General features: G+C 43.2%; 2 protein-coding genes across 2 annotated transcripts; both read right to left on the reverse strand.

Annotated features, from left to right (window-relative positions):
* Positions 1 to 6,804: 6,804 nt before the first annotated feature.
* On the reverse strand, positions 6,805 to 11,946 carry LOC120930738 (olfactory receptor 493-like). The gene is made up of 3 exons (XM_040341912.1): positions 11,914 to 11,946; positions 10,509 to 11,450; positions 6,805 to 7,269 (listed from the first exon to the last, which is right to left on the reverse strand). The coding sequence occupies exons 1-3, from the start codon at positions 11,944 to 11,946 to the stop codon at positions 6,805 to 6,807; spliced, it is 1,440 nt and encodes a 479-aa protein (XP_040197846.1).
* Positions 11,947 to 29,467: 17,521 nt separating this feature from the next.
* On the reverse strand, positions 29,468 to 42,912 carry LOC120930739 (olfactory receptor 493-like). The gene is made up of 3 exons (XM_040341913.1): positions 42,668 to 42,912; positions 35,379 to 35,415; positions 29,468 to 30,418 (listed from the first exon to the last, which is right to left on the reverse strand). Exons 1-3 carry the CDS (start codon positions 42,910 to 42,912, stop codon positions 29,468 to 29,470), a joined length of 1,233 nt encoding a protein of 410 aa, XP_040197847.1.
* Positions 42,913 to 72,089: the final 29,177 nt, after the last annotated feature.

The following is a 72,089-nucleotide window of genomic DNA, read 5'->3' on the forward strand; positions in this document are numbered from 1 at the left end:
CTTTCTCTCAGGAATTCTGTAATAATTTCTTCTCTGGTGGTCGTGACATTGGCAGGTTTGTGTTGTGGAGGTAGGTTGTATAGCTTTGAATAGAAGTCATGGAAGAGTGTTGCAATACGCTCTGGGTCATGTTCGAGATTGCCTTGCTTATTTCTAATGGCTTGTATGCAACTCGTAGCCGTTGCTTCTTTTAATGCTCTAGAAAGGTATTTGCCACTTTTGTCGCTGTGTTCATAAAAAATGTTTTTTCTAAAGAGGAGGGATTTTTGTGTCTGTAGATTAAGCAGTTGGGTCAGGGCTCTCCTTCTGTCAGCAAGTTCCTCTTCTACCTGGGATGATAAGTGTTTCTTATGTTGTAGTTCTAATAGTGCTATTTTGTTGGAGAGTGAAGTAATTTCTTTGTCTCTTTCTTTTTTCCGTATTGCCCCCCATTTGATAAGGTCTCCTCTGACAACTGTCTTATGTGCTTCCCAGTTGTTTAACGGGTTTGTGTCTGAGTCTCTGTTCACTTCAAAGTAAGTTCTTATGGAGGTGTGAATGTTGTCCTGTATCGTCTGGTCTGTCAACAAGGCCGCATTCAGTCTCCAATTAAAATTTTTGCTTCTGGGTGCCCCAAAGGTAACTGAGAGTGCTACTGGGGCATGATCTGAAAGGGAAATGATGCCTATCTCTGCTCTAGATAATTTGGGGAGATCCCGTTGGGTGATAAATATTAAGTCTAACCTCGAATACCTTTTGTGAGGAGCTGAGTAGTAAGAGTAGTCCCTATCGGTAGGGTGTAGTGTTCTCCAGGAGTCTACCAGGGATAGCGATTGTAATTGGGTTTTTAATTTTTTCAGAATTCTGTAGGTGACATGGGTATGGCCTGTAGAGGTGTCTCGTAAGGGGCAGAGGGGGACATTGAAGTCGCCGCCTAGGAGTATACAACCTTCAGCAAAGCTCTTCAACTGAGTGATGATCGTCCCGCAGAAGGTAGTGTGGTTTTTGTTTGGAAAGTATACATTAGCTAGTGTAACAGGTGTGCCCTCCCAAGTGCCTTTCAGGAAAAGATACTCTTCCGTCTTGGTCTATCAAAGTTTGTTTGACAACGAGAGGGGCGTTTTTATTAATCAATATTGAGACTCCTTTTGTCTTGGCATTAGGGTTGGTTGCGTGGTATGCTACTGAATAGAGATTATCTGTTATCTTGGGGATGTTTTGACCATGGGTGTAGGAACCCTTACAAATCTGGGGGGGACAGCATTTTTACTCGCCAGGTATATTCGTATCTCAAGCCAATAAATCAAACTATTAAAGCAATCCAGAGAGGGTAATGCGAAGAGTGGCTGCGTTTGATGGGCACAGTGGCTGTGTGTAATTGGCACAGTGGATGCATTTGGGCACAGTGGTGACAATTGGTGGGCACAGTGGCTGCGTTTGATGGGCACAGTGGCTGCATGTGATGGCACAGTGGCTGCATGTGATGGCACAGTGGTTGCATGTGATGGCACAGTGGCTGCGTGTGATGAGCACAGTGGCGACAATTGATGGGCACAGTGGCTACTACGTTTGATGGGCACAGTGGCTGCATGTGATGGCACAGTGGCTGCATGTGATGAGCACAGTGGCGACAATTGATGGGCACAGTGGCTGCATGTGATGGTACAGTGACTGCGTGTGATAAGCACAGTGGCGACAATTGATGGGCACAGTGGCTGCATGTGATGGCACACTGACTGAGTTTGGTGGCACAGTGAGGCTGCAATTAATGTTTTTTTTTCTTTAGTCAGAGAAGGCAAGCTCAAAATAACAAACATTTTTTTAAAGGAGTTCTCTGACCTAAAAGTTTTAACCCCCGCTGTGCCCGGGCTGTAAAAAAATAGAAAATAAACTGTCACTTACCTGCCTACGATCCCCCGTTGTTCCGATATCGCCGTCCCGTTCTCCGGTCCCGGGCCCCTTCCGCTTCCTGTGTGTCGGTGACTCATAGTGCGCTCAGCCTATCAGCGGCCGCAGCAATGTTCCGTCGCGGCCACTGATAGGCTGAGCGCACTATGAGTCACCGACACACAGGAAGCGGAAGAGACCGGGACCGGAGAACGGGACGGCGATATCGGAACAACGGGGGATCGTAGGCAGGTAAGTGACAGTTTATTTTCTATTTTTTTACAGCCTGGGCACAGCGGGGGTTAAAACATTTAGGTCAGAGAACTCCTTTAAACTGCTATTTTGTATTTAAAAAATGATGGTCACCTCAGGCTGAGGTGACCATAATTTTTTAAATAAAAAATAGCAGTTTAAAAAAATGTTTGTTATTTTGAGCTTGCCTTCTCTGACTAAAGAAAAAAAAAAACATTGAGGTCCTCAGCTCAGTCCAACACCCCCCCTCCTCCCTCCTCCCCAATACACAATACTTTCTTACTTTTTACCGGTGCTAGAGGAAGCATGCGGCTGCCGTAGAGAGCACTGATCATAGAGGTGCCTGCGCAGTTCTTACAGGAACCATATTGGCAGATCACCGGCCCTGTGTACACTCCATGCATCTACAGGAATGGAGTAGGGTGCAGACACCGGTATCCCAAGTTACATCATCGGTGGTCACAGAGAGGACAGAAGATGGCTTCAATGCTGTATGTGTGATAGTATGATGTCATAGAAAATGCACCACAGACTGACTGGATTTATTAAACTAAAATCATTTGTAACTCCTCACAGATTGTATGTTAATACTAAAAGTTTACATTGAAGTTACTACAAAAGGCAGAATTATCCTCCCAGCTTCCACATGCTGCAGGCATTACAGATAAGAGGTGTGTCATGACTAGTCATTTCTATCAGGCATGCTCTTTTCTCTGGTCACTAAATATGAATTATCTGCTTTATTATAGAGCTTATGTCATGAAATGGCCGGAGCTGATATAGTAGAGCCCTTGTACAGGTGGCTGGTGCACCAAGGCCTTCATTTACACCTGTGGGTGTTCCTGAGCGGCAGTATAGGTCGGTATGGCAGCACACTGCATAGGAGAGTACATACACACTACAGGTGGTGCTCTTACCAGTTTTTACTGTAATCAGTAAGGCAGGCCCAGGCGCAGCAGCAGGCTCCTCGTGAGTCATGACTTGTTCTCTGACGCCGACAGTCACTCTCGCTCCCTCCTCCCTCTCTCACCTCTCACCTCCGGCCGCCGGCGTGACGTCACGCGGCGCACGTCGGTGGAACTGGAATGTACCAAATCAATCCTCCATGGGGGGGGGCGAGGAGACGCACAGGAGGAAAGGGAGCCAGCCAGGAGCGCACGCGGCAGCCAGTGAGTCGGCGCCAGCGGGCACACAATTTAGTGACTGCGCTGTCACATCTGGGGGGGATTTTACCATACATGTCCCCCCTGCATTATTTCCTGGGGGGGATGCGTCCCCCCCGTCCCCCCCGGTTCCTACGCCCGTGGTTTTGACCCTTAAAGTGGGTTTCCTGAAGGTATATTAGTAAGGGTTTGGTTTTTCTGATTTCTTTTAAAAATTTAGTACGTTTTTCGGGAATGTTAAGCCTGTTGATGTTGTGTGAAATTAGAGTGGGAGATTTGCCTAGGAATGAGTAAGCCATATTTGAGGGGAGTGAGGTCTAGTAGGGGAAGGGGGAAAGGAAGAGAAAAAAAAAAAAAAAGGAGAAAGGGGGGGGTAGAAAGATAGGGGGGGAGGGTGATGTAGTTGAGATGGGGTGGGGGGAGGAGGCAGGGGGTGAATTAGAGAGGTCTGTGTGGGGTAACGACAGACGTCTCATGTGAGTCTTGGCCCTTCTGTGATCCAGAGGGATAGGGCCTGTAGACACCTTTGTTAATACAGAGAACAAGGATGTCAAGAGTTGACTCTGGTGGGTGCGTGGGAGGTTTTCTCGTGGATGGAGTAGGTTGTCGCTATTCGAGGAAGAAAAAAAAAAAAATATATATATACTATTGTGATTATAGAGTAGTATCAGTATGGTCTGGGGTCGGAACAGGGTTGTGCAGTGTAGGGGTAATAAGAAAGTTTAACATAACCGTCTTTTATGAACAAAATTTAAGTTAGGTGGCACACACTGAGCGTCGTGACAGCCGTCACACATAAGTGGCATTAAGCGGTTCTTAACTGAGTAAATTATGGTAATAGTGCTAGTAATAATAAACCAACCTGGTCTTATGACATCAATGTGAAACTTTAAGACTTTCCCTTTTTTAAAAAAAATGAAATAATAAGAGAAAAAAGGAGAAAAAAAAACATATGAGAACTTTGAGAGTTTTACAGTGAAGGTAAATCGTCTCATTAGTAACATTGGCGCATGCTCACGGTAATTCCCAACAAGTACGCGGGGGAGTAAGGGCGCATCTAACAACATGTCTAAATCTTATAAGAGCGTCCATTAGTAATTCTTTCTAACAAATATACTATCAATATCATAACAGTATCATAACATGTGCTTAATTACTACTACATGTATGTAGTCCCTGCTGAAAATTCTATGTGGTCTTCATATAACTCAATGTGTCTGTCCCGAGCGTAAGTGTGTGGGATATGTCATCCAACGAGTGTATTGACATCAACCCCTAATTTCTTCCCATTATAGAAGCTTAAGTGTATACTCACGAGCCGAGTGAGGTGATCCGTGGTCTCATATACGGTCAGCTAGTTGGTAGTGGAGGGTTTGTACGGCTCGTCATCACTTGAGGGGTACATAAGCTCGTGTTGAGCAATGTTCCCCTTGTATCCTCTTGTAGGTGGGGCAATACAGTGATGAAGGGATAAAAATTAAGCATAGATAGGGAAAAAGAAAAAACAAAGAGAACATAAATAATGGAGTAAAATAATAAAAAGGTGATGGAGAGGAAGGGGAATCAGGCAATGATTCCAGTCCATGGTCTATTGATATCCGGCGGGCAACAAGCATATTACAACCTCGATTCACACAACAGTGTTAATATCTGCGTTGTTGTAGTAATTGTCAGGGAACTGGGTTATAGAGGGTCTAATGAAGCTTGTTTTGTGTAGCTAGGTTAATTCTTGTGTTTTAGTAAAGTTATATATGGGCCAGGAAAGGTAGATGATGTTAGTACATAATGTATAGTACAGATGGGCTCTCTGATGTGGTTAGGGTTCCCTCAAGTGGTTGGAACAAGAGTTACATTTGATGTGCTTAGCTAATCACCACAGTTGTGAGGTTAACCATCTCCTCTAGAGCGAGGGTTTTGTGTTCTACATCGAGCCAGCACCCATGCAGAGACACAGGGACAGTAAAGGTGGTTGTCCCCGCGGCCCGCACGAAAGGCATCTGTCCTGTCTCGTTTCTGCCTAGGTTCAGTACGCAGGCAGACAGATCAAAAGGCCCTCGCCCAGCTCCACTCTACAACCTAAGTTCATGTAGTTAAGACCCAGATATGTCCCCCTCTCTCTTATAACCAATACATGTTAAGGCTTGTTATTTAAGCATGCATATAACAGAAACATTTAAAAAAAAAAGGGGGGGGGAGAGGGTTAGACTACCAAAAAGCAGAAAAATAAAATATGGAAGGGGTATGCGGTTGAAGTATCTGTCTCTGCAGCTGGGCCCGGGGAGGATCCGATGTATGGTACGGTCGCTGCGTGTAGATTCCAGGAGAGTAAAGCTACCGTTACAGTTCTGCAGGAATGGGGGGGACCATAAGGGACAACACAAAGAGCAGATCTAACCTGAGTCTCAATGCGGAGCAGAGTTCATCAGGTAATGTCCGAAGAGAGGACCATCAATTCCATGTGGGGAGTGCCGATGACAGACAGCTTTTGTTTTGCAGAAAAAAACAAATCTCAGTTGTGGCAATAAGACGTGGTGGGGAAATATCTTGCGTACGGACGATAATCATCATTGGTGGGGGAGGGAAGGAGAAGTCCGAGGGAGGAGAAGGAATACAAATGGAAAATGACAATGAGGAAGGAGAAAATAGAAAGGAGTTTATACCGCTTTGCAGGTGCCTTTCCAGCGTGTGCCACAACGGGGGATCAGCGTCTTATCTGTGTTCCCTGGGTTTGGGAAGCTTGGCCGCAGGTGAGGCTTGGTTTCCTCTGTAGAAGTTTTTCTTGTATTTGCCAGCATGATAGGGTGATTTGGTCGGGGATGGGTCATGCTGAAGAGGCTGGTGTATGAAAGCTGGAGGTATCAGAAATTCCGCATACCACTCCGGTAGTTCCACCGGAGCTATCTGGAGACTTTCACAGAATTGTCGCAGCTCATCCGGAATCCTGAGTAGAAATTGTTTACCATTGAATGCAGCTTGTAGGGCGAATGGAAATTTCCATCTATAGCTGATTCCTTTGGACTTCAGGACTTCTAGTAGAGGTTTTAGGGCTCTTCTGTTTTTGAGCGTGATCGGCGACAGATCCTGGAAAAGCTGTATGTCAGCTTCGTTGTATACAATCTGATCACTCACTCTGGCCTTTTGCAGGATTTCTTCCTTCAGCGGGTAGTTCGGGAGGCAACATATTATGTCCCTCGGAGGTATATTGTCCGGAGCTCTTGGTCGCAGTGCCCGATGCGCTCTGTCGAAATCGATAGGCGAGGCTTCAGGTCTGTCTAACAAGCCGTTGAAGATGGATGCGAGCGCGGGCCTGATTTGATCTGGGGTTACCGACTCGGGGATTCCTCTTACCCTAATGTTGTGTCTGCGTCCTCTATTTTCTAAATCTTCAATTTGGCGGTTGGCGTCTATCAGTTGCTGGGAATGAACCTCTGCAATGTCATCCAACCTCGTGAGAGCGCGGTCTCGTCTCTTGCCTGCTCGTTCGGTAACCGCCATTTGCTCTGATAGCCTGAGTAATTCTGTTTTAATTGTCCGTTATGGCGACGGAGAACGAATTCTTGATGTCTGCTGCAATCTCCATCATAGTGGTATAGTTTAGAGGGCAATCAGGAGGAGCATTGTCTCTGTTAGAGTCCTCGGAGGCAGGGAGAGAGACCTCATCATCCTCCATGTCTTCTCTCCTCTCCGGATCATGAGCCAGCGCCATCTTGGCTTTCAGGTGGTTGCCGTTAAAGCGGTATTTGTTCAGGCTGGCTGGGGTGGTTTTCCCTTTGGGGGTGCCCATCGACCTTAGTTGCCTGTTAGGGGTCCCCTTCTTGATGCGTGTGCTCATATTCCGCAGAAAAGACGGTATTTTCAGTGCCTGTTCCAACACTAGGACCGGAGCTCCTTCACTCAGCGTCCATCCACGCTGCTCGCCAGGCCACGCCCGACTGTATTTTACCCCATACAGATTGTCCAGGTTTGCACAGGGGCTATCCTCTGGGTGCTGGAGGGAGTGTGGGGAAACTGGTACGTTGTTTCATATTCTGTGGTCTTGTCCCGCTATAACACAATACTGGCAGTTGATCCAGGACCTCGTAGCACAGGTCCTTAAAATCATTCTGGTCCTGTCCCTGGGGATGGCGCGACTTTCCTTGGGTATAGAGCTGCTCCCTCACCAATTGAGGATACTGTTGTCCCACATCCTTTTGGCTGCTAGGCTTGCCTTGGTCAGACATTGGAAGACCACTCCACAATACTCATGGCTCGTATGAACAATTGTTTGCCTCGGGGTTGGGTAAATATACAGAGATTAATAAAATCTGGGAACCTTGGAACGAATGGTATAAAGCTAAGACCCAAACTGACCTTTCTTGAGTTAAATCCTACCTTGCGCATGGTGGATATGATGGTTTATTGTTCATTGAAAATGGTGACTAACAGCATTTATTGTTTTGTTTTGTTTTTTATTGTTTCTACTACCCTAGTTTTATTCTGTTTTTACGTTTTTTTTATTTTAGTTTATTTTAAGTCTACTAACATAATATTACCATGGTTCTACACATGAACCGGACCCTCAGGGCATGGTCGATTACAGGAAATCATTTCTACTCATTATTATGCATGATACCATCATGGTGTTTGTATGGATAAGTTACTCCTGTGACCTTTTTCACCAATATGGTGTCATGTATGTGTCATTTCTGTTTAAACTGCTAAAATCAATAAAAACTATTGAAATTAAAAAATGCTACAGGTTCCATGTTTTGAGTTACAGAGAAGGTCTAGGGCTAGAATTATTGCTCTCGCTCAAACAATCACAGCAATACCTCACATGTTTGGTTTGAACACTGTTTTCATATGCGGGTGCTACTCGTGTATGCGTTTGCTTCTGAGCGCAAGCTCTTTGGGATGGGGCGCGTTATTTATTTTTTCTTATTTATTTTAATTTATTTTATTTATTTTGACACTGTGTTTTAAAGAAATGGGTCACGTTTTTTCCTATTATAAGGAATGTAAACATCCCTTGTAATAGAAAAAAAGCATGACAGGTCCTTTTAAATATGAGATATGGGGTCAAAAAGACCTCAGATCTCATATTCACACTAAAATCCAATAAAACAAATAAAATCCATTTTTTTATCATTTGAAAAAAACTAAAAAAAAAATGGCCCTTTAAGAACTATGGGAGGAAGTGACGTTTTGATGTTGCTTCCACCCTGCTATGGTATGGAGACGGGTGAAGGCCATCTTCCCCTCACTCGTCTCCATACCCAGCCACAGAGAGGACCTGATTGCCTCTGCCTATACCGACGGCTCCGGTAAGCGGCGGAGAGTGGGAGACAACAATTGTCTCATGGAGCATAATGTATGATTTTCCGACAAAACCCTGCCATCACACAATTCCCGTAGGAAAATACGAACGTGTGTACGGCCTTTACGGTGCTCAAAATATAAACACTATGGGCTGTCTCATGTGAATCAATAGAGTGAAATATTGTGAATAAACACAAAAATTGCCACCATGTGGTTAAACAAATATAATAACATAATGTGAAACCAAATTCATGAGAAAATTATTCATCAAAAAATAAAAATAAAAATTCATCAAACTTTTTTTTATATAAGTTCATCAAAAAAAAATATATATATAAAGTGTCCTAGTCTTTCCATTTCAATTAATGTTCAAATCTTTTTATAGAATCAAGTGAACCACTAAATATATTGAAAATATATTCAATATCTTTTTAAAATATAATTAAATGTGCCGCTTACCAGATCCCAATGATCTCCAAATTATAAGAGATCATATATCGCATGAGGCAAACAGATATGTGGACTCGTCCTGTTTGTAATCCGACCTCCTCACTAGATCAATCCAGTAGCCTCCTAATCAGCTTTCCAGCCCTGCACACTCCAACCTGGACTTGCTTATTTCTCTACACTCGGTGTATGTGTGGAATTTAAACATAGGGAAGACTCATCACATAATACATTTTAAAAGGGTTTATTAAAGCTAAAATAATGCACTTACAGCAACTAGAATTAATTAAATTAGAAAGTGTAATCCAACCAAGAGATCATCAACAAGTAGTATGGATCATCACATCACGGCTCCCATCTCCTTCCAACATGTTTACCTGTAATAGGCTACATCTGGGAATGGAGCTCCATTTAACAAAAAAAAAACACAGTTTAAGGAGACTTGTAAGAGGTACCTTGGAATGAAGGTCTGAAGGGTGTTTAGGCCATTTTTAGGAACCTAATTTGGGCAATTGAGTTCTAGTACCAATTTATTATTAAGCATTGCTTCAGTACGGTAGAAGTCACATTTTTGGGGATTAGTGCACACCAAGTTCTTCTCTCTTCTTAAACAGCTATACATTATATTACCAAAAGTATTGGGACACCTTATTTTACACACACACAATCTTTAAAGGCATTCCAAGTTAGGTCGGCGTATCTACTGATACGCCGGCCTAACTCTATCTGAATCCAGCTATTAGTCCGGAATGAAGGGTTCAATATTGAGTTGGCCTACCCTTTGTGGCTATAACAGCTTTAACTCTTCTGGGAAGGCTGTCCACAAGGTTTAAGAGTGTGTCTATGGGAATGGTTTGACCTTCGTTCAAGAAGTGCATTTGTGAGGTCAGGCACTGATGTTGGAAAAGTAGGCCCAGCTTGCAGTCTCTGCTCTAATTCATCTCAGATGTGTTCTATTGTGTGAATGTCAGTCAAGTTCCTGCACCCAAAACTTGCTCATCTACAGTATGTATTTAAGGACCTTATTTGTACACTGGTGCACAGTCATGTTGGAACAGGAAAGGGCCATCCCCAAACTGTTCCCACAAAGTTGGGAGCAAGAAGTTATCCAAAATGTCTTGGTATGCTGACGCCTTAAGAGTTCCCTTCACAGAAACTAAGGGGCCAACCAAAACCCCTGAAAAACAACCCCACACCGTAATCCACCCTTCAACAAATGATTTGGACCAGTACACAAATCAAGGTCGATAAAGACATGGATGAACGAGTTTGGGGTGGAGGAACTTGACTGGCATGCCCTTAACTGAACACCTTTGGGAAGAATTAGAACAGAGACTGCGAGGCAGGCCTTCTCGCCCACATCAGTACCTGGCCTCACAAATGCACTTCTGGAAGAATGGTCAAACATTCCCATAGACACACTCCTAAACCTTGTGGAAATACTTTTGATAATATAGTGTATCCTAATAATTTAACTTTTACCAAAGGTTTTGGATAAAAACCCTTTTTTTTTTTATACAGCGTCTTTAAACTGTCCTTGATCTCTTTATTCCTCAAGCTGTATATGAAAGGGTTTACAAAGGGAGTAAACACTGTATACAACAAGGACATTATCTTACTGATCATTTGTGATTGTCCTTTCTTTGGAATCAAATATGCAGCAATTAGGGTTCCATAAAATATAAACACAACGGTGAGATGGGAGCTACAAGTGGAAAATGATTTCAGTCTTCCTGAAAAGGAGGATATCTTTAATATTGTTAAAACAATGTAAGTATAGGAAACCACTATCACTAGGAAGGGTAATATTAGCACAGGGACACACAACACGGTAACTTCCATTTGAACTCTGGATGTATCTGAGCAGGAAAGTTCCACAAGAGGATTGAAATCACAAAATATTTGGTCAATAACATTTGGTCCACAGAATTCTAGTTGACTTATGCCAAATGTTGATATTGATGTCATCGAACAGCTGACAATCCAGGACGCAAGAACTAGTTGAATGCAAAGTGTTTGTTTCATAATGGAGGTATAATGCAGAGGAGAGCAGATGGCTAGATAGCGGTCATAGGACATCACTGTCAGAAGGAAACATTCAAATGTTTCTGTTGTGCTAAAGACATAAAATTGAGTGATACAACCAGAAAAGGATAAGGAGGTCCTCTCATGTAGAACAATATGTAACACGTTAGGAGCAATATCTGTGATCAGCATGATGTCAGATACAGAGAGTTGGGAGAGGAAGAAGTACATGGGGGAATGAAGGGTCTTGCTGTAATATACCAACATGATGATCAAAAGATTTCCACATATTGTCACAATGTATATAATAAGGACCAAGGTGAAGAGCAGAAGATTATATACGGCATTGTTGTTAAATCCCAAAAATAAGAATGTGGTGACATTACCTTCTTGTGTGATCTGTGTGAAAGCAGAAAAGATTTATATAACTTTTTACACATTAAACATAGCAGAAATAATATACGTTGACTTTGCAAAATGATTGATAGCAAATAAGGTGAACCTGTGACTTTGAATACCCTTTGAATACAGCTTGGGAAATGGGAAATTAAAAAAAAACACAGTTTTTTTCTAACACAAATATTTGGTTAATTCAAATGACCTTGGCTTCATCCTATTTAATAAGCTCAGTGAATGTTTTCTTTGCTAATTGGATATATATATATATATATATACATATACATATATATAGTATTTGGCTTTAGGTATACTTTAATGCCATGACAGTAGTGGAAAACTACACAATGCAAAGAAAATGGAAGGATCAAGTTATAGAATATCTCATTTGTCTTAATGAATACTATTTCAATTAATTAAAGCATTATAACTTATTTAGTCTGAAATTTTAAAAAGATGTACTTACTTTATTTTCTAATGATCTCTGATGAAAACCCATATTTTTTTGATAATTTAACTTAATTTTAAATAAACCAACAAAAAAACAACAAACACCAATATAGATTATTTTTCTTTTTTTGATAACAGAAAATTAGAGTGTCAATATTAAAAGTGTAACAATATTACATGCATTTCTTCATGAGAGAGTTTTCTAGCAGTTTTTCTATTGAGCATGGAATAAAAGAAGAATGTCATGAATGGAAAGAATAAAAAAAATCAAAAACAAAGGGACTGAAAAATACGGTCAAATATGTCAAAATAATATAAAAAATTAAATACACAGTTTTGAAACAACGAATCTTCTGCATAGGAGTTTTTTTTTTTACCAGTGTTTCTATTTAATAGGGAAAAAATAAGACCTAGATGGCGTCATGAATGTAAAGGAAAATAGAAAGAGAGGGAGAAATCAAATAATAATAAGTATCTTATATGTAAAGCATATTATTTGTAGTGGAGGATAAGCTCAGTTGACTGAATAGGAAACCTATTCTCACACAAACATTTATATGTTTCTTTCCAGATTAACGATTCCATAGAGGGCAATCAAGATCCCTTTGGTTTGTGACTGTAATAAAAATAAATATTTTTTTTTTCAAAATACAATACTCAATACAATACTAGTAAATAATTGCTCAGAAAAAAATAATTGCTTTAAAGCCTAACTTTCATTTTACATACACTATACCTGTATTACCTAAAGTATTGTGACGACTGCCTTTACATGCACATGAAGTTTAATGGCATCCCAGTCTTAGTCCGTAGGGATCAATATTGAGTTGGCCCACCCTTTGCAGCTATAACAGCTTCAACTCTTCTGGGAAGGCTGTCCACAAGGTTTATGAGTGTGTCTATGGGAATTTTTTACCATTCTTCCAGAAGCGCATTTGTGAGGTCAGGCACTGACGTTCAACGTGAAGGCCTGGCTCGCAGTCTTCGCTCTAATTCATCCCAAAGGTGCTCTATTTTGTTGAGGTCAAGTTCCTCCATCCCAAACTCGCTCATCTATGTCTTTATGGACCTTGCTTTGTGCACTGGTCCAAATCATTTGGTGGAGGGGAGATTATGGTGTGGGGTTGTTTTTCAGGTGTTAGGCTTGGCCCCTTAGTTCCAGTGAAAGGAACTCTTAAGGCGTCAACATACCAAGACATTTTGGACAATTTCATGTTACCAACTTTGTGGGAACAGTTTGGGGAGGGCCCCTTCCTGTTCCAACATGACTGCGCACCAGAGACCTCTCCAACAGAGCATCCACTGGGTTACTGGGTCTTGAGGATGGACCACTGGCCAGAACTTGCTCAATATGCAATTGAGCTACTGGGTTGTCCTGCATCCAGTATGCTTTCTGAACACACATTCAGTGCTGCTGGAGGGTTTGTAACGGATCAAAGAGTGTGCCTGTACACAGACTCCGTTGATAGGCTCACATTCATAAAAATGAATCAGTCTTGGGTCAGCAGCTATCAAGCACCTGATGCTGATGTAATTGATTGAATTTTCTATGGATGTAGGATCTCTTGAAGACTGCCTCTGCTGACTATCCTATTCCTCCTCAATCTTGATGATGCTAGCTTCCAACATTATTTTTTAAGTTTAGGGCACCACCACCGCCCAAGCCCAATTTTCTTGCCCCTGTTTAACAGAGGCATGTAATTTTAAACTTTGGAGTGGGTATGGATTTTGGGGGGACATCTATGCTATTTTGTTTGGTACTTTTGGCACATTTTTTTTTATGATTTTTTCTATATTGCTGGGATCCGACAATACATTACATCCGCAAGCAGTTTTAAATGGCATTTTGAGAAAGAAAGATCCGCTACTTTACAGGCAGACTAAGGAGACCCCCAGACATGATATTTAAATGAATGGTTAATTTTTATTGTTTCACTTTAAGCATTATTTAAATCACTGCTCCTGAAAAAAAAAAACATTGTTACATGTACCCTGGGGCAGGACCCAGGTCCCCAAACACTTTTTATGGCAATAACTTGCATATAAGCCTTTAAAATGACACATATTTTTCAAATTTTTCAGATTTTTCCCATTTGCGTCCTATAGACTTTATCAGCCCTAGAAGGATTTACCCCCTTCCTGACCAAGCCCTTTTTTGTGATAACGCCACTGATTCGCTTTAACTGACAATTGCGCTGACATGCACTAAAAAATATAAAGTCCTTTTTTTCCCACAAATAGAGCTTTTTTTTTGGTGATATTTGATCACCTCAGCGGTCTTTATTTTTTTGCACTATAAATAAAAGCAAACATTTTGAAAAAAAAAAAAACAATATTTTTTACTTTTTGCTATAATAAATATCCCCCAAAAATCTATAAAAATATGTATTCGTCTACATATTTTTGGTAAAAAATTGCAATAAGCATATATTGATTGTTTTGCGCAAACGTTATTGCGTCTACAAAATAGGGGATTGATTTATGGCATGTTTATTATTGAATAAATAGTGATCTCTGCGCTGTGTGACTCAAAAAACAAGGGGACAGTGTGGCTGACAAGCACACTGAGAGGCTGATCCACAGAGAGAGTACGCCGGCGTATCTACTGATACTCCGGCGTACTTTCAAATTACCTGCGTCGTATCATTGTTTTGAATCCTCAAAACAAGATACGACGGCATCTGGGTTAGATCCGACAGGCGTACGTCTTCGTACGCCTTCGGATCTAAGATGCAATTCTTCAGCGTCTGCTGGGTGGCGTTCCCTTAGTTTTCCGCCTCGAGTATGCAAATTATCTATTTCCGACGATCCACGAACGTACGAGCGGCCGGCGCATTCCTTTACGTCGTCTCTAGTCGGCTTTTTTCGGCGTATAGTTAAAGCTGCTATTTCGTGGCGTACTCAATGTTAAGTATGGCCGTCGTTCCCGCGTATAATTTCAATTTTTTTTTTTTGCGCAAGTCGTTCGTGAATCGGGATGGACGTAATTTACGTCCAGGTCAAAACCAATGATGTTCTTGCGATGTCATTTTGCGCAATGCACGGCGGTAAATTTAGGGACGGCGCATGCGCAGTTCGTTTGGTGCGGGGACGCACTTCATTTAAATGAAACATGCCCCCTACCCGCCCAATTTGAATTCTGCGCCATTACGCCGCTTGAGATACACTACGCCGCCGTAACTTATGACGCAAAATCTGTATGGATTTGAACCAAAGCCAGGTAAGGTACGGCGGCGTAGCGTATCTCAGATACGATGCGCCGGGGCAGATCTTTTATTGTGTAAACACAATAAAAATGTGAACAATAAAGCAATAAGTGATACAAGAACATCAATAATCTTCAACAAACATGAAATGTGAATGAGAACAGCATTCAAAAAACAGGTGAAATAAATCAGACGTGACTCATATATATAAATAAAATGTGACAAAATATAAATGAAGAGGGCTGAAATTTGGCAAAAAGAACACACTGAATAGTATGTAATAAACAAAGAGGGCCAGATTCAGAAAGATCAGCGGATCTTTCTGCTGGCGTAACGTATGTCATTTACGTTACGCCACCGCACGTTTTTCAGGCAAGTGCTTTATTCACAAAGCAGTTGCCTGTAAAGTTGCGGCAGTGTATCGTAAATCACGCGGCGGAATTCAAATTCGGCAGGTAGGGGGCGTGTATCATTTAAATGAAGCGCGTCCCCGCGACGAACGAACTGCGCATGCGCCGTCCGTAAAATATACCAGTGTGAATTGCTCAAAATGACGTCATAAGGACGTCATTGGTTTCGACGTGAACGTAATTGACGTCCAGCCCCATTCACGGACGAGTTACGCAAACAAAGTAAAATGTTCAAATTGCGACGCGGGAACGACGGCCATACTTAACAGGGGATACGCCACCTAGGGGGCATGTTTATCTTTACGAGACGTATCTCTTACGGAAACGGCGTATCTTTACTGCGACAGGCAAGCGTACGTTTGTGAATCGGCGCATCTACTAATTTGCATATTCTACGCCAAACTCAATGGAAGCGCCACCTAGCGGCCAGCGTAAATATTGCACCCTAAGATACGACGGCGCAGGCCATCGTATCTTAGGCAGGTTTACACTTAAACATACGATGGGCTTAGATTCAGAGTTACGTCGGCGTATCTACTGATACGCCGGCGTAACTCTTTGTGAATCCGGCCCAGAGTCTCTATATGGTGATCCCAAAACCAGGCACACGTGTTGAGAGGAGGAATAACTTCAGTGCAAAAACCTCTTGTGTCTCTTAGCAGCTCACCTCACAGCTGTTACACGGACAGCCCAAAAATCCTCAAAAGTACACTCAGTGAATGGTGCAATGGTGATCCACATCCTGTCAGGGAGAGAAGACGGATGGTGTGTCCCTTGTACATAGGGATACCGATCGGTCACCTCCCCCAGTCAGTCCCCTCCCCCTACAGTTGGAATCACTCCCTAGGGGAGACATTTAACCTCTCGATTGCCCCCTAGTGTTAACCCCTTCCCTGCCAGTCACATTTATACAGTAATTAGTGCATATTTATAACACTGTTCACTGTATAAATGTGAATGGTCCCAAAATAGTGTCAAAAGTGTCCAATCTGTCCGCCGCAATATCGCAGTCTTGACAAAAATTGCAGATAACCGCCATTACTAGTAAAAAAGAATATAAAAAATGCCATAAATCTATCCCCTATTTTGTAGGCGCTATAACTTTTGTACAAACCAATCATTATACGCTTATTGCATTTTTTTTTTACCAAAAATATGTAGAAGAATACCAATCGACCTAAACTGAGAAAAAAAATTGGGATATTTATTATAGCAAAAAATAAAAAATATTGGGCTAGATTCAGGTAGGGGGACGTAAGTTTGTGCGGGCGTAGCGTATGTTATTTACGCTATGCCGCCGCAATTTAGAGAGGCAAGTGCTGTATTCACAAAGCACGTGCCTCCTAAGTTACGGCGGCGTAGCGTAAATGGGCCGGCCTAAGCATGCCTAATTCAAATGTGGAACAGGGGGCGTGTTTTATGTTAAAGACTGGTCACCCGACGTGATTGACGTTTTTAACGAACGGCGCATGCGCCGTCCGTGGACATATTCCAGTGTGCATTGCTCCAAAGTACGCCGCAGGGACGTATTGGTTTTGACGTGAACGTAAATTACGTCCAGCCCAATTCACAGACGACTTACGCAAACGATGTAAAAATTTCAAATTTTGACGTGGGAACGACGGCCATACTTAACATTGGCTAGGCCAGCTATTTGTTCGACTAACTTTACGTCGTAAAAAGCCTTACGTAAACAACGCAAAAAAATGCGTCGGCCGCACGTACGTTTCTGAATCGGCGTATCTAGTCATTTGCATATTCTACGCCAAACTCAACGGAAGCGCCACCTAGCGGCCAGCATAAATATGCACCCGAAGATACGACGGCGTAGGAGACTTACGCCGCTCATATCTTAGCCTAATTTAAGCATATCTGGTTTCCAGAATACACTTAAATTTACGATGGCGTAGATTCAGAGTTACGACGGCGTATCTACTGATACGCCGGCGTAACTGTCTCTGAATCTAGCCCGTTGTGTTTTTTTCAAACTGGTCAGTCTTTTTTTGTTTATAGAGCAAAAAATAAAAACACAAAGATGATCAAATACCACCAAAAGAAAGCTCTATTTGTGGGGAAAAAGGGACGTCCATTTTGTTTGTTTGAGCCATGTCGCATGACCACGCAATTGTCATTCAAAGCGTGACAGTGCTGAAAGCTGAAAATTGGCCTGGGCAGGAAGGGTTGAAAATGCCCGGTATTGAAGTAGTTAAACATACTGGGGCAGATCCACAAAGATATTACGCCGGCATATCTCTTGATACGCCACGTAATTTCAAATTTTGCGCGTCGTATCTTTGTTTTGTATCCTCAAAACAAGATACGACGGCATCTCGGCTAGATCCGACAGGCGTACGCCTTAGTACGCCGTCGGATCTAAGCTGCAATTTTTCGGCGGCCGCTAGGTGGCGTTTCCGTCGAATTCCGTGTCAAGTATGCAAATTAGCTAGTTACGGCGATCCACAAACGTACGTCCGGCCGGTGCATTTTTTTACGTCGTTTGCGTTCGGCTTTTTCCGGCATATAGTTAAAGCTGCTGTTATGAGGCGTACTCAAAGTTAAGTATGGCCTGCGTTCCCGCGTACAATTTTGAATTTTTTTACGTTGTTTGCGAAAGTCGTTCGCGAATAGGGATTTACGTAGAATGACGTCACCGTCGTGAGCATTGGCTTGTTCCGGGTTAATTTTGAGCATGCGCACTGGGATACCCCCACGGACGGCGCATGTGCAGTTAAAAAAAACGTTGTTTACGTCGGGTCACGACGTATTAACATAAAACACGCCCCCATTACATCCATTTGAATTCCGCGCCATTACGCCGCCAAAGATACACTACGCCGCCGTAACTTACGGCACAAATTCTTTGAGGATTTGAAAAAAAATAATAAAGTTACGGCGGCGTAGTGTATCTAAGAAAAAGTGTGTAGCGCCAGAAGTAAATGAACAGCAATATGAAATGAAATATGAATACTGTGTTATCCACTTCCGGACCGCTGCATGACTATATACGTTGGCACTTTGAAGCGGGATATCTCTATTATGCCAGCAGCTAGCTGCCATAAACTATAAACCAGATATCCTCGTTTTCAGGCGGTGGTCCGGTTTACGTTAATGGTGGTCTATGCGGCGGATTTGCCGCAAGATCACCATTATCAGAGGTGGGAGAGAAAAAATATATACTGTATATACTCAAGTAAAAGCCGAGGCACCTAATTGTACCACCAAAAAACTGGGAAAATTTATTGACTCAAGCATAAGCCTAGGGTGTCCATCTGCATGCCTCACTGTGCCTCACTGTGTCCATGTGCATGCCTCACTGTGTCCATGCTTCACTGTGCCCATGTCTTACTGTGTCCATGCCTCACTGTGTCCATGTCTCACTGTGCCCATGCCTTACTGTGTCCATGCCTCACTGTGCCAATGCCTCACTATGCCCATGCCTCACTGTGTCCATGACTAGACTGACATTTAACATGGAAGTCTATGGAAGGGGTGCCCGGGTTTGAAAAATCGGTGCTTCCCAGCCGTAGGTCCCCCAGACAACAAACTTTGCACACTCGTAGAGGAAGAGTGGGGCTACATGTGTGCCAAGCTTGGGATCCAGGGAACCTATGGCCTAGTGACTCGAGTATAAGCCGAAGGGGGCATTTTCAGCATACTCAGCTTATACTCGAGTATATACGGTAAGTATAATGTGCACAAAAAAGTTGATGGTGACTTGAAAAGTAAATAGGTGATCCATTACAGTGCAGTGCTCCAGAATCACCCACGGCACCCCTGCAGCAGCAAATACGCACTCAGTGTAGATCTACCATCTGTTGTGGGGAAGGCTGTTTAGCAACTTGCACCATCCAGAGTAAATAAAGCTCACCGGGAGCCAGATGTGCAGTATTTATTGGATTTATATGTTAAAAGCCAAAATAAAATAAATAATAAAAACATATGACAATGGGTGCCACTACCGACCTGGTATCGGACAATGGCCTGACGTCAGCACTAGTGTCTACACTGAGTGCGTGTTTGCTGCTGTGTTGACAGACAGCTTTTCCGGTGAGTGTCAATTTCACAGGAGTGGATGACTTTGGAGCACTGTAATGGATCACCTCTTCACTTTTCAAGTCACGACCAATTTTTTGTTCACATCTTTGCACTGAACTATTGTGTTTATATAAGTTTATATTGCTGATCCTATCATGGGACTGTGGATTTAAATCTTTATTTTCTATTATATTGGTTTTAGTGTTGATTTTCATTCAAGATAGAACTTATATACTGTATATATTTTTTCACTTTAGCACTATTTTGGACTTTATTTTAACCACTTAAGACCCGGACCAAAATGCAGGTAAAGGACCAGGCCCCTTTTTGCGATTCAACACTGCGTCGCTTTAACTGCCAATTGCGCGGTCGTGCGACGTGGCTCCCAAACAAAATTGGCGTCCTTTTTTTCCCACAAATAGAGCTTTCTTTTGGTTGTATTTAATCACCTCTGCAGTTTTTATTTTTTGCGCTATAAACAAAAATAGAGCGAAAATTTTGAAAAAAAAATGCAATAATTTTTACTTTTTGCTATAATAAATATCCCTCAAAAATATATAAAAAACTTTTTTTTCCTCAGTTTAGGCCGATACGTATTCTTCTACCTATTTTTGGTAAAAAAATCGCAATAAGCGTTTATCGATTGGTTTGCGCAAAATTTGTAGCGTTTACAAAATAGGGGATAGTTTTATTGAATTTTTATTAATATTTTTTTTCATGACTGCGACATTATGACGGACACATCGGACAATGTTGACACATTTTTGGGACCATTGTCATTTTCACAGCAAAAAATGCTATAAAAATGCATTGTTTACTGTGAAAATTACAATTGCAGTTTGGGAGTTAACCACTAGGGGGCGCTGAATGGGTTAAGTGTGGAGTTAACCACTAGGGGGGCGGGGCTGGACGTGTGACGTCATTGATCGCCTTTCCCTATATCAGGGAACAGACGATCAATGACAGCGCCACAACGAAGAACAGGGAAGGTGTGTTTACACACACCTCTCCCCGTTCTTCAGCTCCGGAGACCGATCGCGGGACTCCGGCGGCGATCGGGTCCGCGGTCACGGAGCTTCGGGTACGTGATTGTGCCCAGCCGTGCCATTCTGCCGACGTATATCGGCGTTAGGCTGTCCTCAAGTGGTTAATGTGCTGTTCATTTTTTTTTTAACATTCCAAGTTTATTAAAGTCAAACTTGAGGCATACAAGAAATACAGTTTGTGCAGATGCAACTGCTCACAACTTTTAAGTAAAGGCAAACAATGTGAATGACAACATAAGAACACAGGATACTGATCAAAAAGCAATTCAGAATAGAAGGCTAATTATCTGAAGCTTACATAACGCTCTTATATCAAAAGAAAGTAATATATGCATATATAGTTCCCCTTGGAGCTTATGTCAATTCTAGGTGGTCCCAACCACCTACATCTAGCGGAGCCAATGGGGATGTAGTTGAAGTGTGATAAACAAGCTTTACACCTAGCGCTCAGTTACAAACGTGGCTGATTTCTGAGGTTTAGTAAGAAAAGCACAGAGTAAGCACAAAGGTATGAAGGGTCAAGGCCCAAGGTAAAGAAATGTGCTGTTCATTTTTAACCACTTAAGGACCGAGCCTCTTTTTCAAATATGTTGTTTACAAGTTAAAAACAAGTTTTTGTTGCTAGAAAATTAATTAGAACCCCCAAACATTATACATTTTGTTTTCTAACACCCTAAATGGCGGTCATTGCAATACTTTACGTCACACCGTATTTGCGCAGCGGTCTTACAAGCGCACTTTTTTTGGAAAAGATTACAATTTTAAATTAAAAAATAAGACACTAACAGTAAAGTTAGCCCATTTTTTTTTTTTTATTGTGAAAGATAATGTTATGACGAGTAAATTGATACCCAACAAGTCACATTTCAAAATTGCGCCCGCTCGTGGAATGGTGACAAACTTTTACCCTTAAAAATCTCCATGGGCGAAGTTTAAAAAATGCTACAGGGGGGTGGAGCTTGCCTTGGACCAAGATAGCCGCATGAGAACGGTGCTCCGGGCTCCACAGGGACAAACCGGCACATAGCAGCCCACACATCTGCGATTGAAACACCCTGCCTTTGTGACCACCTAACGCTGACTCCCGCCAGCATGACGAAGAAGCAGAAGGGGCCCCAGAAGCCGCAGAAATTAACGGCATACTTCACCCTGGAGCAGAGGCAAGATGGCGCAGGCGCGCCTGTGTCTTCCGCAGCCAGCACTCCTCATCTCCCACAGAGGAAGGATATACCTTCTAAAAGATCATCTCCTGCTGGACACTCTCCTGTGCCCTCCTCTGTATCTGGGAGCACTGAAAAAGCGAGATTTAAGCTGGATGGAAGAGATTCTTCTCAAGGGGTGAGTGTGGACCTAGACTCTGGGGATGACACCAGGGAGCTCCCGGACTCTATTGACCGCTTCCCCACTAGCAACCAACCAGTACTAGATACCACACATAAAGACGTGCTGGTCTCTCTGAGGAGTTCCCTTCACAGTGAAATGATGGCATGTGTAAATAAGTTTGGGAGTGAGTTGCAGGCTGCTGGGTGGACCATGTTGAGAATAGGATGGGAGAATTTGCCACCACAATCAACAGTCTTGTGGATGCACATGATGCCAGAGATGAGGAAATGGAGTTCCAGGAGGAACAACCTCAAAATACACGGGGTCCCCGAATCTGTCCAGCAATCAGATCTGCGCGATTATGTCGCTAAGATATTCACCTCAATCCTGCCTGATCTCACTGACATGGATATAACAATAGACAGGATCCATAGGCTGCCTAAACCATCCTACCTCCCAGACAAAATACCAAGAGACATTATCCTACATTCCATGTAAAAGAACGCCTGATGTCCGCGGTGTGTAACAGGGATCTCCTTCCCTCGCAATACAAAGACCTCCAGTTCTTCTCCGATCTGTCTCAATTCACGCTGCAGAAACAACAAAGTCTCAACACCATTTCCAAGGCACTGCGCAACCATAAGATAAGTCTTCAAATGGGGGTTTCCAACCAAGCTCATTATCACCAATGATGGAAAAGAGCACACAGTGGACTCCCTAGCCAAGGGCTTAGAGTTGCTCAAAACACGGCACATCATTCCAGAAGATCCTCCTCATGAACCCAACAACCGCAGCCCTGATTGCATTGGGAACGACTCAAATGTGGTCAATTCCAAGAACGCCCGCTTGCACCGCTGACGAGGTTATGGGCTGCTAGTATCATACTGTTTATTCTTGTTTGCCCCTGTTCTGGAGGCACCTTGTTGAGCTTGACTTTTTACCCCTCTGGTTAATTGAAGCCATGAGCTGTACTCAGGTCACCAAGACCTATGTCTACTTTCTATCGACCCTTTTTTTCTGTTCATGTGTTTTTTCTTTTCTTTTTTCATTGTCTACGTTACAGTCTACCATCCCGTTTTGCAGTTGGTCTCGCAGCTACTTTCCTATCCACTGAAGGAAAACTGAATGGATGCACACCTGATCGTCTGATCGTGGAGGCGATTCTCCCTAAACTCACTAGTATGGTCTATTAAGCCATCTGATGTAAGTGTTACCTACATGTTTTTTTGCTCATTGACACAGATCCTTGATCCAGGATGATCATCACCTTCTTGACTATTAACGCTAAAGGCCTCAATCATCCAGTAAAGAGGAAGTCATTATGGAACAAAGCGACTCGATTTAATTGTGATGTCTTGTGCACCCAGGAGACTAATTTCAATAGTCATAAAACGCCTAATTGTACTCACCCTTTCTTTTCGACGAGTCATGGTGTTTATACAAGATTAGATCTTTTTCTTACGGATAAATGGTTGTTGCCTAAAATTAATGATTCTAAAATCAATGTTATCACATGGTCGGATCACGGCTCTGTGACGCTCTCAGTTGCTGATTCGCCAGGTGTGAATACTACATTCGTCTGGCGTTCCAACCCGAGGTTGTTCCAGGCTGATCACTTAAAAAGTTCTTTGCAGAAAGAACTAACTGATTTTTTTTCTTGTAATGTCGGTTCTGTATCTGACCCCATGGTTTTGTGGAATGCCCATAAAGCATTTATAAGAGGGGTTTTAATTAAAATGGGTGTGAGGGCCAAAAGGAAGAGGGGGCAGCAGATACAAGATCTCATTTCTAACATACATACTCTAGAAGCCCAAAACAAGCAAAATGCATCCCCACTGGTCTCCGCCCAATTAACACATCTTAGGTGTGAGCTCCGCTTGGTCTTACTTGACAACTTTGGAAAATCCACCAAACTCCTTAAAATTACGTACTATGTGAGTGGCAACAAGGCCGGGAAGCTCTTAGCCAACCGCCTTAAGGGATTGAGACATAAAACAAAACTCCCCTATGTCCTTCACCCCTTCACCCAAGATAAATTATTCCACCCACAAGCAATAGCTGATGCTTTCAGCTGCTACTATAGTATAGCTCACTCTACAATTTAAAAGATGACCCCTCCACGATTCAGCCTACAGGACCCATAATCTCAGACTTTCTTGATAAAATTGAACTCCCCCGAGTGTTGTCTGCTTAATTGGAGGACTTAAATTCTCCCTTTTCAGAAGCTGAAATTGCTAAAGCCATAGACTCCCTTTCTAATAACAAAGCTCCTGGGCCAGATGGCTTCACCGGAGAATATTATAAGACGTTCAAATTAGAACTAGTCCCCTATTTAGCAAATATTTTTAATCAAGCTGCCTCTTCGTCCTTTTTTCCATCAGAAATGCTCAGGTCTATTATTGTGGCATTGCCGAAGCCTGAGAAGGATCCTGACATGCCACAAAGCTTCAGGCCCATTTCATTGCTTAACAATGATTTGAAGCTCTATGCCAGGCTCCTTGCCAATAGATTGGTGGACCTTTTGCCATCATTGATACACCTGGACCAGTCCGGGTTCACAAAGGGCCGACAGACAGCCGATGCAACTAGGCGCCTAATCAACATTGTGCACTTGGCCAATAAAACAAAAACGCCTTCTCTGCTCCTTGCTTTGGATGCAGAGAAGGTGTTTAACAGAATCCACTGGGAGCACTTGGCCAGAGTGCTCTCCAAATTTGGGTTTGAGGGCAGAATATACTCAGCTATTATGGCACTTTACACAACCACCTTGGCCCAGGTGTATATATTGAGGATGCTTTCCAAGTCATCCAATACATCCAATGGAACCCGTCAGGGTTGCCCATTGTCCCCTCTTATATTTAATCTCCTTATGGAGCCCTTGGCAACTTATATATGATCTCACCCCCAGATAAGCAGTTTTATGGTCGGAGGCTCACAACATACCATAAGCCTTTGGTACACCAAGTGTTGCAATTATTTACGACAGTGTCATACTACAAGGTCAATGAAACCAAATCGCATATTCTAGGATTGGAAAATCCTGCCTAAACTAAACATACCCTCAGTACAAGGTTTCCCTTTAAATGGAAAGAAAAAGGTATCTCTTACTTAGGTATCACTCTCACCTCCACAACCTCTGAGTTGGTGAGAGAGAACTACACCCCGTTTTTGCAATTGCTCCATATCAGGTTGGAAGCTCTGGCAAAATTTGAACTTTCCTGGTCAGGACGTTTGGCCGCTTTCAAGATGCAGATCTTTCTGCAACTATTATATATCTTTAGAACTCTGCCCATTCCAGTCCCAGCCTCCTTCTTCTTTTCAGCACAATCTACTCTCAAATTTCTCTGGGGGGCTAAACAGGCACGTTGTGCATTCAGCAAAATTATAAAGCATATGAGGGCGGGGGGTATAGGCCACACTCATATTAAGGACTACTATACAGCCTCAATTCTGGCCCAGTTGAAAGGCTGGTTCCCTCACTCTACACCACCCCTGTGGGCTACTCTTGAACAACATCAGATCCCAGGCACCCTCCTTCCACGCCCTTCCCTGGATGTTGGACCGACCATAAGAGCATCTACTGATGCATGGCGAATACTAACATTGCAGGTTTCTCCACAGTACAAACTTACCCCACTGAAATTCCCGCTGACAGCTCTATCTCTTCTTATACCTGACATCTCTATGACGGGCTGGGGTTCTGGTGGGGAGCTAGACTTGAAGGACGTATATGTGGGACCCGCGCTCAAGACATTCAGGGCTCTTGAGCTGGAATACTCTATATCCCCGACTGAATACTATAGATATGGGCAAATATTGCATCTATTGAAACAACGAGCCAACCTATATACTTCCCTTCCATGGCATATAGTCCAATATTACTTAGCGAAACACACAAATATTAAAGGCATATCATTGTTTTATTCTTACATTCAGGATAAATTAGCATTCACCAAATCTCTCAATATGTAAGCCTGGGAGAGGGACTTTTATAAGGTATATTCAGTAGACCAGTGGCAGACGGCCTTGAGGGTAACATACTCCTCCACCAAATGTGTTAATCTTTGGGAATTATTTCAAAAGATCTCATTGAGATGGTACTGTATCTTACCCCATACAGATTGTCCAGGTTTGCACAGGGGCTATCCTCTGGGTGCTGGAGGGAGTGTAGGGAAACTGGTACGTTGTTTCATATTCTGTGGTCTTGTCCCGCTATAACACAATACTGGCAGTTGATCCAGGACCTCGTAGCACATGTCCATTCTGGTCCTGTCCCTGGGGATGGCACGACTTTCCTTGGGTATAGAGCTGGTCCCTCACCAATTGAGGATACTGTTGTCCCACATCCTTTTGGCTGTTAGGCTTGCCTTGGTCAGACATTGGAAGACCACTCCACAATACTCATGGCTCGTATGAACAATTGTTTGCCTCGGGGTTGGGTAAATATACAGAGATTAATAAAATCTGGGAACCTTGGAACGAATGGTATAAAGCTAAGACCCAAACTGACCTTTCTTGAGTTAAATCCTACCTTGCGCATGATGGATATGATGGTTTATTGTTCATTGAAAATGGTGACTAACAGCATTTATTGTTTTGTTTTGTTTTTTATTGTTTCTACTACCCTAGTTTTATTCAGTTTTTACGTTTTTTTTATTTTAGTTTATTTTAAGTCTACTAACATAATATTACCACGGTTCTACACATGAACCGGACCCTCAGGGCATGGTCGATTACAGGAAATCATTTCTACTCATTATTATGCATGATACCATCATGGTGTTTGTATGGATAAGTTACTCCTGTGACCTTTTTCACCAATATGGTGTCATGTATGTTCTTGTATGTGTCATTTCTGTTTAAACTGCTAAAATCAATAAAAACCATTGAAATTAAAAAATGCTGCAGGTTCCATGTTTTGAGTTACAGAGAAGGTCTAGGGATAGAATTATTGCTCTCGCTCAAACAATCACGGCAATACCTCACATGTTTGGTTTGAACACTGTTTTCATATGCGGGCGCTACTCGTGTATGCGTTTGCTTCTGAGCGCAAGCTCATTGGGACGGGGTGCGTTATTTATTTTTTCTTATTTATTTTAATTTATTTTATTTATTTTGACACTGTGTTTTAAAGAAATGGGTCAAGTTTTTTCCTATTATAAGGAATGTAAACATCCCTTGTAATAGAAAAAAGCATGACAGGTCCTTTTAAATATCAGATCTGGGGTCAAAAAGACCTCAGATCTCATATTCACACTAAAATCCAATAAAACAAATAAAATACATTTTTTTATCATTTGAAAAAAACTACAAAAAAAATGGCCCTTTACGAGCTATGGGAGGAAGTGACGTTTTGATGTTGCTTCCACCCTGCTATGGTATGGAGACGGGTGGAGGCCATCTTCCCCTCACTCGTCTCCATACCCAGCCACAGAGAGGACCTGATTGCCTCTGCCTATACCGACGGCTCTGGTAAGCGGCGGAGAGTGGGAGACAACAATTGTCTCATGGAGCATAATGTATGATTTTCCGACAAAACCCTGCCATCACACAATTCCCGTAGGAAAATACGATCGTGTGTACGGCCTTTACGGTGCTCAAAATATAAACACTATGGGCTGTCTCATGTGAATCAATAGAGTGAAATATTGTGAATAAACACAAAAATTGCCACCATGTGGTTAAACAAATATAATAACATAATGTGAAACCAAATTCATGAGAAATTATTCATCAAAAAATAAAAATAACAATTCATCAAACTTTTGTTTTATATAAGTTCATCAAAAATATATATAAAGTGTCCTGGTCTTTCCATTTCAATCAATGTTCAAATCTTTCTATAGAATCAAGTGAACCACTTCCAGTGAAAAAAAAATATATTCAATATGTTTTCTAAATACAATTAAATGTGGCGCTTACCAGATCCCAATGATCTCCCAATTATAAGAGATCATATATTGCATGAGGCAAACAGATATGTGGACTCCTCCTGTATGTAATCTGACCTCCTCAATAGATCAATCCAGCAGCCTCCTAATCAGCTTTCCAGCCCTGCACACTCCAACCTGGACTTGCTTAATGCTCTCCACTCGGTGTATGTGTGGAATTTAAACATAGGGAAGACTCATCACATAATACATTTTAAAAGGGTTTATTAAAGCTAAAATAATGCACTTACAGCAACTAGAATGAATTAAATTAGAGAGTGTAATCCAACCAAGAGATCATCAACAAGTAGTATGGATCATCACATCACGGCTTTCATCTCATTCCAACATGTTTCCATGTAAAAGGCTACATCTGGGAACGGAGCTCCATTTAACAAAAACAAAACACAGTTTAAGGAGACTTGTAAGAGGTACCTTGGAATGAAGATCTGAAGGGTGTTTAGGCCTTTTTTAGGAACCTAATTTGGGCAATTGAATTCTAGTACCAATTTATTATTAAGCATTGCTTAAGTACGGTAGAAGTCAAAGTTTTGTGGATTAGTGCACACCAAGTTCTTCTCTCTTCTTAAACAGATATACACTATATTACACACCATCGGTTAAATAACCAACCGTGTCAGAACGTGGTGACGTAAAATACAACGACGTGCTGAAAAAAACAAAGTTCAATGCTTCCAAGCATGCGTCGTCTGGATTCTGAGCATGCGCAGGTTTTTAACCAATGGTTTTGCATACTAACGATCGGTTTAGACCCATCGGTTACCATCCATAGGTTAAATTTTAAAGCAAGTTGTCATTTTTTTAACCTAAGGTTAAATAACCTATGGGGCCTACACACGATCGGTTTGGTCTGATGGTCCTTCAGACCGTTTTCATCGGTTTAACCTATCGTTGTGTACGAGGCTGTATTCCGTAGGGTTCAATATAGAGTAGGCCTACCCTTTGTGGTTATAACAGCTTTAACTCTTCTGGGAAGGCTGTCCACAAGGTTTAAGAGTGTGTCTATGGGAATGGTTTGACCTTTGTTCAATAAGTGCATTTGTGAGGTCAGGCACTGATGTTGGAAAAGTAGGCCCATCTCGCAGCCTTTGCTCTAGTTCATCCCAGATGTGTTCTATTGGGTGAATGTCAAGTCCCTCCACTCTACAGTATGTCTTTATGGACCTTATTTGTACACTGGTGCGCAGTCATGTTGGAACAGGAAGGGGCCATTCCCAAACTGTTCCCACAAAGTTGGGAGCAAGAAGTTATCCAAAATGTCTTGGTATGCTGACGCCTTAAGAGTTCCCTTCAGTGAAACTAAGAGGCCAATCCCAACCCCTGAAAAACAACCCCACACCATAATCCACCCTCCAACAAATGATTTGGACCAGTAAACAAATCAAGGTCCATAAAAACATGGATGAACGAGTTTGGGATGGAGGAACTTGACTGGCCTGCCCTTAAAAGAATTAGAACGGAGACTGCGAGGCAGGCCTTCTCAACCACATCAGTGCCTGGCCTCACAAATGTACTTCTGGAAGAATGGTCAAACATTCCTATAGACACACTCCTAAACCTTGTGGAAATACTTTTGGCAATATAGTTTATCCTAATAATTTAACTTTTACCAAAGGTTTTGAATACAAAGCTTGTGTTTATATACAACATCTTTAAACTGTCCTTGATCTCTTTATTCCTCAAGCTGTATATGAAAGGGTTTACAAAGGGAGTAAACACTGTATACAACAAGGACATTATCTTATTGATCATTTGTGATTGTCCTTTCTTTGGAATCAGATATGCAGCAGCTAGGGTTCCATAAAATATAAACACAACGGTGAGATGGGAGCTACAAGTGGAAAAGGATTTCAGTCTTCCTGAAAAAGAGGATATCTTTAATATTGTTAAAACAATGCAAGTATATGAAACCACTATCACTAGGAAGGGAAATATTAGCACAGGGACACACAGCAAGGTAACTTCCATTTGAACTCTGGATGTATCTGAGCAGGAAAGTTCCACAAGAGGATTGAAATCACAAAATATGTGGTCAATAACATTTGGTCCACAGAATTCTAGTTGACTTAAGTCAAATGTTAATATTGATGTCATCGAACAGCTGACAATCCAGGACGCAAGAACTAGTTGAATGCAAAGTGTTTGTTTCATAATGGAGGTATAATGCAGAGGAGAGCAGATGGCTAGATAGCGGTCATAGGACATCACTGTCAGAAGGAAACATTCAAATACTTCTGTTGTGCTAACGACATAATATTGAGTGATACAACCGGAAAAGGATATGGAGGTCCTCTCATATAGAACAATATGTAACATGTTAGGAGCAATATCTGTGGTCAGCATGATGTCAGATATAGAGAGTTGGGAGAGGAAGAAGTACATGGGAGAATGAAGGGTCTTGCTGTAATATACCAACATGATGATCAAAAAGTTTCCACATATTGTCACAATGTATATAATAAGGACCAAGGTGAAGAGCAGAAGATTATATACAGCATTGCTGTTAAATCCCAAAAATAAGAATGTGGTGACATTACCTTTATGTGTGGTCTGTGTGAAAGCAGAAAAGGTTTAAATAACTTTTTATGTATTAAACATAGCAGAAATAATATACGTTGACTTTGCAAAATGATCGATAGCAAATAAGGTGAACCTGTGACTTTGAATACCCTTTGAATACAGCTTGGGAAATGGGAAATAAAAAACTGTGGCCCGGATTCAGATACAAGATACGACAGCGTATCTCCTGATGTGCCTTCGTATCTCTGAGTGCGGGCCGTCGTATCTATGCGCCTGATTCAGAGAATCAGTTACGCATAGATTTTCCTAAGATCTGACTGGTGTAAGTGTCGTATCTTAGGCTGCATATTCACGCTGGCCGCTAGGTGGCGCTTCCGTATAGTTACGCAAGGAATATGCTAATTAGGTATTTACTCCGATTCAGAAACGTACGTCCCGCCGGCGCATTTTTTTACGTAGTTTACGTTAGGCTTTTTTCGGCATCTTTGGCCAGATTTACAAAGCACTTGCGCCGACTTAACTCGAGATGCGCGGCGTAATTGAAAGATGCGCCGCGCGTATTTATGCGCCTGATCCTCAAAACGAGGTACGCCTGAAATCCAGTTTTTTTCCGTCCTACCTAAAAAAATTACACCGGCGCTTCTTCGAGCGCAAAATACGCTAGACACACCGCTGTTTTGATAGGCAAAGATGCAAATGAGGGAGATAAGGCGATCCACAAAATTAAGTGTGTGCGGCATAGATTACGCCCTGTGCGCTTCTGTTAGTTTCATGGTGTAAAACTACACTTTATAAAAGCAGCCCTAACTTTACACCAGCCGTGTAAATGTCAGCTAAAGCAACGCCATTAAGGAAGAGCTGAGCACACACACTTGCAGGACAACAATCTGTATGCCAACATGCCAGGGGCATCCATGCGCATAGCTAGACTAGTGACTTTAGTAACCGAGGGTACCCCCTCTTCTGAGGGAACAGCAGCCATGAGACACCTCGCAGAATGCATCTTTGCACAGTAAACACACACATTAAACATGGCACAATGAGAATGCATGAATGCACACCCACTGTGGTCCCTAGCACAGACACATCACATGCACATCTAATTGGATTAGATCCAAGTACCCCCCAATGGTACTTGGGAGCAGTAACGCCACACCACGGCTCCAATTATGTCACTGTGCATTCATACACCTTTCACACGGACCTGGGATCACTTCTCCCTGGTCCTGGGGATCCCTACTCCACCAAAACTGAGGGTGACACCCTTATTTAATCAGGAATGCCACCCCCACATTCATACATCATTCACACACATAAAACAAATCATAAGTACAGTATAATAAAAAAAATAATAAAAATAAAAAAACTACCCCAAAAGTTAACGGCGGCGGCGGGAGCTACGCCTGGTCCAGCCACGGGCATGGCCACGGCCAACCAGAGGAGCCTCCTGGGGGGGTGAGCAGGGGAAGGAGGATCCTCCTCTGGTGACTGTCCTCCTGCTGGCCTGCCCTCCAAGGCCACTGCTATCCTGGTCAGACAGATTGTGAGGGCAGCCGTATTGGCCTGGACAGCTGGGTATTGTCCTGGACAGCCTGGGTCACTCACCTCCTGGCTCACGCCTGTTGTGGCGGTCTGCAGCTCACAAATGCATGTTACAACCGCCTTGGAGTTTGTGGCCACATCAGTGAGTGACTCCTTAATTGAACCCAGGCTGTCCTGCATCTGGGTCAGAGTCTGCTTGATCTGACCCAGATTGCGGGTCTGCCGGGCATTGTCCCTCTGCAGACTGGCCGGCAGACGCTCGGCCACCCCCTGGTCTCATGGGTCGCCATCCTGCCTGCAGCCGAGTCTTGTGGCCTGGGAGGAGGGGAGAGAGAGACCCTTGTGGGTTGAGGCCTGTTGGGGGAGGAGTGGGAGGGGCTACCCCTGATGGTGGCCTGACTGCTGCCAGCCACAGGGGTAGCCTCAGGGGTCAACAAATCCGAGGCCAAAAGGACTTCTCTGGCAATGTCCATATCTTCATCCTCAGCCTCCCCCCTCATCCTCCTCCCCCTCAACCCCCCCATGAGGAGAGGTGTGGCCACTCCCCTCCCCTGGGGACTCCTGCCCTTCTTGGGGCTCTTCTGCAGCCTGTTTTCCTGGGGGTGGTGCAGCCTGGCCTGATGGCCCAGCAACCTCCTGGCCTGATGGCCCAGCAACCTCCTGGCCAACTGTGGAGGACACAAAACAATCACAGGTTGGAGGATCCACACACTTGGCACATCTTCCCTTCCCCCACCCACACATGCTAATCACCAGATAGAAAATCCCCAAACTTACCTGTCCTAACAGGAGAACCAGATTGAAAGCCAGGCAGGCCTACAACCTGCTGCGGGTGGAACCACCGGGCCACTGCCCATTTCTCCTCACTCAGCCTGATGGGGCAGGCTGGGCCTCCTCCAGTGCCCGTGGTATGGGCACTTATCCTGGCCATCTTCTCATGGACCAGGCTCTTAAGATCGTTGATCTTCTTTTGTATCCCACCGGGGGTCCTCGTCTCCCCCCCCCCCACCGCATTGATCTGATCCGTAATTTTCTGGATGATCGCCTTCCTCCTGGCTGGGGGGGTGTTCCGGCTCTCAGGGCCATGCAAATAACGCCCATAATGGGCGATGCCCCTAGCAAGAATCTGCTTCTCTATGCTGGAAAAATTCAGCTTCCTGCGCTCCGGTGCCATAACACCCACCACTCAGCACCAACAAAAAACAAACACAACAAACAAACACAAATACTCACACAACAAACAAACAAAAATACTCACACAACAAACAAACACAAAAATCAAACCACACAAGCAGACAGCTACTTCAAATTCAAAAACAAACTCCGAAAAAACAAACAGAAAAAAAACTCAGAAAAAAAACAATCAGCAAAAAACAAACACGGAAAAAACAAACAGAAAATACACTCAGAAAAAAAACACAACTACTACACTCTACTACTCCTCCAAAACTTTTATCTAACACTCAACTCACCAACACACACCAACAGACGACAGAGCAGAAGCAACTTGCTCTAGGAAAGGGGAACACAGGGATGTACTTTTGCAAGGGAAGTGTGTTTGTCTGGGGCTATTTATACACAGGGCGATTCTCAAACTAAGTACGCTTGGCCTTTTACCTATCTCACTGATTGCGCCGAGCCAAGTTCTGAGCATGTCCAGTGAGGTGCAGATTCGTGCGTGCATGCGCAGTACGGCCGGACCTTCATTTGCATGGGGTCACGGCTCATTACAATGGAGCACGCCCACTTCCTTCCCACTTGCAATAACCCCGCCTTACACCTCGGGATTTAAGTTAAAAAAACGCGGGGTCATCCTAAATTTAAATAATACACGCCTACAACATCCCCATTTGAATTAGGCGGGCTTACGCCGCCACACATACGTTACGCTGCCGTAACTAAGGGCGCAAGTTCTTTCTGCATACGGAACTTGCGCCCAAAGTTACAGCGGCGTAATGTATCTAAGATACGTTACGCCCGCAGATAGATAGAGCATTCTATCTGAATTCGGGCCACAGTTTTTTTCTAACACAAATATTTGGTTGATTCAAATGACCTTGGCTTCATCCTAATTAATAAGCAGTGAATGTTTTCTTTGCTAATTGGACATATCGTATATATATATATATATATATATATATATATATATATATATATATATATATATATATATATATACACAGTATTTGGCTTTAGGTATACTTTAATGCCATGACAGTAGTGGAAAACTACACAATGTAAAGAAAATTGATGTATCAAGTTATAGAATATCTCATTTGGTTTAATGAATACTCTTTCAATTAATTAAAGCATTATAACTTAATTTAGTCAGAAATTTTAAAAAGATGTACTTACTTTGGGCCAGATTCACAGAAAACTCCGGCGGCGTAACGTATAGTCTTTACGTTACACCGCCGCAAGTTTTCAGCGTAAGTGCCTGATTCACAATGCACTTACCTGTAAACTTGCGGCAGTGTATCGTAAAGACGTCCGGCGCAAGCCCGCCTAATTCAAATGGGGCGTGTACCATTTAAATTAGGCACACTCCCATGCCTGACGTACTGCGCATGCTCCGTTTTGAAATTACCGCCGTGCTTTGCGCAAAGTGACGTGTGCGTAACGTACTTTCGTATTCCCGGACGTCTTACGCCAAAAAAAATTTAAATTCGACGCGGGAACGACGGCCATACTTTAACATGGCTCGTCTAAAGTTAAGCCATGTAAAAGCATGCTTAACTTTGCGACGGGAAAAAATTACTAGCGACTACACGAACGCGAAAACCTTCATGGATCGCCGTAAAAGCTCATTTGCATACCCGACGCTGGATAACGACGCAAACTCCACCCAGCGGCGGCCAAAGTATTGCAGCCTAAGATCCGATGGTGTAAGTCAATTACACCTGTCGGATCTAAGGGCTATCTATGCGTAACTGATTCTATGAATCAGCCGCATAGATACTCTCAGGCCTCGTACACACGACAGAGTTTCTCGGCAGAATTCACCGAGAAACTCGGTCAAAACCCGAGAAACTCTGTCGTCTGTACAGTTTTGGCTCGATGGAGCCGCCGAGGAACTCGACGAGAAAATAGAGAACATGTTCTCTATTTTCTCGTTGTTCTATGGGAGAAGGCGGCCCGCCGAGCTCCTCGGCGGCTTCATCCCAAAACTCGACGAGGAACTCGACGTGCCAAGCACGTCGAGTTTCTCTGTCGTGTGTACGAGGCCTCAGAGATACGACGGTAAATCAGGAGATACACCGTCGTATCTCTTCTGTGAATCTGGCCCAGTATTTTCTAATGATCTCTGATGAAAACCCATATTTTTTTGATAATTTAACTTAATTTTAAATAAACCAACAAAAAAACAACAAAAAAACAATATAGATTATTTTTCTTTTTTTGATAACAGAAAATTAAAGTGTCAATATTAAAAGTGTAACAATATTACATGCATTTCTTCATGAGAGAGTTTTCTAGCAGTTTTTCTATTGAGCATGGAATAAATGCAGAATGTCATGAATGGAAAGAATAAAAAACAAAAAAAACAAAGGGGCTGAAAATACAGTCAAATATGTCAAAATAATATAAAAAATTAAATACATAGTTTTGGTTCAACGAATCTTCTGCATCGAAGTTTTTTTTTTTTACCAGTGTTTCTATTTAATAGGGAAAAAATAAGACCTAGATGGTGTCATGAATGTAAAGGAAAATAGAAAGAGAAGGAGAAATAAAATAATAATAAGTATCTTATATATAAGTATAAAGCATATGATGTGTATCGGTGGATAAGCTCAGTTGACTGAATAGGAAACCTATTTTCACAAACATTTATATGTTTCTTTCCAGATTAACAATTCCATAGAGAGCAATCAAGATCCCTTTGGGTTGTAACTGTAATAAAAATATTTTTTTTTTTCAAAATACAATACTCAATACAATACAATACTAGTAAATAAGTGCTCAGAAAAATAATTGCTTTAAAGCCTAACTTTCATTTTACATACACCATATTACCAAAAGTGTTGTGACGCCTGCCTTTACACACACATTAATTTTTTTTTTTTTTTTCAAAATATGTTTATTGAGTTTTACAAAATAGTTACATACAGTAAAATCAATGCGAAGGGCAGATGATGTAAGTGTACAAGGCATCAAAGCCGCATACATACAGAACAAACAACGCCATATAGGCCTACCCTGCGGGTAGCTAGGCAGATACAGAGAACAAACAGCAATGAGGATTATGCAGTGGTTCAAGTCCCTAACGGCTTGTGAACAGGTTGGATCCTAACAAAGCTACGTGGGGGGGGGGGGCTATGTTTACCGTGGGGAGTCGGTCAGGTACGGCATATGGGTACCGGTTATTTCTAAAACTATAGGTAGAGAAAAAGAGGGGGGGAGGGGGGGGTGAAGGAGGAAAGGGAGGAGGGGGAGCACACCTTGACACAAGATAATGACAATAGTAGAGGTTTTGCATATATAGAAGGGGAGGGAGAGGGGAGGCGACACATGGGTGATTGCAGAGATAGTCAATCTGTTGCGGTGGAAGAGGAATCTGAAGGGGGGTCTCCTCCTAGGAGTGAAGTAGGCCTGGCTACACATGAATTTTAATGGCATCCCAGCTTTAGTCCGTATGGTGGTTGGTCCACCCTTTGCAGCTATAACAGCTTCAACTCTTCTGGGAAGGCTGTCCACAAGGTTTATGAGTGTGTCTATGGGAATTGTTTACCATTCTTCTAGAAGCGCATTTGTGAGGTCAGTCACTGATGTTCAACGTGAAGGCCTGGCTCACAATCTTTGCTCTAATTCATCCTAAAGGTGCTCTATTTTGTTGAGGTCAGGACTCAGTCAAGTTCCTCCACCCCAAACTCGCTCATCCATGTCTTTATGGACATTGCTTTGTGCACTGGTCCAAATTATTTGATGGAGGGGAGATTATGGTGTGGGGTTGTTTTTCAGGTGTTGGGCATGGCCCCTTAGTTCCAGTGAAAGGAACTCTTAAGGCGTCAGCATACCGAGACATTTTGGACAATTTCATGTTACCAACTTTGTGGGAACAGTTTGGGGAGGGCCCCTTCCTGTTCCAACATGACTGCGCACCAGAGACCTTTCCAACAGAGCATCCACTGGGTTACTGGGTCTTGAGGATGGACCACTGGCCAGAACTTGCTCAATATGCAATTGAGCTACTGGGCTGTCCGGCATCCAGTATGCTTTCTGAACGCACATTCAGGGTTTGCTGCTGGAGGGTTTATAACGGATCAAAGAGTGTGCCTGTACACATACTCTGTTGATAGGCTCACATTCATAAAAATAAAACAGTCTTGGATCAGCAGCTATCAAGCACCTGATGCTGATGTAATTGATTGCATTTGCTATGGATGTAGGATCCCTTGAAGACTGCCTATGCTGACTATCATATTCCTCCTCAATCTTGATGATGCTAGCTTCCAACATTTTTTTTTTAGTTTAGGGCACCACCACCACCCAAGGCCTAATCTTTTACCCCTGTTTAACAGAGGCATGTAATTACAATTTTTGATCTAATACTTCACAGCAGGGCCTGTTCCTGCACCCAACTAGAGTATCTGTGAGGGGTTACAGTGTTGTGGCACCACCACCATCCCCCAAGGCCCAATTTGTATAACCCTTTTCACCAGGGGCATGTAATTACATTTGTTTATATAATACTTCAATGCAGGGCCCGTTTTTGTGCTCAACAAGGCTAACTGTAAGGGCTTAGGCCTTGTACACATGGTCGGACCAAACCGATGTGACTGGTCCGTCGGACCGTTTTCATCTGTTCACCTCTGAAGTGGCCGTACGGCCTGATATGCGTACACACCGTCAATCCAAAATCCGATCGGGTCAGACCGCGGACACGTGACCCACGTCCGACGTCACTATAAAGGGGTAGGCCAAAGCCTTCGTTACCGCCCTTGAGTCCGCTTTTGCTAATTCTGTGTAACCGCGTATTAGTGAAAGGTTGGTGAGAGCCGATTCGTGCTTTTCAGTCTCCGTGCTTTGTCAGATCGTATTCTCGGGTTCAGTCTGTGCTTGTGGGATCGTATTTGTCATTCAGTGCTGGTTTTTGGGTCGTTTCTGCTTTGCAGTGCCGTCCTGTCCGCTCGTATCTGGGTGTAGTGTGATCTTTACAGGTATTGCTGGATTTGGGTGCTATCTGTTTGAAGTGCGTTCTGACTAGCCAGCCGGTTTGAAGCCATGATGGTGCAGCGTGATTTTGCAAGAATTTGTGCTGCGTATTGGCCAGGACCAGAGGGAGGAGGAGGTCCTGGGCCAAGAATTGGTTGCGCCAGTGTGACCAATTTTCTCATATGCCTCTGCTTAGGGAAATCCAGGAGAATAATCCTGATGACTTCAGGAACTTTCTCCGTATGACGGACCCCGTTTTCCACCGTCTATTGGATCTTCTGTTCCCCTATATCACGTGGCAGGACACTGTGATGCGCTAAGCCATCACGGCCGAGCAGAGGCTTATTGCCACGTTGCAGTACCTGGCGACTGGGAGGAGCCTGCAGGACTTCAAGTTCTTGACAGGCATCTCTCCCCAGGCGCTTGGGATCATCATACCGGAGACGTGTTCTGCCATCATACAAGTCATGCAGGAGGAGTATATTAAAGTAAGCTTCCTCCTTTAAACTTCACAATCTAGGTATTTTTCATGTATGCTAATATCGTTTTTTTTTTTGGCAGATTTACCAACTTCCCATGATTGTATTATGCTGTGAATATTCCCTTTTGTCCCCATGCCTGTTTGAAGCTGCACATGCTATTTTATTGTCCTACATGCATCTTTCCCTTCACTAAACCTATCCAGCATGCTATCCTAGGGCCAAACACACCTAGCCTAGTCTTTTTTCAATCTTATTTTTGTCTGCTCCATTGTAGTTAACCCCCCCCCCTCTTATATTATTTTCTTGGTTTTTGTGATTTAGTATTTTTTTTTAGGCATAGTGCTACCCCCCCTAAAATTGTTTAATGCCCCATCAGAGGGGTGAGGAGTCTGATTGAAGTGGGCCTATATTTTTGGCCATGTAATACTCACTCCAATGCTACTAATAAATGTTATAATAATGATGTGGCACAAGGATGTTTTTGGAATTGTGATTGCAATGTTTGTTTTTGAAATTTCTAATTGTAATTTTTTGTTTGTCCCCACAGTTTCCCTCCACGCCACAGGAATGGCAGACTGTGGCTTCACAATTTGCCCTGCGGTGTGATTTTCTGAACTGCGGAGGGGCAATCGATGGGAAACACGTCCGCATAGTGCCGCCACCCCGTTCGGGGTCGTACTATTTTAACTACAAAGGTTTTCATAGTATCGTGTTGATGGCGGTGGTGTCAGCACATTACGAGTTTCTGTATGTGGACGTGGGGAAGAACGGCCGGCTGTCAGATGGGGGAGTGTTCGTGCAGACGGAGTTTTCCAAGCGTCTACAATCTTGTGGTCTGGAACTGCCACAGGATGAAGACAATTTGGAGGGACTTTCGTTTGTTTTTAACGCGGATGAAGCTTTCGGGCTTGGACCTCACCTCATGTGGCCTTTTCCCCAGAGGACCCTCACCCCAGAGAGGAGGGTTTTCAATTTTCGGCTGGCCAGAGCTCGGAGGGTAGTCGAGAATGCCTTTGGGATACTCGCCAGCCGGTTCCGCCTGTTCCTGACAGCGCTACATCTGGCGGAATATAAATTGAACACTGTTGTTTATGCCTGTTGCATTTTGCACAATTTTTTACGCAGGCACTCCCAGTCGTACCTAGCTAACATTGGTGCTGAGGCAGGACTACCCTCAGATACCTTTCCTGGCATGGACACTGGTCGCGCTGGCTTGGCCCCCCAATCTGCTCGTGAGGCACGCGACAAATATGTTGAGTACTTCATGGGTCGGGGGGCCATTGCTTTGCCTGAAAATATTTCTTTCTAATTCGGCCCCCAAAAGAAAGAAATATTAATTACCTAATAAATGATTTTACCATTGGAATTTATACAGTTGTTTGTCATTATTGCTTTGGTTTCATTTTCTCTGTCTCCCTGGTTCTCCTTCTAGTGCACTTCTAGTGCCAAATGTAGTTCTCAGTTATCTTAAATTAACACAATTGCACAGTAGTCACACATGTACATACTGGTATAAGCATAGAAACAAGAAGCCACTCCATTTTTAGCTTTATCGGGGGTTTTTATTCTTTGTTCAACCTCCCTAATTTTTTAAAGTTTTGGTAACAAAATAGAAAAGTCTTTGTTTCTGCACAAGGTTTTTTTTAAAACATTTTCTATTTTTTTTACATTTTTTTTGTTGTTTTTTATCCTGTTTTTTTTTTTTTTTTGTTCTTGGTAAAATATATGTTTACATGTTGTACAAAACCCATGCGTTTTTAGAATAAAACAAGATCTACAAACAATGGAACTTACAAAGTTCAACCTTATTCCAAACACATGTGATGGGGTGATGTCACCCCAGAAGAAGCCAACATTTTTAGATGCACACATTAGGACTGGCCAAATGGGGGATTCTCTCCTGATACCATGCCATCTGTCAACATGTGCTATCTGCCATCATGGGTGATCAATGGATGTGTTTTGGGGGGCAAACCCTTCCTCTCACCTACTTGAGTAGCGAGGAAGGGCTTGAACCCCCAAAGCAAAGCCAATCGATATCCTGTGATGGCAGATAGCACATGTTGACACACTGGGGTAGATTCAGAGAGCAATTACGCCGGCGTATCCATAAATACGCCGCGTAATTGCTAAGTTGCGCCGGCGTATCTACTTTCTGTATTCAGAAAGCTAGATACGCCGACTTTAGCCTAAGATACGACTGGCATAAGTCTCTTACGCCGTTGTATCTTAGGGTGCATTCTGACGCTGGCCGCTAGGGGCGCTTCCGTTGTTGTCGGCGTAGAATATGCTAATTTCCTAGATACGCCGATTCACAAACGTACCTGCGCCCGGCGTTCGTTTTTTACGTCATTTGCGTTAAGGCTTTTTCGGCGTAACGTTGTTCCTGCTATTAGGAGGCGCAGCCAATGTTACGTATGGACGTCGTTCCTGCTTCGAAATTTGATTTTTTTACGCCGTTTGCGTAAGTCGTTCGCGAATAGGGCTGGACGTAATTTACGTTCACGTCGAAACCAATACGTCGTTACGCCGTACTTGGAAGCAATGCACACTGGGATATGTACACGGACGGCGCATGCGCCGTTCGTAAATCATGCCAATCACGTCAGGTCATCACATATTAACATAAAACACGCCCCCTTCCCCATTTGAATTACGCGCGCTTACACCAGCCCCATTTACGATACGCCGCCGCGACTTACGGAGCAAGTGTTTTGTGAATACTGCACTTGCTCCTGTAAGTTGCGGAGGCGTATCGTAAATACACTACGCTGCGCCGTCGTAACTTTAGGCGGAGATACCTGAATCTACCCCACTGTGTGCATCTAAAAATGTTGGCGTGGAATCTTCAAACAAAATTGTTGTGCAAAACATCACATTTAAACAGGTTTTTGGGGGTGGGGGGGGTTAATCTTGGATACGGCCCATCATGTCAATGATGTTTTTGAAGTTTTGCTCCATCACAATCATTCTATTTCCCATAATGTCCATTTCCGTACTGCATTCCATAATCTGTTGTATGACAATTTGGGCACTAGCCCTGGAAAAAGTTGAACTACCACTTGCAGGGATACCACCATCTTCATCCCCTAAAAAAAAAATATATATTCTCAGTAATATGCAGGCCTACCTACATCACTTTTTCCCTTGAAGGCTGGGGGGATACTGACCTGTTGTGCTGATAATCTCCACCTCTCCATCTTCAACAACTCCTTCTTCCACCTATCCTTCCTCTTCGATTTCTTCCAGCACTCCTTCTTTCACCTCTACATCTACCATCACTCCTTCTTCCACCACTCCTTCTTCCATCACTCCTTCTTCCACCACTCCTTCTTCCATCACTCCTTCTTCCACCACTCCATCTTCCATCACTCCTTCTTCCACCACTCCATCTTCCATCACTCCTTCTTCCACCACTCCATCTTTAACATCCTCCTCCTCCACATGCTGTGGTTGGTGGGGTTTATTGAGTTTGGCCCTCCTTGCCTCCTCCAAAGCATGTCCTCTTCTTTCCCCTAATAACAAGAAAAAAAAGGTAGACTCAGCGCACTGAGTTTTGAGGGCAGAAAGAGCAAACAATTTTGTGTTTCGGAGAATTCCTACAAACATAAACTTTGTTTGTCTGACTTCTCCCAATCTGGGATCCTGCTCCTTTTTGGCAAAGTGACACACATGGATGCACCCCAAATATAATATTTGTGGGTGACCCTATTAAAAAAGTTAGTTAGGGGGGGCACACAGGTGCTCTTGAGTACAGATCCGAAAACAGCTGTTTAGTATCACTGTATGAATGAATGGTTCACGTTTGCCCTTCACATTCTAGTAAAGTTGAACAAACACATCATCTTGTCAACATTGTTTATAAACGATGTTTTACACAAAATAGTCATGTCCACAGGTGTGCTTTTCCTGGAATAATGGAAAAGATCTGATTTGTGAAGAACGATGTGGAGGAACGATGTTTACTACGAAGGCTAAAATAATACACTTCGGAAAAAAATAACTTTGCCATGTTCAAAAGTACTACCAGGCCAAAGAAGCACATGGAGAAAAACATGTTCACAAATTAGAAAGTCAATTGCAAAATAAGCATTACAATTACCTGCTTTTATCTAGAATTCGCTTGATCCCCCTAAACTGCTCTGGCTCACGCAGTTTCAAGTCGGACCATCTCTTTCTCAGCTGCTCCTTGGACCTTGTGACCCCAAATCTGGCATACAGTCTCCTTGCCACTTTATCCATAATTTTGGCCTTCCTCCGATTAGGGGTGTTGTATGGGCCATAATCCCCATCATAGTCTTTCCTCAAGAGAACCTCCACCAGCTCCACCATTTCGTCTCGTGACATATTTGTCGATTTGTATCGCCTGGGCCGGGATCATGACGTTCCCGCCTCCTGCCTTTCCTCGCCAGCAAAGGGTAACCCACGCTCCTGTGACCCCGCCATATTAACATTTTTTAATGTGTAAAAGGGCGTGGAAAAGAGGGAAGGGTCCGTCATGGGTGGGCAAAGAGGGCGGCGCTTCACGCATGCGCGGGGATATAACAAGAACGACGTGATTACGTGAGTTAACGCAGAGTCTGCTCGAGCGGAAGTTTGTCACGGGAGAAACAAAGGTACTTTATAAACTAGAACCAGCAGAGGCCTAGAGACTTGTGAGTAGAATAGGATGTGGGGTTTATATGTTGATTGCACCCTTGCACGATTATGTAGCTTGGGGGGCTCACCATGCTTTTTTGCCCTCCTTTTGCTTGGAGACTTCAAATATATATGTGAGATTTCCAAAAATTCTAATTTTAGTGTGTATCACATCAGGCAACGTTTGTGATGTTGGACAGAGGTAATTAGCCACTGTATCATCTCATCAATGCTGAGAGGGGCATGATATCTACACTGAATACTGCTTTGATGAATGCTATCAATACTTTATAATGTGATTATGCCACTTATTTAGTGAAATGAAAACACAGGGATTGCAGGTAAAGTCAGCATTTTCACCAACAATGGGGCAGAGCTGGGCATCATTTTAGCAGCAGGAGACAGTGTGTTTGAGGCTCAAAAGAGTGGGTGCAGAATATGACAATGTCAAAGCTCCGCCAAGTGGTTCTAATTTTTGTTTTTTGGTAATCTAATTTCAGATGGAGCAACTGAATCTACGAGAGAATCTGGAAAAACTGATTCAAAAATACAGGGAAATGCCATGCCTATGGGATGCGAGGCTCCCATCCTATCACAAGACTGATGTCAGAACGAAAGCACTCAACCGAGTTGCAACATACATGCAGACTTGGATACCAGAGTGCACAGGCATCATGATACGGGACAAAATAAACAACATCAGGGGCACATACATAAAGGCCTATCGCAAGCAACACATACCACAGAGGTCAGGAGCAGCAGCATGTGCTGCAAAGGAACCCAAGCTGTGGTACTACACGGAGCTCAGTTTTTTGGAGGATCAAATGGATGGCCGGGATTCACTTTCCAGTCTTCCTTCCACCCTTCCTTCCAGGCGTCGTTCCACCAGAACTTCCACGGTTCCCCCCACCCCTGCAGAGTGTGATCAGGAGCTGGCTGACATTGAGGACGCAGATCTGCCGGGCTTCAGTGAGGTATAGTAGTTTACAACATATTTCTTGGCTGCAAAATCTTGTGGGTTTATTGAGATGAATTTGTTAGCAACAAGGAAAGCTTTTAAACGCAACCAAAAGTTGGGGGCACAAACAATTGTGTCAGGGATGCCAACTGCAGGGTTCCAGAATGAGAGTCTGGTCAATTTCTATTCGTACAAAAAAAATGTCAAGAGCATTAAAATTTGTGTGATTGATTGTGCAAAATATTAAAACATGTCCCTTTTTACTACACAGGAGGAGACCAGCCAGGAGGCGGCAGATACCCAAGATGTCAGCCAGGCGGAAGGGCTGAGTGGCAGCCAGGAGGAGGCCTGGCCCAGTGGATCTCATCCAGTCCCCAGGCTCAGCAACATCTCCCAAGTGCCTCCCCTCCAGATGCGCCGACCAGGCCAAAGGAGGCGCTTGATGCAGATGGAGGAGGATAGCCTGCATGTCATGAGGGAGGCTTCTGAGATAATGAGGGCCCCCCTGAACCCCGTGGAGAGCTACAGCACTTCCATGTCCCATGACCTGCATGAATTGGGAGAGGAGCAACGAAGCCTGGCTAAAGACATGATGAACCAGGTCTTGTGGTGGGCCAGAAGGGACTGGCTGACCAGGGACACTGAACTGAGTGACCCAGCCCGGCCTGCTAGTCATCTTTTGACTCCTGCTGCCCACCTTCACCACCTGAAAGGGGCCGTGGATGGGGCCGTGGAAGTTCTTCTGCAAGGCAGCCTGGAGGGAAGGCTGTAAAGAAGACCAGAAAGTGAATCCCTGCCTTCCTGCTGATTTTTCAAAAAACTGAGCTTAGTGTAGTACCACAGCTTGGGGTCAGTTATGGCATTTGCTGGTGCTTTTGACTTCTGTGATTTGGGTTGCACATTGTGACCCCTGATGTTGTTTATTCTGTCCTTGATCATGGTGGACTGTGCCTTTGGTATCCATAAAGTCTGCATGTATGTTGTAAATTGGTTGAGTGTTTCCATTATTTTTATTCTTTGCTTTTTGCAAAATAAATGGAAATTTATTTTACGTTACAACCTTGTCTATTGTGTTTTTCTGGTGAATAGCCATCAAACATTTCCAAAATACAATGTCTAATTAACAAAGGACACAACCTCCTTGAGGGGGGGGGGGCATTGGTGTGATAACTTGGCTTAAAAAAAGAAAAACCAGGCTAAACTAAAAAAAAAAAAAAAAAAATTAAATAAAGTATGTAAAACATTAGGGTGATAACTTGGCACAAAACAGCAAAAAAAATTGGGTAGTACAAATAAATTTTTTTGAGATCTGGCTAGGGATAAATGATTCCAAAAAAGGAGATCAGAAGCAAAAAATAAACAAATTCTGTATAGGAGAACGCTGGCTAAATAGCATCAGCTAAACAACGTGTTCATTCTAGCAATAGAGCGAAGAAACAAATGCTCAGCAAGAAACGGAACACTACTTTGAAAAATGTAGAATGTGCCATCTCAAAAACGAATGTGAGGTTTACAAGATCGAGCGCTCCTGTCCCCTCATTTAGTCTGAGCATGCGCGGGTTTTGAACCGACGCGCCGGCTTTTGAACCGATGCTTTTCTGTACTAACCATCGGTTTGGTCCGATCGGGCAGCGGTCCATCTGTTCGGTTTTGAAGCATGTTTTAAAATTTTGGACCGAAGGAAAACAGACCGATGGCCTATACACACGGTCGGTTTGGTCCGATGAAAATGAACTTCGGTTCATTCTCATCGGTTTGGTCCGACCGTGTGTACGGGGCCTCATAGTGTTCTGGCACCACCAAAACCAAAGGCCCAATTTTTCTAACCCTATTTAACAGGGGCATGTAATTACAATTTTTGATATAATATTTCACAGCAAGGTCCGTTCCTGCCCCCAACAAAAGTATCTGTGAGGGGTTACAGTGTTCTGGCACCACCAAAACCAAAAGCCCAATTTTTCTAACCCTGTTTATGAGGGGAATGTAATTAAAATTGTGGATATAAATTTCCATAGCAGGGCCCGTTCCTGCACCCAACAAGAGTAACTGTGAGGGGTTACAGTGTTCTGGCACCACCAACACCTAAAGCCCAATTTTTATGCAGAGTATATACAATACCTGTTGCCGATAATGTGTTTCCAGCGCGACAATGGAATAGATAAAGCACATTCCAGCGAGAGCGTCATAGAAGCGACGGGGATCTGACTTGGATTCCCGCCGATTCTAGCCAATGTCTATGACTAAGCACTCATGTTAGTGCGAAACGCTTCAGCAGTTGGGTTTTATTTTATTTTACTTCACTTTGCTGTGACTTGTAGTGCTGTCCTTTTTTCAGTGGGGGCTGCAGTTTGTTCGGTGTGCGGTTGTCCAGAGACAATCTTTGTTCCTGCTTTGCTAAGTGCATTGCCTGCACCTGAGTTGTCTGCAACGGTGGATATTCATTTGGGTTCCCACCTGGAGCGGCTATTCCCCTTTCCCATTCTAGCCACGGCGTTTGGTATGAATCATGAGGGGAAACTCCACGCCAAATTTTAAATAAAAAAACATCATGGGTTCCCCCCAGGGGCATACCAGGCCCTTAGGTCTGGTATGGATTGTAAGGAGAACCCCCTACGCTGAAAAAATGATGTGGGGGTCCCCGCACAATCCATACCAGACCCGTATCCAAGCACGCTGCCCAGCCGGTCAGAAAGGAGGGGGGACGAGCGAGCGCCCCCCCTCTTGAGCCGTACCAGGCCGCATGCCCTCAACATGGGGGGGTCGGGTTCTCTGGGGCAGGGGGGCGCCCTTCGGCCCCCCCACCCCAAAGTACCCTGTCCCCATGTTGATAAGGACAGGGCCTCTTCCCGACAACCATGGCCGTTGGTTGTCGGGGTCTGCGGGTGGGGGGCTTATCGGAATCTGGGAGCCCCCTTTAATAAGGGGTCCCCCAGATACCGGCCCCCCACCCTAGGTGAATGAATATGGGGTACATTGTACCCCTACCCATTCACTTGGAGGAAAAGTGTAAAAGAAAATAAACACACAACACAGGGTTTTAAAATTATTTATTAGTCAGCTCCGAGGGGTCTTCTCCGCTCTCCGGGGGGTCTTCTCCACTCTCCGGGGGGTCTTCTCCACTCTCCGGGGGGTCTTCTTCCATCTTCTCCGCTGTCATCTCGGTGCTCCCCAGTTCTTCTACCGCTGGCTCTCCGGTGCCTTCTTCGTGGCTGGCCGCCGCTATCTTCTTTTTAGCTCTATTACTAGAGGTGGCACAGCCCGCTCTTCTTTGCCGTCTTATGCCTTCTTCTTTTCTTCCGATGTTGACGCAACGCTTCTTCCCGCTGTAATGCCGGGTGCATGGCTCGCACCGATTTATATAGGCCTCTTATGGCGTCACAGTCTCATCATGCTCCGGGACCCACGTGGGATACGACAATACATTACATCCGCAAGCAGTTTTAAATGACATTTTGAGAAAGAAAGATACGCTACTTTACAGGCAGACTAAGGAGACCCCCAGGCATGATAATTAAATGAAAAAAATATAAATAATAGTGCGCTATGTTACAATGTGTTAGTGAAAAAATATGAATCAAGAAATGTGTAAGGCTGCCAGCACAACATGGAAAAACTGTGAAACAAAATATAAAGAAAAAGATGCGGCGCCAATAAAAACACAAATGCCCTGTAAGGCAATAGTAAATGTAGACTCAACAAGATCAATAAGATTTGAACAGTGAGTACATAAGAAGCGGTCAAGGGAGCTCCACCACATTAAGGTGAGTCCCTGGATCACTAAATCGTGAATAATGAGTGTGTCAACTCAAACAACATTCCCGATCAACAGGAAAAGTGAAATCCACAATGCAAAAAACTGTGCACATGAATAAAAACAAATAACTGTGATATTCATAAAGTGTCAATAATAAAAAGAACAATGGTTGTCATGAACCATGGAGTCCCATTTACTGCATATAAATGATTTGTATGCATGAAGTTTATACAGTCCCAAGGAACATCAATCTTTATGGTAAGCGGTGTCTAATCTCCAGAAAAAATCAGCAGTAGAAATAAATAAGTTGTGCCCTTACCGGATGGAGTAGACCCACATCTCACCATACGGTGGGGGGTCTTCAAGGCTTGCGTAGGCCGATTGCCTTACAGGGGTAACTCTCCAGACACTCCTAAAGCTCTTTTCCGGTAGGACCTTTCCGCTCTGATTGGACCAGGAATCTGGAACTGGTGACAGTGATGATGATGTTCCTGGAGGTGGTTGGAGTTCTCAGGGGATCCAGTGTACCAGTATAAAATTAAAAAGAAAAGAGAAAACACCTCCTCATCACATAAAAAATTTATTAAAAATTTCAAAAATAAGGACAAGCTCCCAAAAGTCTCAAGTAAGGGAATCTCAGTAAACCATTATCACACCAAAAAAACACTGCAAAAGCAATCTCAGCATCAGGGCACACACACTTCAGAGAAGGATAAAGTAACTGTGCACAGTTTGGGATGGATATGATCAGATGCCCGACCGGTTTCGTATCAAAATACTTCTACTGGGGTGCATATCTGAATCATCTCACCCCCCTGCGCTTTAAATACCATCTCTACTTACCCCCATAGGACCAGCACTCACCGTTAATGGCGTGCGTTCCAATTGCAGACATTTCCGGTTGGCGTGCGCTCCAGGCGCCCGGAAATGACATCTATTAAATCCAATGGTTAAAACCCCTGTATTCCCTGTGATTCTCTCAAGCGCTCCAGGCGCCCGGAAGTGACATCTCCTGTATGTCCGCCCATCATCATGATCTCCCCTCAACTCACCTCCCTTCCAGGAGGATGAGCCAATCAGCACCGCTCCCTGCGTGTGTGGGTCTAGTGAGGCGGAGCGCATCATCGACCGACGCTAGCCCCGCCCCCTCATGACGCGACCCCACAGCAAGGAGATATGCAGACGTTGCGCCCGTGTGTAAACACAACCGCACCTGCACATTAGTGCGCCGAGGAGGTTCATTGATCTATGATAGATCACAGGGCGGTCAATAGGAGTGTATCAGGGAATGTATCAGAGGAAAAGGGAACATGAAAGATGGCTAAAACATAGAGACATGCATGGAGGGCCTCCTGGTGGTGGGAAATGGCAACTTGAAGTCACCATATCACCTATATTCATGGGCTGCTACATGACACAACTCTCATGTGTAGGCGCCATCTAGTGGTCAAAAATGGAAAAAATGACCATCCAATTCGTCCCATATTATTAAACTGTTAAAAATCTATAAAAATTAATTTTTGGATTATAGATGGTGTCCTGGGAGTAAGTAAAAAATGGAAAAATTCTTCAAAAAACAGAAAAAATATAATAACTTATAAACTTCCAATATATTACTACTGGTCATATAAATCAGGACTGGTTGATGAAGGAGTTGACGTCCCACTCCACATTGAGGCCGTGGGGGACGTAACTCTTCAATTGGTAGATCCAGAAGACTTCAAGCTTTGATACACCCCGAACACTGGGCTCACCTCTCCAGTGAGGAACGAAGTGATCAATAACCTGAAAGGTCGTCCCCTCGATTCTTTTATTATGTTGTTCAAGAAAGTGCCTGGGTACAGTATGTTTTGTGCACCTCTTCTTGATTTTGTTCTTTATGTTTCCCTACCCTTATGGTGAAACTTCTAATAGTGCGGCCCACATATTGTTTCCCACAATGACAGGTAATAAGATAAACCACGTGTTTAGTGGCACACGTGGAAAATATTTTCATGGGGAATACAAGACCGGTTACTGATGATGTAAAGCTAACTGTTTTTCTCTTATTAGAATTATGTAGGCATACCTTACATTTTCTACAAGGGTGATAGCCTTTAGACAAAGGGAAAAAGGAAATTTTTGCTGGAGGGTCTGGTATATTTGGTGCAAGTTGATTTCTTAGAGGGACAGCCCCTCTATAAATCACACCTGCTTGTACAGGAAGAACTGGTCCCAACAAGGGATCATTTTTCAAAACTGCCCAGTGTTTTTGAATGATACTTTTAATTTGTCTATGTTGGGTGGAGAAAGTGGTGAAGAACGAGTGTTTAAATTTGTTATCTTGTGCTATTTTGACCTTTTCCACAGTTAATGTGGACCTATCTACTGTAGAGATTTTCTTAATTTCTTCTTCTATGGCCAAATTGCAGTATCCCTTTTCCACAAACCTTTTTTTCAAAGTTTGTGCCTGGACCTTGAAATCATTTAAGTTAGAGCAGTTCCGTCTTAATCTAAGCATCTGGCTACGAGGCACCGAGCCTAGCCAGGACGGGTGATGGCAACTGTCCTGTGGGATGAACCCGTTGCGGTCCGTGCTTTTGAAGTATGTTCTAGTTTTAAGTTGATGGTTTTCAACAAAGATTTCAAGGTCGAGGAAGTGTATACTTAAGGGACTCGCCTCATAGGAGAGACCAATCCCAACTTGATTATCATTCAAGATAGTCATGAAGGTATCAAGGGAGGTACGATCCCCTTTCCATAGGAGGAGGATGTCGTCTATATATATCGAGCCCACAGAACGATCTCAGGTCGCTCTAGAGCATAGACGACATCCTCCTCCCATTTGGCCATAAAAATATTAGCCAGACTGGGGGCAAACTTGGCCCCCATGGCTACACCTTTCTCTTGTAAATAAAAGTCGCCTCCGTACCAGAAATAGTTGTGAGAAGTTGCGAACCTCAACAGGTCCATGATGAATAACTTCTGTATCAAAGGAATGGTTTCCACTCTATCCAAAAAGCAGTCAACAGCTTGAAAACCTAAATGATGGGCAATACTGGTGTATAAAGAAGCCACATCAGCTGTGACTAATACAAGGTCCTCCGTATAGGGTACCTCTTGTAGTTTGGCAATAGTGTGTCTGGTATCCTTCAAGTAGGAGGGGATGCTTTTCACAATAGGTTGGAGATGGTAGTCTATGTATTTCCCTACTCTGGATGTTATTGAATTAATACCGCTTACAATAGGCCGCCCTGGTGGACGGGTACTATTTTTGTGTACTTTGGGCAAGTAGTACATGACTGGTATACGCGGAACTTTAGGCACAAGGTAACTCTTCTCTTTATTGTCCAATATTCCCTTTCTAGCCCCAATATCAATAAGTTTTTTCAAAGAAACCTTAAATTTAGAGGTGGGGTTCGAGGGTAATTTAATATATGTGGAACTGTCCCCCAGAATATTATACATCTCTTCATTGTATGCAGTTTTGTCAAGAACCACTATCCCTCCCCCTTTGTCCGCAGGGCGGATCACCAGATCCCTCCTTTCACATAATGTCTTTAAACCAAGTTTAATATTAGGGTCAGAGTAATTCCTTTTGACAGGAAGTTCTTCCAAGTCTTTGATGACCAAATCCCTGAACACTTTGACACTAGGTGCTATTGGACATGAAGGGTTAAAGAGGGAAGGGTTAGAAAGCCCCGTATGTATAATCTCTGTAGTAACCTCTGGGAGACTCGGTCTACAGGGATTGGAAATAAAATACCTTTGAATGTTCATTTTTCTCACGAACTTCTGTACATCAATAAAGGTATTGAATTTATTGAGAGTTCTGGACGGGACAAATTTTAGGCCCTTGTCTAAAACCACTTTCTCTGCATTGGTAAATTCAGCTGAACTTAAGTTAAAAATTCCCGCCAATGTTACACTCTTCTCCTTTTTCTTCCTGGCCCTCCTCCCCCCTCTCGTCCCCCGTTTCGTTCGTCCCCCCTGGGGAAGTTCTCTGGTCCCCTGTGAAAATCCCCCGGGTGGGTGGACTTGGGCAGATTTTGATTATAATTATAGGGCGGTCGATCAAAATGGTCGTCATCCTTTCCCATATAACCATAATGGGACTCGTGGGTCCTAGATGGGTAGTCATATCGAGGTGTACGTGGTCCACCAGGTGTACCGTATGATCTAGGGGGGTAAGCAAAATAATCCTCTCTCCTGTAAGGTGATCGATCATGGTAGGATCTATCTCTTGATCTTTCTTTATGCCCCTGTGATTTCCCTTTCGTACCTTTACCCCTCCCCCTAATTGGGGGTGGGGGACCACCGTTGGAATAGTTGGGAGTTCTAGGCCCTGTTCAAGTGGTGTTTTGTCTTATGTCTTTAGGCATAGAGACCTGAGTCATAGTTGGTTGTGAAAAGGAAAGGACTTTGGCCTCACTGGTGGAGGGCTGGGATACCTCCATTTCCAAATTAGAAGCATTGACATTAGAATCAGCGCTTATTTTAGCCTGCCAGCTGAATACTGACCCGGCCTTGTAATCAGCAAAATCCCTTGTATACTTCTTCTGTTTTTTGTTCTTTTGATCTTTTTCTTCCTTCTCTAAGTGGTTCCTCAAATTGGTGGATAAAGTAATATATTCTGTAGTAGATTTGGAAGATAGGAGTTTCTCCTTAATTTCCTTTATTTCTCTATCTAGAGCGGTCATCCTAGTTTTCTTCTTTTCTATTAAAAAATTCAAAAGGGAAATACCCTTTAAATTAAAAAATTGGAACCAGGATTCAAAGTCTGGGTCCCCCTGTTGGGGGTGTACATCCCACCTTAGTCCCCTGGGAACCATGTCTTCTTTGACATAGTGCTCCAGGAATGCCACATCCCACTGGAGGTGCAATTCCGAGGTCATCACATTCCTGAGTCTGAGGAAGAGACCACCAACCTCAGAGTCGGTATTAAGAATAGTGAATACCCCCTCTGTGCTAAACGGTCGACTACTGCGGTAATCAAAAACATCCATTGTAAATTGCAGCAATATAAACAAATCCTAAGGTACAGTGAAAAAAATATAAATAATTAACCTTCATGACTATCTTGAATGATAATCAAGTTGGGATTGGTCTCTCCTATGAGGCGAGTCCCTTAAGTATACACTTCCTCGACCTTGAAATCTTTGTTGAAAACCATCAACTTAAAACTAGAACATACTTCAAAAGCACGGACCGCAACGGGTTCATCCCACAGGACAGTTGCCATCACCCGTCCTGGCTAGGCTTGGTGCCTCGTAGCCAGATGCTTAGATTAAGACGGAACTGCTCTAACTTAAATGATTTCAAGGTCCAGGCACAAACTTTGAAAAAAAGGTTTGTGGAAAAGGGATACTGCAATTTGGCCATAGAAGAAGAAATTAAGAAAATCTCTACAGTAGATAGGTCCACATTAACTGTGGAAAAGGTCAAAATAGCACAAGATAACAAATTTAAACACTCGTTCTTCACCACTTTCTCCACCCAACATAGACAAATTAAAAGTATCATTCAAAAACACTGGGCAGTTTTGAAAAATGATCCCTTGTTGGGACCAGTTCTTCCTGTACAAGCAGGTGTGATTTATAGAGGGGCTGTCCCTCTAAGAAATCAACTTGCACCAAATATACCAGACCCTCCAGCAAAAATTTCCTTTTTCCCTTTGTCTAAAGGCTATCACCCTTGTAGAAAATGTAAGGTATGCCTACATAATTCTAATAAGAGAAAAACAGTTAGCTTTACATCATCAGTAACCGGTCTTGTATTCCCCATGAAAATATTTTCCACGTGTGCCACTAAACACGTGGTTTATCTTATTACCTGTCATTGTGGGAAACAATATGTGGGCCGCACTATTAGAAGTTTCACCATAAGGGTAGGGAAACATAAAGAACAAAATCAAGAAGGGGTGCACAAAACATACTGTACCCAGGCACTTTCTTGAACAACATAATAAAAGAATCGAGGGGACGACCTTTCAGGTTATTGATCACTTCGTTCCTCACTGGAGAGGTGAGCCCAGTGTTCGGGGTGTATCAAAGCTTGAAGTCTTCTGGATCTACCAATTGAAGAGTTACGTCCCCCACGGCCTCAATGTGGAGTGGGACGTCAACTCCTTCATCAACCAGTCCTGATTTATATGACCAGTAGTAATATATTGGAAGTTTATAAGTTATTATATTTTTTCTGTTTTTTGAAGAATTTTTCCATTTTTTACTTACTCCCAGGACACCATCTATAATCCAAAAATTAATTTTTATAGATTTTTAACAGTTTAATAATATGGGACGAATTGGATGGTCATTTTTTCCATTTTTGACCACTAGATGGCGCCTACACATGAGAGTTGTGTCATGTAGCAGCCCATGAATATAGGTGATATGGTGACTTCAAGTTGCCATTTCCCACCACCAGGAGGCCCTCCATGCATGTCTCTATGTTTTAGCCATCTTTCATGTTCCCTTTTCCTCTGATACATTCCCTGATACACTCCTATTGACCGCCCTGTGATCTATCATAGATCAATGAACCTCCTCGGCGCACTAATGTGCAGGTGCGGTTGTGTTTACACACGGGCGCAACGTCTGCATATCTCCTTGCTGTGGGGTCGCGTCATGAGGGGGCGGGGCTAGCGTCGGTCGATGATGCGCTCCGCCTCACTAGACCCACACACGCAGGGAGCGGTGCTGATTGGCTCATCCTCCTGGAAGGGAGGTGAGTTGAGGGGAGATCATGATGATGGGCGGACATACAGGAGATGTCACTTCCGGGCGCCTGGAGCGCTTGAGAGAATCACAGGGAATACAGGGGTTTTAACCATTGGATTTAATAGATGTCATTTCCGGGCGCCTGGAGCGCACGCCAACCGGAAATGTCTGCAATTGGAACGCACGCCATTAACGGTGAGTGCTGGTCCTATGGGGGTAAGTAGAGATGGTATTTAAAGCGCAGGGGGGTGAGATGATTCAGATATGCACCCCAGTAGAAGTATTTTGATACGAAACCGGTCGGGCATCTGATCATATCCATCCCAAACTGCGCACAGTTACTTTATCTTTCTCTGAAGTGTGTGTGCCCTGATGCTGAGATTGCTTTTGCAGTGTTTTTTTGGTGTGATAATGGTTTACTGAGATTCCCTTACTTGAGACTTTTGGGAGCTTGTCCTTATTTTTGAAATTTTTAATAAATTTTTTATGTGATGAGGAGGTGTTTTCTCTTTTCTTTTTAATTTTATACTGGTACACTGGATCCCCTGAGAACTCCAACCACCTCCAGGAACATCATCATCACTGTCACCAGTTCCAGATTCCTGGTCCAATCAGAGCGGAAAGGTCCTACCGGAAAAGAGCTTTAGGAGTGTCTGGAGAGTTACCCCTGTAAGGCAATCGGCCTACTCAAGCCTTGAAGACCCCCCACCGTATGGTGAGATGTGGGTCTACTCCATCCGGTAAGGGCACAACTTATTTATTTCTACTGCTGATTTTTTCTGGAGATTAGACACCGCTTACCATAAAGATTGATGTTCCTTGGGACTGTATAAACTTCATGCATACAAATCATTTATATGCAGTAAATGGGACTCCATGATAATTAAATGAATATTTAATTTTTATTGTTTCACTTTAAGCATTATTTAAATCACTGCTCCTGAAAAAAATAACTATTTTTAAAACTTCAGTTTACATTGATAGATGTACCCTGGGGCAGGACCCGGGTCCCCAAATACTTTTTATGGCAATAACTTGCATATAAGCCTTTAAAATGACACACATTTTTCATATTTTTCACATTTGCATCCTATAGACTTTAACAACTTCAGCCCCCGAAGGATTTACCCCCTTCCTGACCAAGCCCTTTTTTGTGATAACACCACTGATTCGCTTTAACTGACAAATGCGCTAACATGCGTCATTGTACCCTAAAAAAATGTAAGTCCTTTTTTCCCCACAAATAGAGCTTTTTTTTTGGTGATATTTGATCACCTCTGCGGTCTTTGAAAAAAAAGCCATATTTCTAACTTTTTGCTATAATAACTATCCCCCCCCCCCCCAAAAAAAATATATATATATATATATATATATATATATATATATATATATATATATATATATATAAAAAATCTTCTTCAGTTAAGGCTGATATGTATTCTTCTACATATTTTTGGTAAAAAATTGCAATAAGCATATATTGATTGTTTTGCCCAAACGAGGGGATAGATTTATGGCATTTTTTTTATTATTTTTTTATTAGTAATGGCGGTGATCTGTGATTTTTATCATGACTGTAACATTGTGGCGGACAGATCAGACACTTTTGACACTATTTTTGGACCATTGGTATTTATACAGCGAAGGGAAATGCCTTGTTTAGATAGGCATCTTCCTGTTATGCCTCACCGTATCACAATGCAAGGATAGTACAATCAGTAAAGACCTATATGAATTTATTAAGACCAAGCACCCCCTAGGTCCCTACATTTTACAGTTTACCTAAAATTCCAATAAATCCGACTGGGCATTTCTGGTAATGGGAGCATTTCTGAAAATGAAAGCATTGTTGATTTATATTTATAACCTTATGTTGTCGCCCTGCCTTCATTTTTAAAATATACCATACATTTTTGCAGACAATTGACCAATTAACTATCTCTGAAGACTCCATTATTGTCACCATTGACTTTGTAGCTCTGTAAAGCTCAATTCCACATGCCAGGGGTTTTGCAGCTGTGCAAAGGTTCTTACAACAAGGCTCAAAACATGATAGGGCATTAAATGAATTAATCTTAAATGGATTAGAATACATCCTCAATCACAATTACCTTTCCTTTGATTGTTCCCACTACCGCTAGGTGCGGGGTGTAGCGATGGGGACATATTGTGCCCCATCCTATGCAAACCTGTAGCTGGGGGAGTGGGAACAATCACTTCTCAGTGATGAGGGCCTTGTAGAGTACCTGAGCCATGTTTCCACATGGCTCAGGTACATTGATGATGTCTTTGTCATATGGTAAAGACCTGAGGATACTCTTTTGGAATTTTTTCACAAATTCAATATCAATGATTACAATTTAAAATGTACTATGAATTGTGATACTAAAACTTTTACATTTTTGGATGTTCGGGTAGATTGCAATTGGGAGGTTGAACTGTGCAGCACTTGGTATCGGAAAAACACAGCACACCAAGAGCTTCCATTCAACCACCCTAAAAATCTCCATTCCCTATGGACAATATCTTTTGTTACGAAGAAATTGCTCCAACAAAACTTTGTTTAAAGACAAAGCTGGCAAGCTCCTGTTTGCGCAAAGCGTATGACAGGATGACCCATCAATCTAGCCAAGAACTTCTGTTCAAACACAGTCAAGTCGAAAAATACGATTACTTTTTATTCAGCGAGAATAATTATGCGCTTTTCAAAACAGCATACACAAATCAGAGAAATTATTCAAAAACATTGGTCTACTGTAACAATTCATATCAGCAATTCTATTAATCACTTACAAACGAGCCCCTTCAATCAAAAGATAAACTGTCCCAAAGCGAGTACACAAGAAAGTCAAAGAAAAAACTATTTCCTTTCTACATCTCCTTTCCTTGTGGACACTGTTCGTAGTGCCCCCTTATTAGAAGGGATACATCTTTTCCTCTTCCTAATGGTCAAACTTTTAGCCCTAAACATTTTGCCAACTGTCAAACACATGGAATTGTCTATATGATGGCATGCAAGTGTGGTGCCTTCTATATAGGCAAAACAAAACAAGAATTTTGGTGCAGGATTTCCAAGCATGTATATAGCATGCAGATTGGGAATAGATAACGCCCCATAGATAGGCATGTAGGGCCAGATTCAGGTACATTTATGTTGCGCAGCGGCGGCATAACGTATCCCATTTACGTTACACCGCCGCAAGTTTACAGCGTAAGTGCCTGATTCACAAAGCACTTACCAGTAAACTTGTGGTGGTGTAACGTAAATCCGCTCGGCGCAAGCCCGCCTAATTTAAATGGGGCGGGCGCCATTTAAATTAGGCGCGTTCCCACGCCGAACGTACTGCGCATGCTCCGTCCGTCAAATTACCCGACGTGCATTGCGCTAAATGACGTCGCAAGGACGTCATTGGTTTCGACGTTAACGTAAATGGCATCCAGCGCCATTCACGGACGACTTACGCAAACAACGTGATTTTTCAAATTTCGATGCGGGAAGGACGACCATACTTAACATTGGCTAGTCCACCTAGAGGGCAGCCTTAGTTTAACGCGGCATATCTCGACGGAAACAACGTAAAGTTAGAGCGACAGGTAAAGTGTACGTTCGTGAATCGCCGTAACTAGTCATTTGCATATTCTACGCCGACCGCAATGGAATCGCCACCTAGCGGCTGGTCTAGAATTGCATCCTAAGATCCGACGGTGTAAGTCAATTACACCTGTCGGATCTTAGGGCTATCTATGCGGAACTGATTCTATGAATCAGCCGCATAGATACGACAAGCGTATCTCAGGGATACGACGGCGTATCAAGAGATACGCCGTCGTATCTCTTCTGTGAATCTGGCCCGTAGTGTTGAAACATGACTATAAAATGTCCAAAGTAACTTTACTGCTCTCGATCAAATACACATCCCAGATCGAGGCGGCGATTGGAACAAAATATTACTAAATATTCAAATTACAGGCCACTACCTTTCCAGGTCTGAATGAGTCCATCTCTTATGTCCCTTTTTTAAAGGGATTTGCATCAGGAAAACAAGCTAATTCCAAAATGGATGCTGTTTTGGAATAGTTAGATACAACAAATATGTTAAAGCGGTGGTTCCCCCTAAAACTAATTTCTAACAATAGATTCGTAAGACCCGTTACACTGCGAGTAGGCTGGCTTTTTTTTTTTTTTTCGTACATACCGAGATCTCCCCGTCTCGTCCCTTGGCGGTGGGCGTTCCTAGTTGATTGACGTTCCTCGGACGGGCGCGTACGTGACATCACGACTTTCCGAAAGAAGCCGAACGTCGCTGCGCATGCGCCGTATAGAGTAGGCTCTATACGGCGCATGCGCAGCGACGTTCGGCTTCTTTCGGAAAGTCGTGACGTCACGTACGCGCCCGTCCGAGGAACGTCAATCAACTAGGAACGCCCACCGACAAGGGACGAGAACGGGGAGATCTCGGTATGTACTAAAAAAAAAAAAAAAAAAAAGCCAGCCTACCCGCAGTGTAACGGGTCTTACGAATCTATTGTTAGCAATGTGTTTTAGGGGGAACCACCCCTTTAATGTTCAGGAGAGACAATCCCTGGGCCAAATAAATAAAATCTTTCCCCTTTTTGGAGAAACGAAGGATCACTATAAAATGTAATACACCTATAGCTCTTTAAAGTATAGAAAATTGCAATAAATTCATATAAGATTCATGTAAAATAAGATACAGTATATGTTTTTTTTTCAGTTATGTGTTTTGTGTAATGTATTATAGATCATTTATTCTGTTTTTCGGTGAGCATTCCTGGAATTGTTTCCATACCACTTTCGATGTGTGTGCTGCCTTCTATTCGGCTTCCCGGTACAATAGGGAGACATTGACCAGTTCTCGATTCCCCCCTTGTGTGTTCCCACAATTGTGTCAATATCCCTTTTTGACAACTGTAGGGAGTAAACACTGTGGTGACGGCATCCCTTAATCACCAGCTGGATGGTCAGGGACGTTGCGCACACAGTGTTGATTGATTGTCGTGGAGGTGACTGCAGATGCCAGGGCCTAGGCCTTTGGGAACGCCGAGGGGCCCACGTGATGGCCACAATCACACAATGGCGGCAGGGATGGAGAGGGGAGGAGACTGGACACCTGCCATTAATAGGTACAGTTCTGGACACTATTTAAATGTGGAGCCTCCCGTGGATCTTGAGGTGATCCCAGGAGAGCTGCTGACATATACAAGACGTTTTTGGAATACAAAGTAAGTGCTGTGATTGGAAACACCAGAATGGCTGATACTTATACCACACTAGATGTCTTTATTTATTCATAGCCTTCATTAGCAAAGGTAAACTGTGTTTTTTGTTGCCTTTTTTGCTAGTTTTGTTCTTGCCTCATTTTTAAAATAACGAATTTGAAGCCCATCCTTTAAATCATTCCATGTCCCATGCGAGGGGGCAAGACTCTTTCGGTCACTTTGCTTTCTCTTCTGCTCTCTTCTTCCTACTTTTCTCTCTCCTCCTGCTCTTCCACTTTGCTCTTGAATCTCTAGGCTCTCTATTCTAACCTAGGGATTCCCATATAAGGACACAATGGTTTATTTTTCAGTAAAACTGAATTTTAAAGGACGCTTATATGCTCTGGTCAGACTGGAACCATGCATACCTCATATCTCTGAGGTAGATTTTGCCAGTTACGGAAATATACAGACTCTTAAATGATGTGGCTCTTGTTGTGGACCCTTTTTCTTTCCTACCAACTTTAAAGTGGTTGTAAACCCCTTACAACCACTTTTTACTACAGGTAAACCTAAAGCTACCTGTAGCTACCCCAGATATCTCCTAAAGCTGCACGGCTTAGGAGATATCTCCTGTATCTGCATGTGCCGACGTCATCGACCCATGGGCACTGAAGCAATGGCACATACATGCCATTGCTTCAGATAGTGTGCCGTTACCAGAGGCTTGCTTCCCCCGGCCAATCACAGCAACATAGCAGTACCTCCGGGAATGATGTTGCCGGCCGAAGCAGTGTATCTATTGTAAGATTATATGCACCAATGTTTTTCTCTTCTTCATGAATAATCCAATAAAAATCTATTGAAAACAAAAACCCTTTGGGGGAATTGCTCCATTTTTATTAGTGAATAGAGTAAGTATTTTTTTTTTTTATTTCAGACTAAATTCACTAAGCTTTAATACTTTAATTGATGGAAATAGTAATGATTCAATTTTGTTGGGAAGGCTGTCCACAAGGTTTAGGTGTGTGTCTATGGGAATGTTTGACCATTCTTCCAAAAGCACATTTTCATTTGTGAAGTCAAGCACTGATGTTGTACGAGAAGGCCTGGCTTGCAGTCTCCACTCTAATTCATTCCAAAGGTGTTCTGTCGGGTTGAGGTCAGTACTCTGTGCAGGCCAATCAAGTTCCCCCACCCCAAACTCCCTCATCCATGTCTTTATGGACCATGTTTGTGCACTGGTGAGGAGTTATATTGGAACAGGAAGGGTTAATCACCAAAATGTTTCCACACGGTTGGGAATATGAAATTGTCCAAAATATATTGGTATGCTGACACCTTAAGAGTTCCCTTCACTGGACCTAAGGGGCCAAGCCTAACCCCTGAAAAACAACCCCACATCATAATCCCCCTCCAAATGATTTGGACCAGAGCACAAAGTAAGGTCCATAAAGTTTGAGGTGGAGGAAGTTGACTGGTTGGCACAGTCCTGACCTCAACCCAATAGACCACTTTTGGGATGAATTAGAGTAGAGAATTCTATCCAGGCCTTCTCGTCCACATAAGTGCCTGACCTCACAAATGTGCTTCTGGAAGAATGGTCAAACAATCCCATAGACAGACTCCTAAACCTTGTGGATAGCCTTGCCAGAAGAGTTGAAGCTGTTAGGGCCCTTTTACATGGGGCAGATCAGTAATGATGCTCAGCGGGGATCGCTCTTTTGATCCCCGCTGAGCAGCCGGATGACAGGGCGGTCCCCACACACTGTGCAGGGACCGCCCTGTCTTTTCTCTGCTCTCCTTTATGGGGGATCGGATGAACATGGACCGTCTGTCCATGTTCACTGGATCCGATTCGCAGACGGATGGAAAAATAGGGTTTTCCTCCGTCTGCAGAATCAGAGGATTGCGGACCCGGATGAGATTGAGTGTCAGCGGATGTTAGGAACCCCCAGGCCGCCAATGTTCTTGACTCTAAACATAATTGTTTTAGAGAGCCTGTGGCCTTTTGGACCCCAGATGAATTTTATAATTTTTGATTGTAATTGTTTTATTATAGGGATGGGTAAGGCTCTAAAAAATATAGAATTTGTTGAAGTAGTGTCATCTTTATTGAAATGATTCTTCCAAGCCAGGACAGTTCCAAATGGGCCCATTTATTTAGGTCTTCAGTTAATTTTTTAAAGAGAAGAGGGTAAGGTAATTGTCGATATAGATTCTGTATTTTGGCAGTAAGTGTAATTCCTCCATTTAAATGGGAAATTTTCTTTGAGTTGTGTCACTATGGAGTTATGGGAAAGTGACAAATAAAAGTATGTAATCCGCATGCAGTGCGCATTTGTGTTGTTTTTGTGGTCCACAGTTTACCCCTTGGATATCGGGGTGTTCCCTTATTGCTATAGCTAAAGTCTCTATCACAATAGCGAATATTAGTGGGGAAAGTGGGCAGCCTTGCCTGGTTCCTCTTAAAATGGGAATGGATTGAGAGTAAAATCCTTGCAATCAAATTTGGGCTACAGGAGAAGAGTAAAGTACTTCTATAATGTTGAGGAAGGATTGGTCAAAGTCCCATCGTTTCAGAATGGCAAACATGTAAGGCTAAGATAAAGAATCAAACGCCTTCTGAAGATCGAGTGATAATACAAAACCTTCCTGACATGTATCTCCATCCCATCTAGATCTGAGAAGGGAGATAACATCCAAAGCCCTTCTGATCTGGTCGGGGGCCCTGCCTGCCCGGTATAAAGCCTACTTGATCTTTATTAATATAAAGGCTAATGAATGAGGATATACGATCTGCAAGGATTTTAGTTAAAATCTTAAGATCATTATTGATCAGGTATATAAGGCGATAATTACCTACCAAGCTGGGATCCTTGTCAGGTTTGGGTATGACTGATATGTATGCAGCGTTTAAAGATTTTTCAAGTGGGGAACCTAGTCTGAGGTTATTAAAGAATCGGGCCAAATATGGGGATAGAATTGTGGAGAAATTATTTTAATATGGGACTGAGAAGCCGTCTGGTCCCGGAGTGGAGTGTTTTTTAAGTTTCTGTATGACTTGAAAATTTCTTCTGTTGTTATCTCATCTTCTAGTAGAAGTTTTGTGGTGTGTTTTTAATTTAGGGATGTTAATTGCATCCAAAAACTGGTTAAAGTCAGGGGGTTTGTTTATCTCGGGTGTGTTATATAGTTTTTGGAAGATTTCCTGGAACGCTGACAGAATTTGTTGCGCCCCCTGCTATTTTTATTTTAGGAAGATGGTGTGAGCGGGTTATGGGAGATAAATTTGTTGCTAACATTGAGTTTGGTTTGTCTTTTTGGAAGTAAAATCTGGCACCGGTCCAACAGAGATGTTTTTCTGCATTGGAGGTGAGAGCCATATTAAGTGCTGTACGAGCTGAATCAATTTTTGAGATAGGAAATATTACAGGATTCTGTTTGTGTTTTTTACACAGAGAGAGAAATTCCTTTTCCAATTTATCTATCTCCAGGCATCTGGCACGGTTAATTTGGACGGACATTTGAATTATTTTGCCTCTAATTGTGGCTTTATTTGCTGTCCATAGGTTTGTTGGAGAAACATCTCCTGTGTCATTAAGGGTGAAATATTCTTTAATGGCCTTTTCTATTTCTTCTTTTTTAATAGGGTCACATAAAATAGCTTTGTTGAGTCTCCAGTGTCCATGGATATTCGAGCTCAACGGACGTTTGAAGACTGCAAAAACCTCTAAATGATCAGAGACCACAGAGTCTTTAATGTAGGATTTAGTGACCAAAGCAGAATGCTTTGCTAGGATGAATATGTAATTGATTTGTGCAAATGAATTACGTGGGGCAGAATAGTGGGTATAGTCACGTATTGTAGGGTTGATTTCCCTCCAAATATCAATTAGACCTTAAGAATAGATCATTTTAGCAATCTTCAAGCTCTTTTTCGATGGTCGTATAAGATGATCGCCTCTAAATTTATTTTTATCTAGACCTTCGTCAAAAGCCACGTTGGAGTCTCCCCTGTAGATCACTATGCCTTCTACCAGGGGACCTAGTATTTTGAACATACTTTGAAAGCATTTGTCCTGACCAGTGTTTGGAGAGTAATATGAAATGACTGTATAGATTTGCTCATCAATAAGTCCCTTGACCAATATGAATCTCCCTTCTGGGTCCTTAAGTTCTGAGATCAGAGTAAATTTGCATTTATGTGAGAATATTATAGCAACACCTTTTGTTTTGTCTTCGGCATTTGCTACTTAGAAGGTTGTGAACTTGGCATGGAGGAAGGAAGGTTTATAGTGTGTGGGGAAATGAGTTTCTTGTAATAGGATGATGTCAGTTTTCTGACTATAGTAATGTTGTAAGGTCTTACGTCTTTTGATAGGTGAGTTTAGACCCTGTACATTATGAGAGACTACCTTCATAGTAGGACGGTGTGCATCAGGTTTAGCCATTGAACAAGAAAGGGGGGTTATCTCGGTTCACAAGATCACTTAGCTCAGATGTAAATATCTCCTGCGTCCTGCGTTTGACGGGCAGAATGATGCATCTCAAGAACCATGAGGAAAGAAATGGGATCTCTGAGAACGGTCACTAGAAGAGAAAGGGGTTTATTTTCACAGGTAGGGCCAGATAACAAACATATACAGACAGTAGGAGAAAGGGGGGTCCAAAACATGCCCTCTAGGCTGGGGGGACGGTTTTCCTCCAGATCTAAAGGGGGAGAAGTTAGAAGAATTTGTGACACCTCTTCTAGAGAGGAGACTAACCTGTCTCAGAGTAAGTCAAAGCTCAAAGCTGACAAACAGGTGGAGTTACATGACTTCCACTCCGGCCTTTAGCTGCTCCTAGGTTAGTGTTAAGATAAAGGGGATTAGAAATCCCCTCAGGAAAATGGATACACCTTGTAGTGAACAATTGGGTGTAGGGCCTAATCAAAGCCATCAAACCATAAATAAACCCTAGCGGGTCTACATAAGAACAGAATATAGTTTAGAATAACAAGGATCAACCTATTTAAACAGAAGTATAATGTAAACTCAATGAGACCCTCAGGTCCCAAGATAGTTTATTATTAAAACAAGTATTTCACAATTTTTTAGAGAGCAGCAAACAGTCCAGTTTGAACTGAGTTATCAGAACAAAATATTTTGTGCCGTGTTAATCAGGGGGGTCGGCCCTCTTTTGATTTTTTAGATTTGACTGTGTTCCAAAGTGGGGACAGAGGGCTATTGGGAAGTTGGCGTTTGGTAGCATTAGTAGTGGAGCCTGAAGGAGACAGAGGAGGATCTTGGGAGATGAGACCGATTTGCAAGAAGAGTCGCTCTCCTTCCTGTATTGTCGCAAAGGTGAGCGGCTTGTTCTTGTAGAGGAATTTCAAACCAAATGGAAAAAGCCACCAATATTTAATATTCCATTGAGTTAGGATTGTCAGTAGTGGTTTGTAGGTTCTTGTTTTCTTAATTGTTGTCGGTGAAAGGTCTGCAAAGCTTTGAATAGCATGTCCTTGGAATTGTAATTGCTTCATGGAACGTGCCTTCTGCATAATTTCTTCCTTAACTGCAAAGTAGTGTGGTTTAACGACTATGTCCTTTGGTAGACCATCTTTTCTTGGTGGACCAAGGGTTCTATGGGCTCTGTCAAGTTCCAATCTATTTTGAAGAATTTCCGGGATAAGGTCTTTGATAAAGGATCTAACCACTTCTGGGGCGGAGTCCAGTTGGGATTGGAGGTCCAGTATACGGTCCGTATTCTGGTTGGTTTTGGAAATAGTGGAGTCCAGTTTATTCTAAGTTGCTTCCATGCGCACACCTAGGTTCTGAAAGTCACCTTTGATGTCAGTAGTAATCATGTTTTCTATGTTATTGAGGCCTTGGTCTAATAGAAGCGCAAGTTTACTGAACATCTCAGCAAAACCCGCTTGTTGTTTGGGGATTATGTTAGTTGTTGGCTGCATCTGAGGAAGATCCGCATTGCCTGGGCTCAGGGATGAGAGCAGCGTCTTATCCATGGTGTGCCCAATAGGGATGAGCTTTGTATTCGAGTCAAGCTCATGTTCGACTCAAACATTGTATGTTCGATCGTTCGTCGAATAACAAACGTTTTGGGCCGTTCGCGTCAAATTCGAGTTACGTTTCACAGCCCATAATTCACTGCGGCATAGAAGTGCATTGCTGGCTGATGATTGGCCAAGCATGCACTATGACCCGCATGCTTGGCCAATCACAGCTTGCAAAAAACGGAGAGCCATATTTGGCCAAAACCAGGGTGGCTTTGGCCAATTATGGCTCAGGGGGTTTAGTACACGCCCCATACTATAAAAGGCCGCCTGCAGGTCGGCCTTGTGCAGTGTGTTGTGGTGGTTAAGAGAGAACAAAGAGAGACAGAGAGAGTTTCATGTTTTGAAGGTAGATAGAGCAGGCAGGCAGGCTAGTCAGTTAAAGTTACAGTGTGTAGAGGATATATATGCATCCCAGGTGTTGTATATATATTTATACACTTTATAGTTTAGCTAGATCAGCTCTTCCTAATTTACTGGCAGGCAGGTGATTGTGCTAGCTGCATTATTCTTACGTGATGTATTGCCTGTGTCCTCTGCAGTGTGCACCATAAAGCTACGTATGTGTATACTGCCTTTGTCCTCTGTAGTTTGCACCTAAAGCTACTTGGTGTGTACTGCCCATGTCCTCTGCAGTTTGCACCTAAAGCTACGTAGTGTGTGTACTGCCTTTGTCCTCTGCAGTTTGCACCTAAAGCTACTTGGTGTGTACTGCCCGTGTCCTCTGCAGATTGCACCTAAAGCTACGTAGTGTGTACTGCCTTTTTCCTCTGTAGTTTGCACCTAAAGCTACGTGGTGTGTGTACTGTCTGTGTCTGTGCTATTTTTCTCAATGATTTTCATCCATATTGCAGGGACCAGACATTACATTAAAGCCGCAAGCAGTTTTAAATTACTTTTTTCTTGTAGTAATCTCATTTTGTGCAGGGACAGTTTTAAACACGTGCCACTTCACAGGCATACTATAGACACCCAGCAGGTATAATATTTAAAGGAATTTTTCATTTTTTTTTCTATTTAAGCATCATTAAAATCACTTCTCCAGAAAAAACGACCGTTTTTAAAACTTTTTTCTATTGATACATGTTCCCTGGGGCAAGACCCGGGTTCTCAAAGACGTTTCACAGGCATACTATAGACACCCAGCAGGTACAATATTTAAAGGAATTTTTCATATATTTTTTTTTTATTTAAGCATCATTAAAATCACTGCTCCTGAAAAAACGACAGTTTTTAAAACTTTTTTTCCATTGATACATATTCCCTGGGGCAAGACCCGGGTTCTCAAAGACATTTTCACAGGCATACTATAGACACCCAGCAGGTACAATATTTAAAGGAATTTTTCATTTTTTTTATTTTTTATTTAAGCATCATTAAAATCACTGCTCCTGAAAAAACAACCGTTTTTAAAACTTTTTTTCCATTGATACATGTTCCCTGGGGCAAGACTCGGGTTCTCAAAGACGTTTTATGACAATAACTTGCATATTAGGCTTTAAAATTAGCACTTTTGAATTTGAACGTTCGAGTCCCATAGACGTCAATGGGATTCTAAATGTTCGTGCGAACGGTCGGTCCGTTCGAAGGTTCTGGTGCGAACCGAACAGGGGGGGTGTTCGGCTCATCCCTAGTGCCCAATAAGGGATTCAGTGGAGGCAGGCAAGATTTTACCAGCAAGGGGAGCAGACAATAATGTCCCCAAGTGATGGTTAGGTACAGGTGAGACTGGGAGAAGACCAAGTCCTTGGGAATTTAGGATAGATGGGGAAGTTATCTGAGGTATCGCTGTCATAGTGTGTTTTTCAGCTTCTGCACCGTTCACTGTACTGTAAATTGGGATCTCAGGTTTCTCCTGACAGTTCCTTGTGCCATTAAGTGAGAAATTACTGCTTTTAGCCAGTTGCTGGGAGCAAATGCAGCGTTTATAGGATTCAGGGAGACCCCTGCTATTTATGGGCTGTGACCTGGCTGAGGTGATCAGCTCTGTGTTTCCTGGCTCTAAATGCTGTTTAATGGATCAGGGTTGATCAATGCTATGCCCTTCCCCTCAGAGTGTAAAAAGTTATGCGCCTGTGGAGAGAGGAACCATGTAATCCTCATTATCTCCATGAGGTAAAGTTCAGACTGCCGCTGATGTCTGAGGCGCGCCCACCATTTAAAGCTGAGCGGGATGAGTGGCTATGTCCCGTGTCCTCCGATCACTGCCAGCCCGCTGTGTTTACCGATGTTCCGGGCACCGGGTGATCCCCCATTCAGACAGCTAGGACATATGGAGATTGCGGGGTGTAGGCAGCTGTGAGGAGCAGAGAATGGCCAGAGCAGGACGGAGCTCCTGGATTAAGCGTCCATCTATGGAGCATCCACGCATGCACCCTCCATAAAGCCAAAATTTTAACAAAAACAAAACACAGTTTAAGGGGAGTTTTAAGAGGTTCCTTTTTTTAGGGTGTGGCCGGATTCAGGAGGGAGTGAGAGTGTCAGCGTGAGCGTGTGAGATCCTCCACTCCGTACCCCATCTGACTGAAACTATGCCTGACTGGTACGCCTAGTTTGGGATACACAGCCCCGCTACCATCGCACCACTGCATGAGCTGCACTCTCCGCTCCTACCTGTGCCAGGGAGCGAGTTGCGCTAAGGGGAAAACCCAGGCATGCAGGAGTTTGGAGGTCGCCGTGCGCTGATATTGCCATTGTATTAGCTGCTGCAGGGATGGCTGTGAGCGGCTGAGATCTCCACTGCGCCACCCTACCTGGTTCCACCCGGGTTTGTCGGACTGGAGATCTCCCTGCCCACGTGACTCCATCACCTCACTACAGGGTCCTGGTGAGTTTTAGCAATGTTTGAGGCAAACATTGACTACAGGGGGTGCATTAAGAGTCCTTTAAGAGATATCTATCCTTCTCCATTGTCCCTAACCTCCAATAAAAGCTTTTTAGCTGCATATTGACTGGACTGTATTGTGTATAATCGCTACAGTGTAGCAGGGGTGTGCAATACACTGCACAAAACTATATAAAGCTGTCCCATTATTATGACCAGGAGGCGAGGAGCAGAGGAGCAGCCAACCCAGCACCAGCCACTTCAGGAAGAACCAGGTAACGCCATCATTTCAGGATGGAGCCCAGGTTACCCATTCTGTAAAGAACCAGCAACGGCAGCAGCAGCAGTAGAAAAGTTGGAGTGATTCGCCCGAACTACCCTGTCACCAGCAAAGGGGATCCATAAACAGCCAGCCCAAGCAGGACCCTCATCAGACAGGAAAATCCAGGGCAGGGGCCAGGTACTGGCAAATCCAGCAGCAACACCCAGTGCAAAAACAGTGAGTACTTAACCACTTAAGCCCCGGACCAAAATGCTGCCTAAAGACCCAAGGGGTTTTTACAGTTCGGGACTGCGTCGCTTTAACAGACAATTGCGCGGTCGTGCGACGTGGCTCCCAAACAAAATTGGCGTCTTTTTTCCCCACAAATAGAGCTTTCTTTTGGTGGTATTTGATCACCTCTGCGGTTTTTATTTTTTGCGCTATAAACAAAAATAGAGCGACAATTTTGAAAAAAATTCAATATTTTTTACTTTTTGCTATAATAAATATCCCCCAAAAACATATATAACATTTTTTTTCCTCAGTTTAGGCTGATACGTATTCTTCTACCTATTTTTGGTAAAAAAAAATCGCAATAATCGTTTATCGGTTGGTTTGCGCAAAATTTATAGTGTTTACAAAATAGGGGATAGTTTTTTTGCATTTTTATTTATTTTTTTTTTTTACTACTAATGGCGGCGATCAGCGATTTTTTTCGTGACTGCGACATTATGGCAGACACTTCGGACAATTTTGACACATTTTTGGGACAATTGTCATTTTCACAGCAAAAAATGCATTTAAATTGCATTGTTTATTGTGAAAATGACAGTTGCAGTTTGGGAGTTAAACACAGGGGGCGCTGTAACATTTAGGGATCACTGTGTATGTGTTTACTAGTGTAGGGGGGTGTGGCTGTAGGAATGACTTCATTGATCGTGTCTTCCCTATAAATAGGATGACGCGATCGATGCGCCGACACAGTGAATCACGGGGAAGCCGTGTTTACACACGGCTCTCCCCGTTCTTCAGCTCCGGGGAGCGATCGCGATGGAGCGGCTATAAACTAATAGCCGCGCCGTCATCCCGGATCGCTCCTAAAGCCACGGGGACCGCCGCATGTACCGGGGGGGTCCCGATCGGACCCCCACCCACGTCAAGCAGGGCACGTATATATATATACGTTGATGTGCCTGCCTGTGCCATTCTGCTGACGTATATGTACATGAGGCGGTCCTTAAGTGGTTAAGGGTCAGGGGGAGGAAAAATCACCACTGTAACTGTTGCACCAATACCCGCTAAGCCAGCTGAGGCAAGTATGGAGGGCAGCCCCACAGGAAGTGAGGAAGAGCCCACATTGAGGGATCTTTTGTATGCTAGAAACGCCTGCCAGGACTCAATAATTGGCCTTAACACCCAGCTGAAAGGCATTAAGGAGGAACTATTCTCAATGGGGGATAAGCTGAGCAATACTGTGGGAAGAACTACTGTTTTAGAGGAGAGACTTAGTACAGTTGAGGATGTTTTATTCCCGCTTAGACAAGAAATCACTGGGTTGAAGAAACATATGGACACGCAGGTGGCCAAAATTGATGAATTGAAAAATAGAAATTGCAGAAGCAATGTCAGAGTAATAGGCATGCCTGAACAGAGTGAGGGAGCTAACCCCATAGCATTCTTGGAGGGGTGGTCCCGGGAGATATTCAATATTCAAAAATTAAAAATTTCAGTGATAAAGTGACGGAGAGCTGAATTCATTCAGATTAAACCTACTCTCCAGCAACATAAGATCGTTTATGCTTTGCTTAACCCTGCCCACCTGCGAGGGCCCGCGAAGGGTATTACACATTTCTTCGACTCTCCAACGAATGTGTCACAAGCGAGTAATTAGACCTTGTTTTGAGACTTGTTTTTCTTTTCTTTTTTTTATTACTATGTTTTTTATGTGGACAATTTTCACAGCTTAGCACCAGTTTAAACACTTCAATTAGTCTAAATAGCACTTTAATTAGTTCTAATATATGGGGCAGGCCTGATAAATCCAACACTAGGTATAACTTTGAAAGTACTTTATTAGCACTGAAAAAAATCACTGACTGTTTATCAGTGGGGGGGGGGGGTTCATGACCCCTAGAGCATGCACCCATACATGTCAGATGGGATGCGAGAATGGATGTGTGTAGTGTTGAGGCCATAGGTATAGCCCCTTGGGTAGGCCCAGTTGGACCAAGAGGGAGAGGGTTGGGCAGAGGGGGCAAGGGTGGGGGGGCAGTTTAGGGAGGGAGTAGGGGGGCTAGGGAGGGGGTGGGGAACCACACCACAATTAATAACTAGAAGACATGATTTGCAATTGCAATTTTTCCACTTAGACGGAGGTATTAGAGATGGAGAGGAAGTGGGAGAGAATTGGCTTGCGGCCCTCTTTTCTCTCTCTCCTTCCCCTTTCTTCTCTCCGCCCCTATTGCACTCCCGTTTCTATTATTCCTTTTCAGGATATGGTCAAGTGTGTTAATATTCCCTGTTGTTTTTTTTTTTTCCCGTTTTTCTTTCTAGGAGATGTTGAAAACTTATTAAGTAATGATTAAAATGGTGGGTGATGCTCCGGCCTGGTCATCAATTGGGAAAAGTTGGCTCTCCTGCCGGTCGATCCTCATGGCGACCAGATACCCCATGGAATTCCCCAGGTAAAAGTAGTAACCATGATGAAATATCTAGGGATCTGGGTTACGAGCGACACAAACCAATTTGTTAAGAACAACCTAACCCCTCTACTGATTAAATCGGAACAGAATAGGGATATCTGGTGTAGACAGCCATTATCTATAGCAGGGTGATGCAACTTAATAAAGATGATATGGTTGCCGCAGATACTCTACATCCTCCATAACTCCCCAACCTGGATAGGTCAAAAATGTTTCAAAAGGATAGGTCAATCCAGGATATGCCTCCAGACTATACAGTTGCCGACCAAAGAAGGGGGCATGGCAGTCCCACATCCAAGAACATATTTTTGGGCATCACAGCTGCAACACCTTGTGAACTGTGGAGTGGAGGGAGGGGGGAACTCCAGTAGATTGATGTTAATGGGGGTACCACATAAGATAACAGTGGA

Source organism: Rana temporaria, chromosome 3 (genome assembly GCF_905171775.1).
Source record: "Rana temporaria chromosome 3, aRanTem1.1, whole genome shotgun sequence".
NCBI classification, from domain to species: domain Eukaryota; kingdom Metazoa; phylum Chordata; class Amphibia; order Anura; family Ranidae; genus Rana; species Rana temporaria.

Excerpts from the sequence above, each read along its gene's own strand:
- LOC120930738 (XM_040341912.1), bottom strand. The coding sequence starts at position 11,946 with ATGGGTTTTCATCAGAGATCATTAGAAAATAAA. Across the intron at positions 11,451-11,913 it reads AGAGATCATTAGAAAATAAA|ATCACACAAGAAGGTAATGT; the intron begins GTAAGTACATCT and ends GCTTTCACACAG. Across the intron at positions 7,270-10,508 it reads GTTTTTATCCAAAACCTTTG|CACCCAGAGGATAGCCCCTG; the intron begins GTAAAAGTTAAA and ends CACTCCCTCCAG.
- LOC120930739 (XM_040341913.1), bottom strand. The coding sequence starts at position 42,912 with ATGTCACGAGACGAAATGGTGGAGCTGGTGGAGGTTCTCTTGAGGAAA. Across the intron at positions 35,416-42,667 it reads CGAATTCTAGATAAAAGCAG|AAAAACTGCTAGAAAACTCT; the intron begins GTAATTGTAATG and ends CATGCTCAATAG. Across the intron at positions 30,419-35,378 it reads TCTCTCATGAAGAAATGCAT|ACCACACATAAAGGTAATGT; the intron begins GTAATATTGTTA and ends GCTTTCACACAG.